Below are 70,981 nucleotides of genomic sequence, written 5' to 3' on the forward strand. Positions count from 1 at the left end.
GCATTTGCAGAACAGGGTGCTTACAAAGGCTTCCACTGTTTTCTTGAACGAGGACACCTTGCACACCACGAATTTCTCTTGGAGTTCGTTCTTGAGACGAGTCTCTCTGCCTTGGAGATTAGCACACTATAGAGGCAATGCCCACAGTACAGCAAAGAAACATCCCCCTACATTGAGCCAGCACAGTAGCAATGTCATTAGTTACTTGAAGAAATTGTCGGCCAACGTAGCCGTATGTCTCTAGACTGTGACACTGGTGAGGCTGTACTGCTCTCTGTACCGTTTAGAGCTGCAGTGCCAAAGAATTAAAGTATTTCCAATATCACATCAGCCAGCTCTACTCAGGGATGTTCAATGCTGAAGTGAGTAAGAGGAGATTTCTAGAGTCTCTCACCTCCTGTGGCATCACTGTTTCAGAAATCCTAGCATCCCTTCCTCTTGTGGCTTCTGACTGCCCTTGGCATCACTGAATGATCTCTTTGCGAGCCTGTGTTTAGGCACTGGACTGGTGCCCAGTTTTCAAATCCCATATACTTTGTGCTACAAGGCGTGCCCCTGCTGACCCTGGTGTCTCTGTTCCACCTCAGGCCAAGACTACAGAGGTTTGGGGCAGCAACTTCTCCATTACCTCTCTTCTTCCAACGAGACGTGGTCTCCAGAAGTCCCTGGCGCAGTGGTGTGCATTCCAGATTCCACTTCAATTATTCACACGGGGCAGCAGCGTGCTACCTGCCACTCAAGCAGCCTCTCTCTCTCACTTTTCCTTTAAATAAGACATGCTCTCCTCTAACGACAGAGAAAGGTCTCAAGAGCTGACGTATTTACTCTAAGTGGGGTTCTTGATCCTGCCCTTTTGAAAAGGAATTCTCCTGTAAGGTATCAGAGGCAACCCCAAAGACAGTTTTGGTGAAGCGCATTAGGAGACACTTGCACCATTTGAATTGATTTGGCAAACAAACAAGAGCAAATCTCCAGGTCTCTGTCTCTCAAGCACTGGGGACCTCAAGGCCCGCAGCTGAGCTTTGAGGCACTGATATTCTGTAGGTTTAAAATACAGTGTTTTCTGTTGTAAAAACACAAGGACCCTGTACCTGTAAAGCTGCCTTTTGTGCTGAAGGATTCGCTCTCCTTGACCCTAAGAATCCAAAGTGAACAGTTCAAAGCCTGGTCTTAGGGCTGCTATTGGTCACTTCTGACCTGTCAGAAGCGCTTTGCTCTTCTGCTTACACACCTCAGAGATGATCAATGATGATTGGCATCACTGTACTGGAACCCAGCAAGCAGAAGCCAGCTCTGTGCAGCACAGCTGGCAGGCCACATCTGGGGTTCCTAAATGTACAAATGGTCAGACAGAGAGTGTTTCTGGACTACTAGGAACTACGCAATAGGCTAATTAAAGATGACATTTAGAAAGGGATTTTCCATCACAGTCCCAGAAAGTCTCAGATTTCACTTATAAAAGGGGTGCTCTGCCTGGCAGTCCAAGGGCCACGCTTTGCCCCCGGAAAATTCCTTTGCTTTGCTGGGAATGGGGAACAGCTGCTATGACTGCAGACAAGGCCCAGCAGCTGAATGACCCCTATAGTGCCTGTACATAATCAATTATTAAGAGTCAGGACCTGCCACTGTTGCATCCATATGACCTGCAAGACAGGTTGTGGGAAGAGGGTTGCAGAGGGATTCAGTCAGAGTCACCTGGAAAGGCTGCATCGTCCTACTCACGGCTAGCATGTGTGGGGGAGTGTGCAGTTTGTTTTACCCTAGACTGATAGGTCAGACAGGGTCAGCAAGACAGTAGATCATACAGCTTTTAACTGTGTTCAAATCCTGCAGAGCTTTGCAGGATAAAAAAGGGTGGGCTGTCATGAGCTATACCAGTGCTAATAGCATTGGCTGGCTTTTTTCTGTGAAGTAAGGTATTGTTTGCACTGCCTAAGAGCAGGTACTAGGCATTAGCTGAAAAAACATGCATTTCTATATACCAAGGCCAAGAAACAGTAAGGCTTGGTTTTGCCAAACATCACCACAGCTGCTTAATAAGCACTTGCTTTTGGGTTTGTAAGCCCCAATTAGATGACCAACGCCCTGAAGCAGTTGGTATTGGGAATGAGATGTACAGTGGCCAGGCTGCTGAGCAGGGGAATACTGAAGGAAATCAGGAAGGTTGGGGCATGTGTGGACCCTCACCCTTCCCTAGGACTTAGGTATTTACCTGTGGCCTTGAGTTAGGTACCTGTGTACAGTGAGGATTCACGGCCCCCGAGTTATTTCCTAAAAGTAGTCATCCCTCTGGACACAAGTTACTGGCTCATCAGGCATGTGCTTGACATAGTAACCAACCTAACTATTAGGGCAAGGCACAAAACACAGCAGCTGTAACCACCTTCATCCAAAAGCAAGGCTGGAAGAGGAGACAGCCACATGCCTTGTGGGTCGTGGCTGGTGGTTAGCTCCCACACCAAGGAAATGTCAAGAAACAGAGCACTGTCCTTGAATCCTGGTCCTGCACATCTGCTTCACAGCTCCTGCAATGTCTGTATGTTAATCATGGTGCAGCAGGAGCCTGGCAGTGATGCAGAGCGTGTGAAAGCCATCATGCCTTGTAGTCAGTCAGGCTGTGCAAAGCCCCTGTCCAAATCCCTTCCAGGACACCTGTAAGCAGGTCACACTTGGAACAAAGGCACATGTAAGGAAAATGTAATTCTTAGAGCAACTTTTCCTAAATTTCCAGCCCTTCAAAGTCTGTGTGTCCAGTCAGATGAGTTTGGTTTATATATAAAAAGTACAGACTCAGTTGTAACACTTTGTATTCACGTACTGCACACCTATCTGATCACATAACCTCACTGCCTCCTCACGCCTCCTTTCTGGCCACCTCCCGGTGATGTAGTTGAATCACAGCACCAGCTTTGCTAACAGTATGTTTTCACTGTGGTTGTACGAGGGAGTATCAGTATTAGCAACACCAAATACCTGGCAATCATGAACCAAGCCACAAAAAGGCAAGCGTTTGCTTTAAACACTCGTTTTTAAGAAGTGCATAGAATTCATTCTACCTGACTTCTTGCATTTCAGTATTAAGACTCTTGCTTTCAAGCTTTTCTCCTCCATCACCATGGTCAGAAATAATATTTTGGTCCATGAGCTGGGCATGCCAGAAACCACTAGATATCTTGAGGCTCACAATGAATTGTTTGAATTGACAATGTTGTTCAGCTGTTTATAAGACTATCTGGCATTTAAACCCAGTGCACAAAAAAATCTCAAGTGGGCAGAGAATGTTGTCAGACTGGAATGGTAGCTGACTTTGCAAAGGTGTAAAGGGCAGTGAAGGATGAGTGATGCCAGCTGCCTGCACAGTCCCTCGCCTGCCACAGACTTCCCGTGTGGTCTTGGGCAAGTCACTTGGCTTCTCAGGGCCTCCGTTTCTTGCCATTGTAAAAGGTGGGGCATTTCCTCACTGCACAGAGGTGCTGGGGAGGTAGGTATGTTACAAGGGAGATGGGATAGGGCAGTAGGGTTGCTCAGATTTGTTCTACAAGGTCAAAGTAGTAGAGAGTTAGGGTTAGCCTGGATTCAGAAATGGAAATTGATTATTATGTTAAAACTGTTTCAGGAAACTAAGATATTAAGTAAAATATTTCCCCCCCCCCCAAAAAAAACCCTACAACTTGATTCTGCTACAACTTGTAAAAAATATCTCACTTGTCTTTCTTCTTCAGCTGTTCTGAAATATGAGTGTTTTTTTTCATTTTGTTCTGAAATTACAGCTGCTTTAGCATCTTCGTGTAGGTTTAAAACAAAGCTGCTCGGTTAACATTAATTGGTGGGCCTTCAGTTTAGTTCTCAGTCATCTCTCTCAGGGACAGCAATGAGAAAGGTTAAAAAGGTATTGCCGAGAAGGATACAAAGAGGAGTTTGGCTTCGGAATTTATCAAATCGAATGAATTAGTGGGAAGATCCTTTCAGGTCTTTGCACTTCAAGTGAAATAGCTCCATGCGTCTGCAGTGCCACCTCAGTCCAGGTGAGATGTTTTAGTGATGCCTTCAAACAGTCTGTCTGCTCTCCTTGCAGAAAAGAGTGGCCAGGCTCCGCCAGCGAGACTCTGCCTTGCACACCTGAACTCCAGCAGCTCTGTCTGAACCAAGCCAGGGACCCCGTGCCTCATACAGCGACTCCGGATTCGGCTGCCTCAGAGCTGCCTGAAGCTCCCTCCATCCTCTTCCGCCATTCCCCAGGGGTCTGTAACGAAGCTGAGTTACAAACACAATAAAGACGTACCTAAAGAAGAACTAGACCACATTTTGTAATCAACCCTCCAAAGCTTTTGTGGGTTAGCAACATGGTTCCACTTTTGACTCATCTCTAGAAATGAGCTTCCTTTCTTTCTGCCAAAAAAGGTGACCTGCCAGCCAGTCTGACGCAAGGTGATTTGTCCTGTTTATCTGATGACTTTGATAGGGCGTAGAGATTACTGCTCTTCCTTCATAATAAAGTACTGGTTTGTTTATATGCTGTAATCCTGAGTGACTTTTTTTATGGTGAGGGCTTGAATGTGACAATAATTTGGAGAAAAATCTTGGTTGTAAAACTAAAAAAACACTTTAAATATGCTCTTGGTGTCTTTTCTTCCAGCTTGCACATTATCCCTAGTCCTGGCCCCTCTCAGCAGTCAGGAGATAAGCTTTGAAGAAACAAGACTGTTGATTGACGGCTCATTAGAAGTTGCAAGAGCAGCACAAGTGAGCCTGTGGCAGCGGGGGCTCGGGGCTCGCTGCCTGCAGGGCCGGAGGCTGCTGGTCAGCACTGGCCGGAGAGGAACAAAGACCGCAGGAGACACTGGAGGAAAACAACATGAAATTTTCATGGGACACGAGAAAGGCCAGGTGTAATGGATCAGGGCCAAAGGCTCCCCTGCCCCCACCGCCCCGACGCATAGATTTACTTTCTATATATAGGCACAAACGGAGCGTATAGGTTGTGCCACGCGGCACGTACACGTGCACATGAATTCAGGGAACCCTGACTTCTCTATGCCAGACTGAATTTATTTGTCGATCCATTTATAAATGAAAGGCTTCAAGGACGTACAGTGTTAATATCCATACATATTAGATGTCGCAGCTCCAGCCTTAGATAAGGTCACACAAGGAGCCAAACTCACCCCTGCAGCGTCAGCCAGGCAAGGTTTACCAGGAATGAATTTGGCTTAATGTGCCTGCCTGTAGTTATGTTTGTTTTTACAAATCGTGTTTATCCCTCGTGTAAGCATATTCCTCATAGTTAGAAGACTTCTACCAGGCACATGTTGATCCACCTCGAACCCACGAGCCGGAACATCTGTTTCTTTAGCTTCCCTTGGGGGTCCTTCGAGCCCCCTGGTTCCTGCTGGAGGGTGCTTGCTTGTCAGACATCAAAACCCCTTCTCACCGTGCAGGGCTGGTGACAGCCCTCCCCCAGTCCTGTGAGGGCTAAACAGTAGAGAGACAGTCATTACAAATTAATGCAAGGAAAATAAGGCTTCGCCCTTTGTATACAATGTCATCTGACAACAGCTACAAGTGATTTTTAGTTGAAATTTTCCAATAGCCTTTTTTTCCTCAAATCCCCTCTTTTCCATGCTGAGGAGTATTCTGTTTAATATGTAGGTAGGTGTGCTTGATGTCAAAAAACATATTATTTCTATTCCTTTAGGTCACCTAGTCAGGCTTCTTCTGTAAGTACTCAGAAAAACAGAGTTATCTGTCTTATCTAGTAGTTATCTATCTTCTAGTTATCTTCTAGTTATCTACTTTTCATGAATAGTCAAATACAAGGGCTTAAAATTTATCTTTTGTAAGCTTTCATACTAGCAGAAATTCACTATACCACTGGATCAGCATGGCTGGATTATGTTTGTCTTGGCATTTTAATATATTAAATACATGCAGAATCTTTTGTAGGATACTCCTAAATCTGGGACACCCTGGAGAAAACTCTAGAATTCAAGCAGAAATTTCTAAAAGAAGATAGAGGTGGGCTGCAACAGCTGCTGTTAGACTGTTTAAGCTTAGAAGCTCTCACATCCTGCTGGAATTTAAGCAACACTTCTATTTGCATAAAGCCTTTACAGGTTGAGGAGAGACTGTGTTTTGTGAAATGGATAAACCGAGACTGAAGACATTATTATGGCATGGAATTTATTGATAAAACCTAAGCCCATGACCGCCATTCTTCAGTAAGCATAGCTTAATATTAAATTCCCTTAAGCTAGTAGTGTTACGTGGGCATAAAACTGGGGTAAACAAGCATATAATCTAGAGCTCAGTTTCAGATTAAGAAAAGTTACCTTTCCTATAATACAGTCATAACCTTTTTCACTTCTTTAATATGCTTTCTCTTCAGATCTCAAAGAGTTATAGACATGATGCATAAAATTATGTCTTTATTTTAGCAATAGAAGTTCTGAGTCCTGAGCCAGGCAAGGTGATTTGCCTAAGATCCCCTACAGATTCAGTTCGAGCCACCTTTCACTCCTTTGTTCTGCCTTCTGCTCATGCCAGATTTAATTTTACTTTCATTTAGCCATTGAATGTACTTGTAATTATTCAGAAAAACTTCCAAAGTGCTACCTGCTGTAAAACACAATAAATTAATAAGGATTGGAGTTTGCATACAGAAATCTGCTGATTTCAGCAGAGGTTTGGGGTTGGGAATTGGGAGCTCTGAGAGAATCACCTAACACACAGCTATAGCAGAAAGCCTGCGTGTGCATATGGAGGCAAATACCCTTTCAAAAATTGCTATCTCAGCACAGCAATACACAACAAGGCACAAGATGTAACCTTTCTCCTATATTGTAATTCACCCCTTCCCTAAGTGGCTGCAGTGAATTGAAAGGAAATATTGAAGCAGGCTGCTCATTCTTCTGGCGTGGGGCTGTGTGGGCTTCCTTGAGCCCCACGCCACACAAAGGCGAGCACGGCTCTGCAGGGACCCGGTGGTCCCGAGGGGCCCTGCGCGGGAGCTGCCATATCCCTCCATTGTCATTTCCCTTCAAAACACTCTCGTGCTTTACAAAAAGCCCAAAACACAATAGTGTGACTCAGCAGTTTGGATCTGCAGGTTACCAAGCCAGTTCTGTGAAGGTGCTTGTGCTGCTTGTGGCTGAAAGAGGGGCGATTCCTCGCTTCACAGTCAGCCTTCGGTAAAGGAGTCCAACAATCTCATGTCAGTGCTGCCGCTGAGCTGCTGGATGTCCTCAGGCAGGCGTATCAGCTAGTGTGAGATGCTGAAAGGACAGGGATTGAAGGAAAACATACATAGAAGTAACATAATTGTCAAGCCTGCTCCATGATTTTGGGAGGCCAGCTAGCATCTCGGACTGGGTACCAAAAACCATTAGGCAGGCAGATGAGGTAGCTATCTCGGCTTCCCTGTCAATAAAGTAGGTCTGACACTGGCTTGCCTGCCTCTCTCAGTTACCACAACAATACTATTCATAAAGTGCTGTGACAACAGAAAGCACCAACTACAATTAGTAACTACAGCTAGTAACACTCCGCAGTGGTGCTGGGGGCCAGAGTCACTGGTCCCCTTCCTTGGCAGGGGAGAGTAAGAGAAAGACTGAAAAATGAGACCAGGTGGTAGAAAGCAAAGAGACTGGTGGAGCAGCAAAGGAGATAAGAGGAAGAAAAGACACGAGGAGAGACAGCATTAGCAAACAGAAGCAGAGACATGAGAAAGAAAAAGTAGCAGAAAACTGTAATGAAAGAGAAGGAATGGGGAAAAAGAATATGAAAACTGATGTAACCAGAAACAGTCCTTCTGGTTGGTCCCCTGGGAAGGGGAGTGATGAGTCAGGTCAGGCGTGAGGCTGTGCAGCACCACTGGGGAAGGTAGGGTGCTTCCCCAAGGGGAACAAACCAACCCTGAGTCATGAATGCGGAGAGGGAGGGCGCTGCCTGTCCCTCGCCTTACGGCTCCCCCGGGCCCCAGGCATTACAGCCACCCAGAGATGGGACCCACAGCTCCCAGCTGGCTGCCTGGCTCTGCTCACACCGGCTTCTCCCCCGTTCTCCACCCTCCCCTCCTGCCATTCCTCTGAAACCAGCAGTGACCCTGCTGTCTATGTGAAACCCTCGCAAAAGCTTTAATTGCCCCAAGTTCGTGGGAACCCGATCGGCTTTCAACCTTGCCATCTTATTTTCCCCCAACCAGAAGTTCTGGGCAAGATTTTAAAATCTGTGGCAATGCTGAGGCATGACTTCTGTACCCAGGGTACACACGGACATTTGAAAAGATGGCCATTTGGGGTTCAATACTTTCCAATAAAGCGTCTCTTTGAAACAAAGTGTGATATTTATTGAATTGCAAACTGCTTTTTCCATGGAATTTTTTGAAGCCATTACATTTACGTCTCCCTTTAAAGAGGAGATAACTCTTGTGCTTTGCTTTTTTTTTGTTCCAGGGTGCTCCATTTTCAGTAAGCAACCCCACAATTTTTTCTTTTCACGAAAATAGATCTTTTAAAAAATTGGAAGCAAATAATGAAAATTGGTCCAGAGAGCTTCATGTTCTGTTCTGAGTTTTCCACATGCGTCAATCATCTGCTCTGCCTCTGCACACCCTCAGCACTGGGCAGGGAGGGAGGATGGGAGTTTGAAGGAAGACAACATCCCTTTAGCAGAATGGACAAAAATACCTGCTGGAGCTCAGTATGTTTTCCACCACAGTGTTGTCTGTACCATACACCTGTAGAACCTGAAGCACAAACCAAAGTGAGTAGATCCCATTGTAGTATTGTGCCTTTGGCAGAGCCAGGACGCAGGCATCACCTCCTGATTTCCCTGCCCTTTGCAGCTCTTCCTGCCCTTTCAGTCCTGGCAGTGGGTGACCTGCTAGATTTTCATGAGGGGACCATAAAAATGAAACAAAGATTGTAAGAAAGAAACAGCAAACACCTCTCCAGATTTAAGGAGAGACTTTACTGTAGTTTTGTAAGAGGATCTCATCTATCTCTTTAATAAGTAAAGAATTTGGGTGACACAGGACCTTCTTGTCTCCAGTGGAGGACATTTTTTCCCCGGGGAACCTGAAGCTCAGTTATTAAAAATGAAAATCTGCCTCAGCCTTTCAACTCAGTTCTTGGAAACACCAGCTGTTAAAAAGGGGAGAGTTAAAAGGAAGCCAGACCTAGGGACCCTTGTCAGATAAAGCTTTCCTGCGATCTTGGTACGAGGACGGCTGCATCCGACTACACGGAGGAGAACAGGTGAGCTTTGATGCTTGTTACATATCACACAGAAAATGCTGCATTTCCTCTTAGCTGTTGCCGACCTGGAGTGCTGAGCTGCACATTCACAATTCAAACTCAAAGAAAACCCTCTTCCCAGAACTGCCTGGTGCAAATCCCCAGGCTGGTGTGGGAAATGGGTTTTCACGAGCATTAGAGGTACTGGGATGAACTGCTGAATCGTTAGTTACAAACATTCCTTAAGGAAAATTTTAAGGCGTCTTGTTCAGCCAAGTTATTTTCAGACTTGTTTTCCAGGTTTCGAGATTTTTCAGAAAGTTGTTTGTTTTTTCCTACCCAAGCTGTAAAGTCTATCCGTTCTAGTTTTACTAGAATCTGGACATGATTTGCCACTGGATTCACCAGGAGAAGAATAAGGTCCTCAGTTTTATGTCCTCAGTTTTATGTCCTCATGAATATACATTTTAAAAATACTACATTTACAATGAATACAGTGAAAACAAAAAGTCAAGGAAGCAAAAGGAAATTTTTCTACAAAAAGTGGATTTTTTGTGTCTTCCTAGCAATCTTTAACTTCTGTGTTTTATAAAAAAAGTTGTAATATAAGGAGAGTTTACTAATATCATTAGCTGAAGATAATAAACATCAAAAAGTATTTCAAGAATATTGTGCAGGTGGAGAAATAGAGGACATAGATTTACATATGAAAATGGAGGGCCTGAATTTACAAATGGGTGTCCCCAGCCAGAGACTCTGCTCAAAGGTATTCTGAGCTGACTGAATATTCAACATCCTGTAAGCCCTTTATGAAACTGATAGGAAAACCTACTATTGGAGCAACAAAACTAAGTTCTTTTTATATTTTTCTATTCTATATTTGTGATGTTTATCTTTATTTTTATATATTTATAATGATAAAAATATGAAGCACTCCACAGCTTCTAGCACTAGATGTTCCTTTTGAACTGTTGGCAGAATTAGGCAATTCTGGTTTTATTCCTACTTTTACTTTCTAGTTTCAGTTTAAATTCTACTGCACTGTGCTGAACACTCTCAACAGTCCCGTATTGCAACAGAAAACATAAATACTCAGCATTAGAGGTGAAGTTTCTCTGCTTTATTTTCACATTCAGTATAGTCAAACTCTATTTTTCCACCATTTTCCTTCCAAATATGAATGTTTTTGAGGTCAAACCTCAAGAAGTAACACTGAGCATTTACCAAAATAAACAAAATACTCTCTGCTAGTTCCAGCCAAAGGTCCACATAGCTCAACACGCAGCCTTTGGCAGTTCTTGGCCAAAACGCATGACACACTAATGCAATGTTCCTCTTTTGTAAGATGGGAACGGTAATACATCTGTATTCTACTGGGAGCAAATGAAAGGTACTTGGTTAGGACCTGATTCTGCAAGGACTTCCCTATTTTATATCCTGTGAGTAGCACTGATAATAATAAAAGATTAGGGAATTTACAATCTGCGTAGGTGCCCCAAGATAGGGTTGATTATTGTCATTAGTTCAAAAAACAATGGAAAAATAGACTGGGGAATTTTTCAAAAATGTAATAAAAAGGTATGACTTTGATATTTTGAACTTATTATTTCAAAAGAACTTTCCACCCAAGCTGATTCACCCAAGTTGCCCAGGGAGGTTGTGGAGTCTCCATCCTTAGAGATATTCAAAAGTCATCTGGACACGGTCCTGGGCAACCAGCTCTAGCTGGTCTTGCTTGAGAAGGGGGTTGGACCAGATGATTTCCAAAGGTCCCTTCCAGCCTCAGCCATTCTGTGATTCTGTGATAACAGACTCAAATAGTCTCTTAAAGGCAGGGAGCTCTTGCAGGCAGTGAGGAGTGTGGTGTCAGGCCCAGAGCTAACACATTAGCCAGCTGTGACATTTAACAGCACTATAAATTTTCATGCAGTGATATAGGGGAAAGACTTCACTCTGCCCAGCACTGAGTATATCTGGTGAGTCCTGAGGATCTTCAGTGTCCGTTACCAGACACACTCAAGAATGTTCTTGGTATTTTAGAGTCAGATCTCACTCCTCTGAAGTCAGTTTTCCTTTGCCTTTGGCAAAGAGTGGATCAGGCCTTTACAGAATGAGGAAGCAACTCTGTAAACATTACATACAGATTTTACTTTAATATCTAGCATAGTCCCTTTATGAAGCCCCAGGAGCAGAGTCAAACATCTGAGGGAGTTCATGCTGCATGAGTTGGTCCAGAATACAAAAGGGAAATAGACGACAAAGAAAGGAGAAGTGAACTCGTAAGAATGAGATGGGAAAAAAACAGAAGAGACAGGTACGGAAGTACAGAATGAGGAGGAAAAGACAGGCAATGGAAGAAACCCAGAGATAAGAAAAAAAATCAAGTTAATTTAACATTACCAATAAAATGCATGAGAACAAATTCTTTTTTTGGTCTCTTTTGTTTTTAATAGAAGGGAAGAGAAATCTTCATGGGAACTTTTCCCTAAATCATTAGCATGCTGTAGAAATTCTGTTCTGTGCAAAGTCTCTGTAGAACTGGAAAATTCCTTAGAGAAAGTGAAATTGTAAAGGAAGTCTTTGTGAGAGGAGGGGAAAGAAAGAAAGAAGGAAAGAAAAGGCAGGGAGGAAAAATCCAGTATGACCCCAGCATACAAGAGCATGTTCAGTGATACACAGAAATGTGCACACCTCAAGCCCAGTTGTCAGCGTTTCCTTCAGCCCGTTGCTTCTAAGGCCACGAGTGAATGTGCAGGCTGACAGTAGAAATGCTGAGTGGAAAATTCAAACTCCTGTCTTCAGCATTTGCAGTAGGAGCCAAGCGCAGTACCCCGAGAGAGAGTGAAGCATTTTCCCAAGGCAGTGCCATTATCTGGGGAGAAAAGAGTGTTTCATTTTTGGTTTCAGAAAAGTGAAAAGCAGCAACCCCAGCAGGCTGCCTTAAAATTTGCTCCCTTCAGAAGAAAATCCCAACAGCAATATCCTTTCACTATTTTTTATAGTCAGAAAGTGACCCTGCTTCCCAAATACACCTTTTAAAACATGCAACACTCTCCTACCAGCACTGGGTGCCGAACCCTCTGAGCCCTTCTGCCGGGACGGAGGCCAGCCTTCTCCGCAAGGACTGCTCATGCGAGGAATGCGCAAGGACGGTCAAAACTTGAAATTCAAGCTGGGCTTTTTCTGCCTCACACAACAACAGTATAATGTGGCGGAACACAGTGAGTAGGTCTGTTGATATGTGTCAGGGCAGAAGACACTTTCCACTCCTCGGCATTCAGATTGAAACCCCTGAAAAATCATCACATTGACCAAATGTCCTTAGGATAACAAAACAAACAGAATCAACCCCGAGCATTTTTCTAGTTCGTCCTTTGCTTTATGATCCATGAGGCTACCCTTAATTTCCCTATTCCAACCATGAGAGCTAGAAAAATAGAAATGAAAACTGAGCTCATGAGGGAAGACTACCCCCACCAAAGTCAAGTTGGATCTGTGTGGGTTTCGGAGCCCACCCAGGCACAGCAGCTCGCAAGACCCATGCCTAAGATCACAACGTACTCCGCAATTACAGCACAATGCTGACAATAGCATTTTGTCAGAAAAATAAGAAGAAATAGTTCTGAAGACACATAGGGGATATGTAGGGGGGGCTAACTAAATGAAAGAAGCAATTTCGTTCACTAGTCTTTTGAGCAGTAGAGCAGGCTGACAGAAGGGTTATAGGATGGCACAGTATTTCCCTCCACAGATGTCACTGGGACACTACTGCATGTGATTTAAGATTAATCTCTTAAATCAAAATGCCACCATGTACACTAATGAGCAAAAACTCTCCGGCAGAGTATCTGTCCCTGGGGCTCCTGCTCTCAGGTAAGAAGCGTGTCTCCATGCTATTGTAGAAACTCTCTCAGCAGAGTGCAGTGAGGTTGGTGGTATAACTTGCCCCCGGTTCCCAATTTTCCATTTCAGACTCGCTGTCTCTGTCTTGGTTTCGGTCTATTTACTTGGAGCCATTTCTTAACAATGTCTAATTTCCTCAAGGAATCCCTCTGAGTCCCCTCTCTTAGAAATGTTGCCATATCTTTTTTTTTAATCACTGAAAGGCACAAATATCCTTCCTGAGCTCCCTTACCATCCAGCCTGATTATATACATAGATTCCAGTTTCCATACATTTTCTACACAGTAGGAGTTCCCAAAACACAGCCTCTGGGGATATAAAGTGTGGCCCCAACTGCAGCTCAACGAGATGAAAACAAAACCGATCAGGTACTGTTTTTACTGTTAATGAGCCTAACCAGCAGGCAGTTATTACTCTGTCTGGAAGACATAAGTGGTTGGAATTGTAGTGCATTCATTTTTTATTTATAGCGATGCACGTTCAAATTAGAAGTAGCCCTCCAGCAGCTGGCATTTTGCCAGGGCCTGACCATCAGTGTGATAAAATTTGAACATCTTGAAGATATAGAATGCCTTTTGTTACCTTTTTTTTTTCCCTAATACTATTCCCCTCCCCTCCTACTCGCAACTCCCTTGACTATCAAAAGCGGACAATGAGGCTTAATTAATTTAGGATCCTGGCGCTTACTGAAAGTGAAAGAAATTAGCCCTTTTTCTTTCTCACTTAGCGATGAGGTACAACTCAGATATGTGCTGATGTTCTCATAACAAAGCAAAGGCTCAACCCTTCTGCCAAATAAAAGAGTAGAAATGAACTCTTGGACAACAACCATAAAGAAATGTGTTCTTGGAGAGGATGCACATTATTAGTGTGTTGATCTATTAATGGCAACTGTAAATACCTCACCCAAAATCACAGTGACTCTGAAGCATTTAACTGGAGAGGCTCACAGGGCCTGGCCAGGAGAATGTGATACAAGGAACCCGCAGTAATTCACCTCACCTAGCTAGTCATCGGTTTCCAATCTCACTCCTCCCCTGAGTTTAAGTTACAAACCTCAATAACTGTGTGGCAGACTTGACAGCAATTAACATTACTCAGCTGCCAGCTGGGTTTTAAAATCTCCCAAGTGATCCTGTTACGTAGGTCTTACAAACAGCCTGACAGGGTGCTGCTCTGTGCTGAGGAGCTGGGTCCTGTGTCTCAACTTGATGAGATTTTGCTATTGATTTCAGGGGGAGCTGATAAATCAATGGTAGAGTAAGGGTAAATGGAACTGGGTGGATTTTTGGGGTGTGAAGATTGTTTTTTCATAATCTTCTCAGTGAGGGGGCTTCACAGAAAGCGTTATTGAGAATTTATCCTTATTAGTTTAGTTCTTCAGTTTTGCCTGTTACTCACATACAAGAACAAGCATGACATGCTGCAAAGCACTCCTTGACCCTCACACCTCAACGTTCAGACTTTAGAAGTCAAGGAGAACTTTCTAAGTTATTTAAAGCCAAGAAGTAAGAGTTTTGTTGGGACAATAACCAGCTGGAGTCCAAGTGCCACCGGTTTTAGACCTATCCCAGCCGTGCGCGTGGCTCTGCTCTCAGCTCGGGATGATTGCTGCGGCAGTAGGCTCGGGCTAAGCGCGGCTCCAGGGGCCCCGGTCCCAGCGGTGAGCCCCACTGAAGGCTGACAGACAAAGACACTTATTTCCTTCTTGCTCCCACCTGAAACAGGACGGAGCAATTTATTTTCCCGCAAAGACTAGGGATGGAAAAGCCGTTGTTAGGCAAAGGCTGCTCTCCTTGTAACGCAGCCCTGTCTCCGGGCCGCAGGCGGGGCTGGCGGGACCCGCCGCCCGGGCTGGGCCCTCTCTGCCTCCTTCCCGCATCCGGCAGCGATGAGGAGAGCAGCGAGGTGAGTGCGCTGAGTCCCCCCTCAGCACTCGCCCGTCCGGCGTCTGCGAGCGGGGAGTTAGTGGGCTGACACCCGGCAACACCGGCCGCGCCCCCGAAGGGGCCAGGCCAGGCCAGGCTGGGCCGAGCCAGGCCGAGCCGAGCCGAGCCGAGCCGAGCCGAGCCGAGCCTCAGCGGGCCGGGCTCAGGCCGCGCCTGGACGGGGAGGTGAGCCCCGGCCCCGCCCCTCTCCTCTCCCTCAGCTGCCCCTCACGTCGCGCCCCGCCCCTCTTCGCCCATTGGCCGGCGGGCAGGGGCGGGGCGAGGTGCGGCGGGGGCGGGGCCGCCGTCAGCTGTTCGCGGTGCGCCCGGCGGCGGCGGCGGCAGTTTGGCGGCGGGGAGGCGCGGCGGCGGCTCCCGGGACGCCCGGTCCCCGCGGGACGTCTGTCCCGCTTCTCGGTGAGTGCCCGGGAAGCCCTTTCGCCACGGGGCGCCGGCCCCTCTGAGCCAGGTCTCCGGTCAGCGCGGCGCCGGGGCCGGGCGCGATCGTGACAGGGAAGGGGGCTCGCCCCGGGGCAGCCCCGGCCCGGGCGCGCGAAGCGGCTCCTGCCCGGGATCCCGCGGCGTCCGGGGGGGCGGGAGGGCTGGGAATGAGCCCAGTGGGCACCGAGAAGGCAGCGGCTTGCTGATGTGAGCAAGGGCTAAGTACGGGCAGCCAGCGCTGCCCCTGCCGGGCCGCCCCGCTGGGCTCCGGTGTCTCGTCCCCCGGCGCTGGCCGGAGGAGCCGCGTTTAAACCTCTCGGCCGGGGGTAAATCTGCGGAGTTGGAGCCCGGAGCGGGCAGAGTTGAAAGCCGCTGGCGGTGCCGAGGCGCGCCCGGCCAGCTTTGTTTTGGGAAGCTGGCACGCACGTGTGTGCTGAGCCCTCCCTCCGGCTGCCGGCCCCCGCCTGTCAGCGCGGGCGGGCGGCTGCGGCGCCGCCGGGTTTCGCGGGGGCTGCCTCGGCTCGGAGGGAACGCGCGGCTCGGCGGGTTTGGTGGCTTTCTGGTGGCACCACCGTGGGTCGGACACGGCGCTGAAGACAAGCGGCTCCGTGTCCCTCCGTGCCCGTGCGCCCGCCGCCGGGCAGAGCCCCCGCAGCCCGGGCTGTGCGGCGCCTCTCCCAGACCGGGCACGGCGGCTCGGGGAGTCGGTGCCTCCCAGCGTGAGCTGCGGTTGAAGATTGTGGAAGGAACTTCAGTTGAGTTGTAGGATGAGCGATCCTTTACGCTGCTTCGGCATTCTTTCTTCGGCATTTCCGAAGAGCTCTGCAAAGCAGTGGGACTGTATTGCTGGAGGTCGAGTAAAACTTCTTGCTTCTAAACCCCTTTTTGGTCAGGGTTCGGTCTGCCGGCTAGCTTTGTGCCTTGTTGCACCTTCTTGTGCTGAATGCCCGTGTGCCAGCGGGGCTCTGACGGATGAGATCTCGCAAATCTTGCTGCAAAGACATACACCTTCTCGCCCTGCCTTTCTGTCAGGTGATGGCGATCCAGCAGCAGGGCTGGCAGATCATCCATGCCGCTGTCTCAGGGCCTGTAACCCCCCTCGGTGTGCTGCTTTAAGCCACGGATGAGAATGTTATGAGAGCTGTGCCAAGATAGCACCGCTGTCATCCAGCAGAGCGGGACCAGCTGCGGGGCTGGTACCTGTTCTGCACTGCAGACTCTTCTTTGGGAATTGTGGCTGGGCTGAGTGAACCACTGAGACGCAACAACTTAAATAACCGTAGTGCCGCTGAGTTAGAGCCCTGCACAAATAGTTCTTGTACTGCTGGATCCCCTTGTCTCCTCTAGCATGTTGGTGTTGTGAGTGCTGCTCACCTGGGGGGAGATGGGAGCACCAAGGGGAGCACTGAACACATCCTTATAAAATTATTATTAATGTCTCCTTCAGGCCTGAAATTCCTCTTGCTAGTCTTCCGTTCTGTTAAATGCTTTGCAAACCAGAGCAAAGGAAGAGACATGAAGAGTTGAATTTCACTGCCTTGTTTGGAACTGGGTGGAAATCCTGGAGATGGATCTCTTAGGAGACTGTCTTCCAATTGGGTTAGATGCACAGGTAACAGTAAAGGGACTTATGGCTTTTTTGGCAAATCTATTTCTAATTGCTATATGTTTGCAAAGAGCTCTGAAATAGTGATTTAGGGTTTATTGGGGTTTTTTTCCTCCACCATCTTTGTCCAACTTTGTGCTGCAACAGAGCTCAAGAGTGTTTACTATGGCAGCTACAGATTAAGCACTGACACCAGCAATGTTTTTTTCTCTAGTAGCAGGGTGAACTAGTGCACTGACAGTGCATGTAGGCTTGAGGGTAAGAGGGATAACGAAGTGACTGTGTTGCCAGGTTTGGAACATGTCTTAAGTTGAGCTGAGGGAAGAAATGAGAAGTTGAAAGGAAAGTTGGCCCTTATAGGGAGAAGTTATTGCAAGCTCTTGCGAGTTTTGCCACCGGGGTTTCTTAAAAGTCTGGCCTTGCAGCCTTGTGATTACAAGAGCTTTTCTTCATCAATAAGTAATAGATGGGGAAAAGTGAAGGGGACATATCATATAGTTCAAACATGGCAGGCCAAAGCAAAGCAGACCCCAAAGAAGCTGACTGGCCATGGGGCAATTTGAAGAACTGGGGTTCCGTTTTATAACAATGTCTTTTCAGTTTCTACGTGCAGAGGTTGGGGGCTGGCTCCCTCCTTGTGACCATTGTGACAGTTGTGGAATTGGAGCTGTAGGTGGACTCTTAGGCATATGTGAACTTTGTCTCTGGCGTAGCAGTCGAGGACTTTCCACAACGCCCTGACCTTCACCAATGAGTCACTTGCCTCTCCTGCCTGTGCAGATGGGCAGCACTGGGAGGGAGGGAGGCAGGCAGGCGTGGAAAAAAGAGCTGTGTTTTATTGTTGGAGCAGAAGGCATTCTTTCCTGGACAACGTTCTTGTTGTGTCTTAGCTGTTTCCTCAAATGTCCCTTTATTGCAGGAGCAATGGATCGCCCCAGCTACCTGGAAGAGGACTATTCTAGCCTGGATGGGCTGGACGATGACGTGTTTCACTCTGATGACTTTGGACTTGCAGGTCAGCCTGGTGAGATGACTGCAACTGGCATTTTCACACAGAACCAGTCCTACAGCTGCCTTCTGGGGAGGTTTCAACTATTCCCCCTCACACACTGCTGTGGTCCGGGTATCAGGCATCCTGAGCAGCAGGACAAGGCAACTCAAACACTCAGCCCGTCCTCTTCCAGTCAGGATGTTATGTTGCCTTGTGGAGTCACTGAAGAGCCCCGGAGACTCTTCTATGGTAAGAGCACTCCAGTGTCACCAGCTTTGCAGCAAGGAAACTGTCCCTTTACTACTTCCCCAATCAAGCAAGGTTTCTTTCCTTAGGGCATTTAATTAAAGGACTGAAATTATTTTGCTTTGGTCCTACTCCCTCACGAAAGACAGCTTGTTTTTTCTTACCCTCGCTTGTCCACTGCAGGAACTAGGCACTTGTTCATTGCTTCCGCTGTCATTGATACTCCCACTCTTTTTCTTTTTGGCTGTATTCTGTCACATTTTATTTTACTGCTAGATGTTTAAGTGCTCACCATACCTTGTATCCTACCATTTGCCTACATTTTTTAACTTCTAGTGCTGTCTCATCCACATAGGAAGATTCCTAGAAGTTTTCAGTGGAGAGAGGGAAATACAAAAATTTACACTTAGTGGGACAGCTTTTAGGCTCTTTACTGGAGTTAAAGTTGTTGAATAAGTAGCATGTCCATCAAGTATTTTACCAGTAACGGATGGGACACCACTCAGCTTTGTGTATCTGATTCAGCTTTAATTCAAATCAGTCCCATTAAATGCCAGAGAACTGATAAAAGTCTGACAGAAAAGATACAGCAGCCTTTAATGGGAGATAACTTGAAGCAGAGATGTTGTAAAACTGCAAAATTGTAATTAAAAAAAAGTCAGCACTTGGCTGAACTATAAACAAGCAAAATGAACCAAGTCTAAGATCCTGCCAGTCATTTGATTATGGGAAGCAACACAATGCTCTGCTTAATCGATATAAATCTATTTAAAAGCTGAGCAAATGTTTTACTGCATGCTTATGGTACACAGTCATTGTTTGGGCTTCAGGAACTGGACTTTAACATGCGTCAAAAATTTAGGATTATGTGCAGCTCTTCCCTCTGTAAAGTGTACTGAGCAGAAGAGCTATTCTTTGCGCTGGAAGAATGACTTTTCTGATCTCTGTTTTGTAGGGAATGCTGGTTACCGTTTACACGTCCCTCCAGTTGGCTTTGCGTTGGATCCACACCTCCCAGAGGAGCCTCAGGAAGGTCAGCGGGAAGCACGTGCCGAGGTGCAGATTGCACGGAAGTTGCAGTGCATTGCCGACCAGTTCCACCGGCTCCACATACAGAGGGTAGGGTGTCTCTGGAGGGGAAGGGGTGGGTTTAGCTATCCAAGAGTGGTGCTCTAGAAGGGTGGCCCCTGGCCCTGGTTAAGCAGGCAGCAGATTGCCAGCAGCCATAAAATGGCAGGAGTATCCTGATGGATTTTCCTTATGCTAGATTGCTGGCTCTTCCTAAAGACTGGCAGGTGGAGGGAAGGGAATGTGTGGGGCTGCTTTTACTGCCTGGGAAGGTAGCTGTTCTATGTTTTCTGCTGCTATTCCAGGTCTTTCAGTTCATCAGCAACAAGGTCACTGAAGCTTTCTTCAGGGATCTCCCTCTTGCTTTTTGTTACAGCTTTTACTCTTTTTCCACTCTCCTCACCACCAGCATCTTCTCTTCTGTGGCACAAGTGGCCATCTGTGGCTTGTATCAGCTCCTCATCTTGGAGATGACAAGAAGCCTGGAGTCTGTTCTGACACTCCTTGTTGTCTAGGGGTAGTTGTCTGCAATGTTGTGGAGTATATTTAGATCATGCTAGACTTGCTAGCAACTCCTCTGTCAGACAGTCCTAGCTAGTGTCTCAGACTTGTGACTAACTTCCTCACCACAAAAGACAGCTGTTAGATGCCATCAGGTCTGAAAACCACACTCCAGAATCTTGATTTGTTTTCTTTAAAAAGAAGAAACATTGCTCTCCAAAGAAACAAAACCAGCACCCCTAAAACCCCAGATTCTTCCTTGCCCTCCTTCCCCTGTTGAGTAGGGATGAAATGGAAATCCCAGCCCATGCAGAGTTTGTCCAAGGTGGCAGAGGTTTGCCAGCAGGCAGCAATTCGCCACTTCTGTGCAAGCCCAACAATGAGAGTGGGTATCCGCTTGCATATGAAGAAGCTGACACTCTTGCTGACTTCAGAGAGGGACAGAAAGCTTATCTCACTCCAAGTGAGTTGGTGCTCTGTTAACGGTGGGATCTGTTGCAATTCTTCTCAAAGGTAAGTGAGGATCTCTGTCTTGGTCAGAGAATGTGGCTCGTGGCTGGGAAAAGGTTTGGTCCTCTCTGTGTCAGCAGAGATGAGGGAATTCCAGGACTTTTCATCAGCAGGAGGATTAAAGAAGCTGTAACAGGAAGATTAGCCTGTAGAAATGTAGATGGGGCTATGAATGTCATTTAGCAAACTGCAGGAATAACGAGCTACCAGGAGGTTTTTAGCAAGTGGTGTATGTGGTTAAATGGGGTTTTCCCCAGTGCCGCCTTTTTTCGAAGACCCCCCTCTCTCTAGCCAGATTCTCCCAGGGAAGGGAAGGTTAACCATCTCGGTGGAGGAGCCCTGGCGTGAAGTGGTGGAACTGGTTGTAACTTGACCCCTTTCATCTCGGGGGGCGGGGGGGGGGGGAAGCGCACCTATCTGATGTCTGAGCCTTGGAAACGCATCCAGGAATGCCCACCCCAGCCGGCCCTGCTCAAGCTTGCCCTGGGTCCGCCGCTTTGCTGCCCGGTGAGCTGCCAGCTGCGGGGGCTCCCGGGGCCACGCACAGGCCCGCGGGCTGCCGGCCCCTGGCCCCGGGCGAGCGGCCGGCCCAGGCGGGCTGCCGGCTCCTGCCGCCGGCCGGCCAGGCGTGGGGGAGAGTTAGTAAACAAAGGCGTCCGGCGTGGCGGCCAGCAGAGGAGGAGCTCCGCTGTCTTTGTTTGAACTGGAAGAGCAACAAGTTGTAAAGGGGAGGAGGGTCGGGGGGGTGGGGGGGGGTGGTGGAGCCTTTCAGCCATTTACATTTGAAAACAAAACGGGGAAAAAAAAAAAAAAACAACCCGAAAACTTAACCCGAGGCCGGAATAGTTCAGCCAGTGGTTCTCCACAGCCTGACCCAGGGATAGGCCTTGGCATTTGGATCTGTTAAGGGATTCTTTCTTGTTTGTCAGGAAAACTGCGTGCAGAGCCACATGTTGGTGTCCAAGGCACTGTTCCCCGTGGAGTGTTTTGTTGTCATGCCCACTCCCTTCCCTCCCAGCCCTGCATGGAGGATTTCCTTTGGCTTTGGGCACAGATCTCCGATGCAGGAGCCCCCCGTGTGCAGTGACTCTTCCCAGCCTTTTGCTGAAGAAGCGAGCAGTCTGCCCCTGGAGACATGTGAGCTGGTTCACAATGTGTTGTGGTTTGGAAGGGGCAGTCTCTGAGACATGGAAAAGTGGGCTGTCGTTTATCTTGCTGTGAAACTAATCCCTGATTTGGATGCCCCATTCCAGCTTGTCTCACATTTGGTCAAAACCAACTTTCCAGAGTGGTGTCTTGAATCAGATTTAGAGTACCACAAAGTTAGTCACACCAGTGTGGTCTTGTGAAGTCCTGAGAGAGAGCAAGCCTGGTTTTCAACAAACTGCCTCTTTCGGAGCCTACAAAACATCTTCTCAGTGAACCTGCGAGAGGAACACGTACATGCCCTTTCAGTGGGAGTTAGGAAAGGCTTTCAGCATTGGAGTAGTACGTCCAGCTAGCTCAAGAGTTGCCCTCTCATGACTCTCGAGTTCTGCGAGACTCTCCAGCAGTTCAGGTATGGCTCCCATTCTGTTGCTGCAGCAGCAAGTCTGTGTTGATGCAAGGGCCACTGGTTGATGTAAATCCCTGGCTGAGGGAGGAACTGAGCAGGCAAGAACTGCTGAGGGTGACGTCACTGAGTTGTCATTGGACTCAGCTGCACGCACGGTCTAACCCCATCCCACACTGGGAACCCTGGAGAGTCACTGTTATCTCTTCCCTGGGCGCCCGGCACTATGTGGTATTTATTCTGTGGTTCTTGGCTATGCAAAAGATTTTTGGGTATGCATCTCGTAAGAATAAGAAAGTTGGCCGCACCTATGCTTGCTTTTGGCATGTACACCATTTTCAGGGTTTCATTTCCTATTAATATATTAAACAGAATACAGTAGTTTAAAACCTGGCTTTTCCATCCTTAGAACAGCGCTAGAGCAATAACGCAACGTTCCCTCGCACTCTGTGGCTTTCATCTCCTTAAGGTGCTGAATTTATTATAGGAAGGACTTGAGCAATGCTCTGCGTTCCTAAGTAGCAGAGCCTGCTAGAGGTTGATCCAGCTTGCAAAGGGCTCTGCAGAATGACATTCGAGATCCATCTATGTTTTCTCGAGCTCTTTAGTGCCTCTTACCTGTCTGAGGCTGTGTAGCTTCTGGCAATGTTCCCTCTGTGGTGCTTTTCTCACCCTGCCTCTGGAAAACAAAGGTGGAGCCAAGCCATGCTTTGTGCAGGAGATCCTGGTACTTGCACCTCCTTCCTGGTTTGGAGGATGTCTGCCTTTGCCATGGGATCTGTGAACTGCTTGCTGTAGCCCAACCTGTGGCTGAGCTTAAAGAGGGCATGATTAGGTTATGGAGAACAGAGCTGAGCTTGGGGGATCTGCTCGTTGGTCTGCTGGGCTGCGCTGCCTGCACCCTACATGTCCAGGCAGTGGCGACGAGTGCTTGGGCTCTGCTTTAGGTCCTGAGTGCACTTGAGTTTCCTCCCCTTGAGAAGGGGCTTCAGCCTCTGCTGCACCGACAGTGAATTTCATGACATGACGCACTGCTAGATGGGATGTGAGTAAACAACCAGGGACAGCGGCAGCAGCGTAAAGCCACCCCATAGGAGCACGGGGTTATACAAGAGTAGGGTGGATGACACCGTATATCGGTATTACACCCCCTTCGTTTGACTTGCTCAATTCAGATACTGGAACGCTACATCTTTTTCCAAATAAAATAACACTTTCTAAGCAGGCTGCAGCTTTGAGGGGACTGCATTTATAGCATCTCTTCTTCGTGGTGATAAGATCACTTCACAGGGGATAAAATTGTCTCTTTAAGAGCCAAGGAGTGGTAGCCTTGAACAGTTCTGGGCTCGGGTCCAAGCAGAGCCACTGACTTGCTGTATGACCTCAGACAAGTCTCTTGACCTCCTTGTGCTTCAGTCAACTCATCTGGAAAGCTCGGTTTAAAAAAAGCTGAGCCTCAATGAGAACCAGATGCTGAATCAGAGCTGAGCTTTCTTGAGTAAATAAGTGCATTACAAACAACAACAAAGCCCCTTTCCAACACATCAGGAATCCTGCAGTTGATTTAGATATGCTGACCATGCTGAAAAAGCCTTCATGGATCTAGCTATAGAAAACTCTGTTTCTCTAAATTCCCTGATCGGTTCAGCAAGTAGCACTCTCGCCGTCACTGCAACAGGCTCAAGCAGCCTGTGGAGCACAAATGCCTGCATCCACACTGGCTGTGGACAGACGGCTAGGCATGTACCTGTTTGCCTCAAGTTAATGACACTGAAAATGTCCAGGAGGAAATGTTGTTTTCCTTTGAAAGTGAAACTTGTTACGTTTTGCATATTTTTTCCCCTCTGTCTCTCATGAGAGTTATCAAAGCCTCCTCTGAGACACTTCTGCTTATGCAACAGGGAGCCCATATCTCTTGTCGGAAATTTATTGGCCTGACAGGGTGGGCACACAGCGCTACGAGTGCATCATTTATCCCAAACTCCATCAGGCTTTTCTCCGTTGTTTATTGAAGACACTCAGGGAAATTTTTAACAGTTGCTTTTTTAAACTGGAATTGTTTGCAGGAAACTGTCCTTTATGATGATTTTACATTTTAGGAAAAATGTTCAGGAAAGCCTCCTAATAATGTAATGCAAAGACTCTCAAACCATCCTGCAGCTGAGCCTGTAACACCAGCAGCTCCATACTTTACTTGTACCTGCAGTCTCTTTGAGCCTTGGGATAAGTGCTTTCATTGCTTTGTTTCCCGAGTAGGTCAGTATGTTTCAGGATCTCCTCTGCTGGCTAGTGCCTGCTGGTCGCTGCTGCTGCTGTGCAGAGCAGTGGGTCTCCTCTTCAGCTCTGCTGCCTGTGGGTGCCCATTGGTGCAGGACTTGAATTTCCAGCTGAGAATGCAGGAGCATGGTGAGGGACAGTACCATATGGAGAACTCCTGAAGTGAGTGAGCCCAGTTGAGAGGGCAGGGGGTAGGGTGGGTGTGAAGTTGGGAAGATGGAGATGTAAAGCAGGGCTCTTGCACAGCTGTGGCATTGGGATCCTAGGCTCGAGGAGAGGAGGATACCATAGGGGGAAGAGGAATTCTCCCAGTCAGTGGAGTCAGAAACTCGATATGAGGAAGTGGAGACTGATTTTTTGCTTAACGTTGTTAGATTTTTTTCAGTTTTGACAAATGACAATGAAGGAAGAGGTGGGCTTGGAAGTGCACCTTCCCCTATGCATACAAATGACACTGTGACCTGTTGCCCCTTGCCTAGCATGTGTTCTGAAATCCTGCTGCCTGTGGAGCTGATTATTTGACATTTAGGTTAACAGAAACTTGCTGGATCCTTTCACATCTGATCTGAAATGATATTCTTTGGTATATTAAGAATAGAAACTGAGAACAAGAACATAGTTATGCCACTGTATAAATCCATGTTTCTCCCATGTCTTGAATGTTTCCTTCTTCCAAAAATGATGCAGCAGAACTGGAAAAGGTTCAGAGAAAGGCAAGAAGGATGATGAAACTTCCATATGAAAAAATGGACTAGGACTGCTAAGCCTAAAAAGACACAAAGCAAGGGGGTAGCAATATTAAACAGAAATCAAAAGTGACATGAAGGAGACTGACAGACTAATTTCTCCCAGTACAAGAACTAGGCAAGATAAGTCAAGCGAGTAGGAGCCAGCTCAAAGTAAATGAGGTAGTTTTTCATGCAATAGGTAGCTCTGTGGAACTCCTTGTCAAGGCATATTGTGCATCCCAGTGCTTTATCTGGGTTCAAGGGGAATCGGGACAAGTTTATGGCCATTGAAGGAGACATTAAATAAACAGAAACCAGATCTGACTCGGGAGGTCCTAAGCTCAAACTAGTTAGATGCTGAAAGAGTATTAGGGGGAGCTATTGCATGTACTTGCCCCCTGCTTTTCCTCAGACAGCCACATAAGGCTGCTGTTGGAGGCTGGGCTGTGCAAACTCTTCATGCAACAGTCACAACCATTGTATATCGGTTTAATAAAAAACACAAAACTTTTGCATCAGCCTCATCTATCCTTCTTCTCTACAGTTTCATCTGACAAAAGATTTAAATATATTATGGTTTTGTTCCTGCTTAAAATAGGGGATAGTGCTAAAAAGCAAAACTTCCTGCCTAGCTCTGGTAGAGGAAGTGGGCAGAGGACAAGGGAGCGGGGTGGCAGGAGAGCAGTGCAAGCTCTGTGCAACGGCAGGCCGTGAATCATCCACCGTGCCGGACACAGGACTGCAGTGTCTTCAGGCAGTGGGGCCACGACCTCAAAAATACCAAGATTGCCCACATTAAAGAGCAGGACATAATTCTTTGGGACAGTAGAAGTGAATTGCTTTGCAGTATTTCTAACATGACCTGCGGTATTGCTGGGTGATTTAAATAGCGTTCAGTGCTGCTGCTTCTCCTGTACAACCCCAGCAGTCTCTGCAGGCTCTTCTGCATTTCCTTGGCTCTCGCAGCACCCTGCCGGCTGTGACAGTGGTAACATGCTTTCTGCTTGTAGCAGTGTGACAGCTGAGAAATTATTTTTCAATTAAGAAATAATTGCAGTAATATCCCACTTCTTTTTTAGTGTGGGAGACTAGGAAATGCAGGGTGTAACTTGTCTGAGATCATGCAGGGATCACTGATGGGAACCCAGTTGTTCTGCCTCCAGTCCTCCGCTTAGGTTGGTTGATCTCATTAAGATAGTGCCATCTCTGAGGGGGGATGACGAGATGTTTGGAATGATTATTTATGGTGAGGAGTGTGCGTGTTTGTATTTTACTCAATTAAATTTTATGGTGGAAAGGCAGGAAAGCAAGTGCCCAACCACAGAGTCCTCCTTTGTTTCAAGCCATTGAGGAGGGATGTCCCGCTAGCCTTTTATAGGCTCTGTTTGGGGTTTTTTTGTTTCTCCTTGGTAGCTACCCTCGCCAATGGCAAAGGAATCTTTCTGAGGACTGTACCACAGCAGAAAGAATAGCGATCTAAAAATAAAAGCAGTGAGGCAACTCCTATTAATCCCAGTTAGGTTTTTCCTGATGTAACGCCTGACACGAGGCTGGCGATGGGGGACTGTGGCTGGCCGCCGAGCAGAGCCCTGAAGGGTGCCCGGACCCCGGCCGGCGAGGAGGAGCGGGCCGAGAGGGCCGTGCGTGAGAGCGGCTCTGCCGGGCAGTGTTTGCGCTGCGGCGGCTGCTGTGTTTATATCGCTCGCTAAATTTAGCCTCTGAGTCATCAGAACTGCTGACGAGAGGCTGCTCTGCCCGCAGGCTCCAGCAGTGCACCTGCCCGCCCGCCCGCCTGCCTGCAGGCTCCCCTCGCAGCCGGGCAGCGCTGCGCCGAGGCCAGGGCCCCGCGCCCCCCCCACCTCGCCCCTCCACAGGATATTTTCCTGTAAAATCTTTCAAAGTGTTAATTTTAGCAACCCGCCGAGGTAGGCTTTAATCACTCCAGGGTGTCTCCCCTGCACCGAGCAGTTTCGGGAGCACCTCCCTTCTTCTGGTGCTCAGGAAATCGATTCGATGTGAAATAAAGGTCAGTGGGTCCCACGGCCTGTGCAGGTTGGGCAATAAACAGGGTAAGCTGTGAGACGGCTCCGTCAGTTCACACTCGGGTTCTGAGTGAATAAACCTGCCTGTGCTTGCTGCCTGTGGCTGGGGCTGTGGGAGGGGGTGGGTGTCTTCTCCTGGGCGAGGTCTGGGCATCTCTTCCTGCACCCTTGTGTTCCCCCCCCCTCAAAATGGGGGCAAATACCCCCCTAGACCCAGTGCCACAGGTAGAGAGTGGTATTAGGTGCAGCTCTATGGAGATGCAAGACCCTTATTTACTGTATTTATGGAAAATAAGCCGGCGTGCCCCCTGGGGGTGCAGGAGGGGAAGGCTGGGGGCCTGGGAACATGGTGGCCGATGGTTGCCCTTCCCAGGTTGCCGTCAGCTGGCTGTTGCCATGGCGTCTGTCTGCTTCCTCTTCCTGCTCGCTCTGGAGAGGAAGGCACGAGTGGCTGCATGTTTGTTTTTGAACTACAAGAAAGTTGAGAAAGGGCTCACCTGCGCAACTGTGCCTGCAGCAGGTTTGGGGCAATGGATGTCACCATTTGCTGCTCAGACCAGTGCCTCTGCAGGAGTCAGTGCTGTCCCCCTTGCTTCAGCTGGGCAGCCTGTAAATGGGTTTTGAGGGTCTCCTGCAGCCCACATCCCTCCTGCTGCACCCGCTCCTGTGTATCCTCTCTCCATAAACACAGGTGTTACTTATCTTGCTTCGCAAAGCCTGACGGAGGCTTTGAGAAAGGAAGCAGTACTTGAGATGACGCCTCCCTCTACCACAAGCTTAGTCCCACGTAAGAGAGCTGCTGGGTTTGGAAGCCAGAAGGATGCAGAACCCCGAGGAAGATCCTTGTCCTCCTCTCTGTGTCACTATGAGAAATCGTGCCGCTAAGCTCGTCTTTCGGTTTTTCTCTGTTACTGTCTCCTTTTTTTGTCTGCTACTTTTACACATGCATTATTTTTTGGTCATTAGGAATTACAACTGGAAAGATTCTTATTTGACTTCCATTGGCCTGCATTTCTTTCTCCAGCGGGGGACACCTTCTGTAACCTCTGCTGCCTTGGGGACTGTGACTTTCTAGTCTTTCTAACCTAAAGCGTATTTTGTGGTAGCACAATACGCCTCCAGCCACCTGGCAGCCAAAACAGCCTTCAGCGATGAGTCAGCAACTGCTCCCGGTGTGCAAGTATTTTTGTTTTCAGTGAATAAATAAAATCCCAGCAACTTATTAGTATTACTTGTATTAGTCATTAAAGGAAGAATGATGTTTTTATGTACACATGTGCTATTATTCTTCTTTTGCTCTAGTAGTGCCATTTATGGCCATATTTTAATCCTTCTAGTTAAGATGGGATCAGAATTTGACCCTTAACCATCTGGAAGCCATGAAGCAAAGTCAGAAGTTGCCCATGAGATCAAGAGGGGAGATAGGTGTACCCTTCTGTATATGTGATAGGAATGTACCAGATCCACATACGATGTGTATATGATGAACATATTCTTTATTTTTTTAAGGAGAGATATTAATGGCATGTGCGTATCAGGTGGAAAAGTGAATCAGATTTATCTGTCAAACATTTATGCTCAAGGATTCAAGGAGCTGTGTCAGAGGGACAACATTGTCTTCGAGGTGTATTACCTGTCCTGATCTTCCCTTGATCACCCTGTGCAAGGGCTTGGTAGGAGTAAAAAGCTTTTGACATCTGGGGTGCTATTTGACAGAGATATATCGATATGCTTACAGTGTGAAACATGTATTAGGAATTAATTATGGGGAGGGAATAAATGTCGGGTCAATTGTGTTCCTCTTTCATTTGCTTCCAGTAAAACTCTTGCCCTTTTTTTGTGTTTGTTTACCAGTATTCTGGCTTTTGGTTCAGCAGAGTTCATGGAATAGGCTTCACTAATGTACTGTTGTGCGGAGGACACTTTTCCTGTAAAATGGCCTTTCCTTGTGACTCATTGAAGCATTCATGCTAATGCCTCAGACAGACAGTCTCTTAAGGATATCCCCTTTAAAAAGCAGCAGCTGCAATAGGAAATGGTTTTATGTGTTTCCAGCTTTGTGTTGACTTACTGTATTCACAAGTCCAGTCTAGTTACAGTTAGTACAGAGGGCAAAAGGGGCTTCTTTCGATCTTGGGAAAGGAGCTTCAAGATGTTCATTGTGTTGCTACCGCATGGAGGTGGCAAAGTGTTCATCCCTGATGCTTTGTGCAGTAGTGACTCTAAGGACTGAATTGTTTTGATGAGGGACAAATCAGCATAGTGAAGCTTAGGCAAATTATAAACCTGTGCCACAATAGTTAATGAGTCTTAGAAAACGGTAAGAATTGACTTGAAACATCTTACATCTGCAAATATTAGATGCCAAATTCATGGAGTCACTCTCCTGGGTTTTCTGTCCTTCCTGGCAGGTAAATTATACCACACCAAAAAACCCTCAGTCTTGAAGTATTTGAATATTTTGGTCTTGGCAGAGGCGTATCTAGGGAAAAGCTACTGAAACTTGTGAAAAGGACGTTTTTTAGGCTGGGACAGTTCTTTCCATAGATTGTTTACTCTATCTCTGCTGCGAAGAATATCTGCCATTTCCATTCTGTGGCTCTTGTCCCACGCTGAATTAGTACCACGGAAAGCAGATCAACCCAGAAGTGAAGCCATAATGCTATGAACCCCGTTAGCTTGGCTTGCTGCTGAAGCAAGCAGTCCCAGCTTGCTCCTCTTCTCAGGTCACCTTTCTGTTGTGCTGGCACAAGCATCAGCTTGACTACCTGATGCCATGGATCAGATGGATTAGGGTGACTTGATCAATAGTAAAGGCAACTTCTTTGTCAAATTAGTTCTGACCTTGATCGTTGTCCTGCTCTGGTTCACTTTCCTGCACTAGTGTGAGGAGAGGACAGTGAGCAGGCTGCTTCGGTATGCCAGCCAGTGAAAGTGTCTGTGGGACTACACCACCATGGAAGGAAATGCTGGCTGAATCGAACCCAGGGACATACAAGCCCTAGGTCTAGGAATAATACCTGGAAAGCTGCCCTTGGCCTAGTACTCTGTATTTTTCACTTTGAAACAAAATTAATGGTGTCAACATCCTTCATAAAGTGATTTGAGATCTTATGCTGCTTATAAGCAGGAGGAAACAAGGGTAAAATAATTCCTATTCTGCTCTTGCTTGGAAGTCTCCTTGAGTCTTAGGCAAATAGTGGGAAACATTTTTATCTGGAGAGGACAAAAATGCTGTACCAAAAAAGTGGCTTCAAGAGGCAGTGAAATAAACACAGTAGAATATAAACTAAAAAAAAACAAATTAGTGTTTTTCTCAGTATTTGTGATACCACATCCCACTGGTTCCCTAGCAGGTCTGTAACCCTGATTTACCAAATACACCCAAAACCCAATATCTTCCTCGAAAAGCTTCCTCCCTTCAAAAAGAAGGGAGGAGAATGAGCTCAGTCCTTCCACTGTTTTTCCCTGAGCATGGCCTCCTTTACCTATCACTGCAAAGAACAAGTAGTCCTTTTCTTCAGAGGTGTCATGTAAAACTTAACGAAGAGACAGAATATTTAGAAACCTGTTATGGTGTGTGAGAAATGCAAAGCGGCCTCCTACGTGAAGCGTTAGGGACGTTAATATGGGGATTCTTACATATGTTTGTCCTCCTGACAGTGTGGAATAGTTGAAATTGCACATGCCAGATCAGCACACCTCCTCTCGCCTGCCTCCAAATTAACTTGCTTTATGAAATTCCATGAGAGTTTCTATTAAAGAGGATCCACCAGTGAAGCTGAGATATATTTCAAGTTTAGGATTTCGATACCAATTTTAGAACATCCTTTTGCACTTCCTATAGTAAGTCCCTGTAAGACACTTCTTTACCCTCTTGGCTACCAATAAAATAAAATAATCTGCTGAAGCATGTCTTCAGAGCATCTATAGTATGTTTGTCCACCATGCTGTCCTGCCATAGTTCCCTACTTGTGGAAACCACAGAAGGCGGCATTGTGTTTGCACGCCTCTTCATTGACACGCTACCTGAAAATTTCTGTTTAAGCAGCAGTCCGCTTAAGCTGTAATAGTGTGATAAAAACATGGTATCTAGATGTCATAGGGACGTTGTGGTTCCACATGTATGTTCGAGCAGCTTTGGGAGTGTGGCTCCATGGAGGAGGGTGAGAAGCATCTCTGGAGTTTGATGAGGAAGGACAAACCTGGTCAAACTGAGAAGGCGAGTAATAAAACAGAAAGCATCTTGCTTTTTGGGACCAAATTAGGTTTTTGTAACCCGTCTCTAGGGGGTAGTTTATAAAAGATTGTTTTCACCTGTAAACCTAGCGGTGTCTGGACAATCAGTATGGGCTGGTTACTTTGAAATAAATGACACCAGGCTCTAGAGTCGCTGTCTGTGGGTTATGCTCCAAACACAGTGGTGTTGAAATGTATGATGGGATCTGAGTGAACTCTTCTAAATCCAGAAGGCAACTGTTAAGTCTTGAGGGTAAGAAGAATGACCCACTGCTAAGATGCAAGATGAACACAGGTTTTCTGAAGCCTGTTTTGCGTGTACTTGTGATTCAAATGGCACAGATCTACTCATGCTGAAATACGAACATAATTTAATGACTATCTGGGAGGGCTTTGAAGAGCTGTCTATTGACACATCTTCAGTACACCAACTCTGGTTGCAACTCTCTCTTATTTGTGATTACATAAAGAATGCCTTGCAACCATGTTGTTCTGCCCTGTTGGGCTAATCAGAGTTGAAACATCTTGTTCGTATAATGTGCTTCAATGCTCTTTTATGAACTCCTGTGTACTGAAGCAAAGGTTGTTGGAAGCCAGTCTTCTGTTTCCTTGTCTGCTGGGGATTGGGAGGGGGGGAGATTGGGGCTGGTTTGTTTTGTTTTCCAGAAATGATCAGTCCTGCTTAGAAAATATGGAATTCTGGATGAGAAAACAAAGACTGACTTCTAATAGAGGGTCGGTTATTGAGGTGAAATATTATCCCAGGCTGGGCAATGTAAAGAGAAACCCACCTGTTTGTATGAGATGCCATTAAACTATGGGAAGGTGGGGGTCTAATCGGAGCCTCTTTTGCAGAGGTGATTACATATAACAAAAGAAAGAACAGTGTCACTGCCCCAAAGCTGCATTATATAGTCTGGTGTCCCCCTGAAACTCAACTGCCATGTTTCTTCCTTGACAATGGGACCTGAAATAACCTCTTGGTTTTGGTTTTTTGTGTGTTTTCAAGTATGTTCTTGCTTAAGGTTTAATTGGCTCCAGTCAGTAGGAAAGGGCTCCAAGGCTGATTATTTATGGCTTACTGTCAAAAGTGGCTATAAAAAGGGCAGTATTATCTTGGAGATGCTGGGAAGGAAAATGTGGTGGGGGGAGGATGGGGGAGTGTGTGTGTGCACGAATGTGTTTTCTTGTACTAGATGAAATCAGAGTTTTGCTGTCTCAGCAGTGTGGTTTAAATTGAAGATTAACCCTTTGACCTTCACGGTGTCAAATCACTTACAGATGGATCACCAGTTATATTTTTTCTTTTTTTTTACTTTTGGGGTGAAGGGGGGCTTTTTTTTTTTTAAAAAAAAAGGTTGTTTGTTCATGCAGCTGGGGCTTTTGAAAGGCTCAGAAGCCAATCTGATTAAAAACAGCACTTGGCTAAACTCTGCAAAATCCTACAAGCAAAAAAAAAGTTTAATCCTCTTGTGCACAATGCATAAAGGGTCTGCTCTTTTCTTTTTGTAATGTAAGAGCTACAATTATTTCTGGAGAACTTATCATTTCCCTCTCTCCCCTCATCCCTTGCTGCACCCCCTTGTTATGCTGATGGGATTAAAGTGTCTGCTCTTGAAAAGTGTAACTGAGTTGTTATTGGAAAAGAGAAGTGGTATGTTGCAATTTTAGAAATATAAATAACCTTGCTTCAACTGTTCTCCTCTACAGCATCAGCAGAACAGAAATCAAGTGTGGTGGCAGCTTTTTCTCTTCCTACACAACTTGGCCTTAAACGCGGAGGTGAACAGGAACCACACTGGGCAGAGGTGAGCTTTGCCCGCCTGTTTCAGGCCGCATCCAGTCTGCAGGGAGCACTGAACAAACACTGTTTCGGGGGCGAGACGTTGCACACCGCCGGCCGGATGTGAGGACTCTGAATTTCTGATACTCGTCTTCAAGTTTGGGGGTTTTTACGGACTCTTCTTTGCTGCTGCCTGCCTCGCGAGGCAGGGAGCTCTTGTCCAACACTGTCGAAGGAAAGCCAGAATGTGGGTGTGTTTGGTAAAGCTTGCTGCTGGTTCCCCGCGCCAGTGACCTCTGTGCAAGGGAGGCAGGTGTTAGACTAACGGCTTCCTCTGCCCTGTGTGTTAGTCAATGATAGAGTGCAGGAGTGTCATTTTGGCTGCTAGTTAAAAATGATGTCTGGGATTGATGACTCTAAACATATTTTGTGTATCCTCCAGAGCAGAGATGCTCGATTCTTCCACTAAGAAACTTCTTTTTAGCAATGAAAACATTCAAGTAGCTTATATCCATCAGGGTACATGTTTTTTGCATGGGTTGCTGTTTGTTTCCTTGCACCCTGTGTGAGAGAAAATCAGAAAGAAATCTGATCTCTTCAGTCTTTCCATTGGGCACCAGTTGCAGCGCTCTCATATGAAGTTGTTCTTTGTCATTGCCATCAATAGACAAAATCATTTCAGTAGAACAGCCTTAAAATTAAACCTTCTTGGGGTTGCAGGTGGCTTTTAGTTTCTGCCAGTTTGCTTCCAGTTCAGCATTTGCAGTGCCCGTGAGCCAGCATGAAGCCAAAAACCATGGAATACAACACAAACATCGTTCTTCTACAATGCTAATGTATATGTTTTTATTAGTTTTATGATGGGTGTTTATTTTGTTTTGCTTTTCTTTTCTCTTACTATAATGTGGTTGGTCAGGAACGCTTAAGTCCCAGGCATCCGATAGTTTTGCTTCATGATTTGACAGGGAAATTAATTAGCAACTAGTCTGACATGCACACTGTACAGGCAGTCTGTCTGTTACTCTAGTATGTAATGTTTGGAGGCTGCTGTAAGCATATATTGACTAGCAGCAGTAATAGTACTTCAAGGGAGATCTTCTAACAGTTCCCAGTTTGTATGCACTCAGAAGTTTGTCCATATGACTGACACTATTGGACCAGCACAGGGAAATAACCCTACCAAAAGGAAGTAGCCTTAAATATCAATGGGTACTTCTCTGTAGCCTTAAATATCATTACTTCGCAAACCCAGTGACAACTAGGGTAAAACATGAACAGGAAAGCAATACAAACTTTATTTTCTTCAGACCATTTCCATATTGCCACTGCACCTTGTTGTAGGTCTCAAATGATACAACCAGCGTGAGGAAGAGCTGTCCAGAAAATTGCTCTTCAGTCCTGTTGCAAACATCAGCTTCAGGTGTTGAGGAATTATTCTGCTCTTGGTCCACTCAGAAAAATAAGCATTACTGTACGGGAAGAGTAGTTTACTTGCACATACGCTTTCTCCTCCACCCCTCTCTGCATATCCTTCCCTAATTCATGCTTTCTCTGGTATTTGTATAATCTCATCATTGCACTGTAGTGTCTGGTAACAATTTGCTGAACACAGTTAAAGTTGGACTTTCTCCCTCTCTCCCAGCCCCATTCTCTTGATTTGCATCCTGCTCTACTGTGGCAAAATGTGCTTTAGCTCCCTGAAAGAGATCCCCAAACCTTTTTCACTTTCATATATTCACAGCCACTCTCTTTCAACATAAGGAGAGTTTATGTGAGAAAAGCTTTTTTTTCTCTTATGTTATTTTTCTAGCTAGAGCTAGAGTAATATGTTTGTCCATGATGGTTAATAATTCATATAAATTAATCTCAAGTAATATTTTGGAGGGGGAGGGTTTACGGAGAGGGAGGGTGGGAGGTTTTTTTAGGAGGGGGGATTGTTTTTGGTTTTGTGTTGTTTCTTTAAGCATGTGCACTACAGAGTTACCCAGAGGGATACAAGTGATAGCTATTGCTGACTGTGCTGCAGCAGTATGGGAAGCCATTCTCTGCCCATGTTGACAGAGATGAGGCTTTCCGTACCTTGCTTTGCACAGTCTGCTTGGAGTAAGCGCTGGTCATTGAAGAGCGAGGACTTAAATGGGAAGGAAAGCCTGAGGGGTAGTGCAAGCATAGACTGAACCGGGGACCTCTGAGAAGCTGGATGTTAAGGAGAAGACTCTTAAATCAGAAGCTCTTAAAGAGGCAGGAGTGGAAGTGCTGAGGCCCAGGAAGCAATGCAGCAGTGCTGCATGCCTGCATGGGATGCTCTAGGATGTGATGCTTTAGGATGTGATGCTTGTGTTTTCCCACTGGTTGCCAGGACCCCTTTATCAGGAACAGTCAAAGCTACATCATAACAGCACTGCAAACTATGAAAAATTCAGCAAGTGCATCTAACACTTAAAAACCATCGTGAGCTTTCCCCTTCCCCTCTGCCTTGACTTGACTGCTGAACAGGCCAATAAGGCCTGTTCTGTGGATGTGTAAGGTGGAAAGATAGGTCTGGTACTGGCGCTTTCTGGTGTTGCGACCCAACCAGTTTAGCTAGGGTAAGACTCTTCTTAACTTGGAGAAACAAGTATCTGAAACTGTTCCTCAGTCAGGCTGCCTGCCTCAATACAGTCATTTGGCTCAGGGAAAGACACATCTTTGCCAGTCCACATTTCCCACTGTAACAACAGACTTATCAAAATTGGTCATGCCAGGGTCTCAAGTTAAAATCTCCTTGAACAACAATACTTCATTGGAGACATAGAGCTAATGCGAGACAAAGGCCGACTTCCTGCAATATGCGTGTTGGTTACTGGTGCCAGAGATTTACAACCACTGATAATATATTTTAATTATATTCCATATCTGCATATCTTGGAGAAAGGAAATATGCTCTGTCAACCCCAAAGTCTTATTTTGCTGCGTGTAGATTCGGAGGGGCAGGCTGGTTATTCACTTAGAGAAAAGCAGCTACTTCATACTTATACACTCTCACCTACTTGAGGAAATAGTGGGAAGATTTCACACTTTTATCAACAAATACACAGATGCACAGCACCCATGTATTTGTCACCCATTCCATGTTAGTAAGGCCCCTTAAGCACGCACTGAGGAGATCTTCCCTGCAGAGCAGCTATTGCAGTTTGGCCACAGACATATGTCGATTGATTGGGGAAACAGTTCCAAGGAACATGGTTTGAAGTCCTGTTGGTGAAGGAGTATGCTCGGGTTTTTAGATATTAGTTTGTCTTGGTGACAGGAATGGGACACTGTTTCTCTCTGTGCTGTAAAACTACAGTCTAACAATTTAGAAAGAACAGTCAGATCTTTCTCCTAAAACAAATTCTTATTTTTAATGAGCAGTTCTTAAGAAGAGCTTGAGCTGCTGCTGATGGTACCAGCAGCCTTGAAGTATCTTGCTTGCCTTCCCCGGATCTCCAAAACAGCTTCAGCCCTCAGCTGTTTCCTTGAGGGATGGAGTTCTTCCTATCCCTTCCCAACTTCCTGCCCTTTCAAATATAGAATCATAGAATCATAGAATGGTTTGGGTTGGAAAGGACCTTAAAGATCATCTAGTTCCAACCCCCCTGCCACGGGCAGGGACACCTTTCCACTAGATCAGGTTGCCCAAAGCCTCATCCAATCTGGCCTTAAACACTGCCAGGGAGGGGGGCAGTCACAACTTCTCTGGGTAGCCTGTTCCAGTGTCTCACTACCGTCATATCTTGTAACCTGTCTGTTCCTGGATCCAGCAAGCCTGGTGCTAGTAGGGAATATTTAGTTTTACTTTTGTTTCCTGCAGTTCTTGAAAGCTGAGCCAGTAATCACGAAGTGACTGCCCAGGGATAGCTGCAAACTGCCTTAAATAGGATACAACAAAGGCAGGGGAGAGGATGAATTTGCATGGAAGGGGTTGCGGTTGGATCTGTGTGTGGGACTGCAGCCTTCTCCCAAGGTGCTGATAATCCCTGGTAGCACTGAATTCCTGCATAACTGATCACATATCTCAGTTTAAATAGCTAGTTGTTATTAAATGTTGGCTGAACTCTCATTAGAGGAGTCCTGAAAGAAACCTCCTTATCAGCCTTTGCTTTGGAGCTGTGTATCAACAAGGGACTAGAAGCAAGGAACCCAGTCCTTCTTGATGTAGAAAGGGTGATTGCAAAGACATCTTTCTTTCTACTGGCTGTTTACTTTGTCCCCTCAAGCCTGGATTAAAGGTACAGGTGATGTGTGTATGTGAGGTTGCTACAGTCCTGGAGTTGCTCCATAGAAGTCACTGGAGCTGTACCTAAGGTTGAACTTCAGTCAGTGTGGGTCTCGGCACTCTGCTGGGAAACTGCACGTTCTGCCTGTTAGTAGACTAGGGAGAAGGGTTGGTTTTTTTTAAGAAAAAGCAAAATTACTTGAGGCAGTTGCTGCAATGTGACTCCATCAACTCTAGAATGAATTCCACCCTTCTACTGCTGGTCCTGACCCATATCTCTGATGAAGCTGTGGGAATGGTGAGACTGTGACATGCTGAATGGTGTGCTATTGAGGGTATTTTCAAAGGGAAAAACAGGGAGAGCACTCAGCATATGTGCTAGGATCAAACAAGAATGCAGATATGTGGAGGTCTTGCCTTGTTTTACCAGCAATATTTACTGCAAGTTTATATGTAAAAGGACCATGGAATGCCCGTTCATAGTCATGGGAGCTCTGCACACGGACCAAGCGCTATCGAGTATTAGCATAATTTGACAGCAAAGGTTTTTAATAACGTCCTTCAAAAGAATCCGTCTTTCAAACTGGCATTTGTGATCATTTGCAAAAATGCCTGCCTGTTGCCTTTGATTGTTTTAGCAAGAAGAAATACCTCAAGGAATTGATAAAAGATCCTAGGACAATCTTTTACAGTTCCTAAAGACTTCAGTGGTCTCTGTTTCTTTGGTTTGCACGTGTTCACACAGGTGTTACACAGCTCAGTTCTTCTCCACCAGGAAAAGCAGAAAAGACCAAACACATCAAATGCACTGGAATGTAATTGTGTGCATGTGCGTTGCGTGTGTGTGCGTATGTGTTCTTAAACTGAATGCAGTCTGACATCCCCTACCCCTTCTTTCTTCCACGTGCCTCACCTTCCCCCTTAGCCACAGAAAGGAGGGTCTCTTCCTGCGAATCCCATGCTGGAAGTTGGTTTCTGGGAAGCGAAACCTCATGGCTGTGGGCTGTTTTTTAAAGCCATGTTTCAGTTCTGTCTTCAGACTCTTTGCTGCCTTTGGGGAACGGAGGGGTGGGAGGGGTAGATTCTTAAACTGTTTTTAAAATCTATTATGGAAATTTTGCATGTATAAAGTTATTCTTAAATCTAAAGGAGTCTCCCTGATTTGTGGACAGAGCTCCAGGAGAGCATCGTCACAGATTTTTCAACTCCAGTTTTGATCAGAGTATTCTGAAAGGAAGATTTGATGACAAAAGGGGGAAAGACTGGTATGATGGAAAGAAGACATTGTCAGTATCTATCTCCTTAAATAAATGTCAGAAATTAGGCTTGTAAAAGGGAAATTTCAAAACAGCCCAAGGAATTTGTATGTCTGCTTCCACGGGGTGCATTTGAAAATCCTGCCACAAAATTTGAGTTTGGGTATCTAGACTGTTGGGTTTTTTTGGTAAAACTGATCACGTATTTCTTCTTCTGTTCTCTTCAACAGTATGTAGTACAGCCTCCCATGTTTCTAGGTAAAATTCACTGATGAGAGTACTGTGAAGTGTGGATTCACATTTTCTCCTCCCCTTCCTCCATGACTTTTCTACTTTGGTGGGATACTTTTTCTTTTCTTTTTTAAAACTTCAGAGTCCTTCATCTGGAAAACAAAAAGGGTAAGATGAGCTAGAACTTGCAATGATGTACTTCATAAACTTTCCCTCAATGGAGGGTTTCCCCATGAGTTCTGATATTCACCAGAATATGATACTGTCCTGCTGTAAAGTAAACCCAATGCTCTCCTGCAAGATTTTTGTCTGAATTAGTCCTGAAGTGCACACACCTTCTTTGCCATGGACTGAGACCCAGTGAGAATGTAGCATTTTGTTTATCCTGGTTGTGTGCCTCCAGGACTCCTGCCTGTACCAATGGTGACTGGGCAGAGCTCCTTTTTTTTTTGTATCTGTGCAGTATATTTGCTTTGTGCTTTCTTTCTTTGGTGCTTTTTAATACTTTAATACTTGGATTTTTTTTTTCTAATAACTGGTACAATTTTTAATAAAATTGTTAAATTCTTTGCCTGCGTTCTTTGTTTTATTTTTTAAGGGATGAAGGGCATTTACACAGCTGGCCCATTCTGGAGTTACCCAAATCAGTGATACAGTTTGGGTTGTTCAACTTTGGTAGATCCTTTTACGTGCAGCCTAATACCAGGCCCTGCAACACAGACAAGTTTTTCGTTCCAGATTGGACTACTTTCCTTGGGCATAATTTAATTTATGAAATAGTCTTTCAAGGAGGTATATTCCCACGCTTGGACAGAGAACTGCTACTACTTGGAGCTGCACGGTTAACTTACTGCTTCAAATCAGGAAGATCTCTTAAGACATACATGGGATGCATCCTCCAAATTTGCAAGATGTGACCTTCGGTTGATGGCTGCTTACCTACTGCCTACGCAAGTACATTCAAAGGCACTCAGGCCTTGAGGATAAAGATTCATTGCTTGGGAATCCTGCTAGGGAAATATGGATCTCACTGGTCTTCTGATATAAAGGCAGCAGAGGATGGTGACTGTGGCTTTGAGAGGGCTTGCAAAGTGGTAATGACTCCCTCAAACACAGACATGAGAATGTCTTGGCCATCCCAAGCGACAGCAAGACATGTGTTTTGGTAATCAAGACATGTGTTTTGGTAATCATCAGACCGGTCCTTAAGTTTTACTATGTTCGTATAGGGAAAAACTACCTCCATTAAGTAATGGTAGTTAACCTGGGTGGAACAGAAGTGGTGGTGTATCGCAGATCATTTATAATATAGCTGGTCAAATTCCTTCAACCACATTCCTCTGCCAGTGCGATGCTGCTGGTACAGTGTTCATGGGAGGCTTTAGTTAACAATCCTACACGATGTTAAGTTGCCTCCACTGGTGTGTGCATGTTACAAAAGGGCCTTTCATTCCAAGAACACATGATGTGTGTGGTATGAAAAGCCACATGTGCATCTAAGACCACAGGGGGAAAAAGACAGTTTTTCTTTTCATTGTATTAGATCTAGTGAGAAGTGTGTCCACTAGCCAGCCTCATGTGACCATGAAAAGAGCCTGTTGTAACACACTGATACGAGGGGACAGAAGTGAGATTGACTTAGATGGGAGGGTTGGCTCTGAATTTCCTCATTCTCATGTGGTTAAATTCTCACTGTTAATTAAACTCTCACTCTTAAAAGCTTTAATAATTCTTGTATCAAAGAGAAGAATGGCTTTTAAAACTGAATGGTTTGTAATACTACCCCAGAAGCATTTGCCAAAGCAGCGGGATGGGTTGCACCTTGCTCAAAGCAAAGGCAAGTGCACAGATGTATGTGCCTTTGTAAGGCCTCCCTTCCTCTGAGATCTCCTGGATTAATCTTGGCTCTTTGGTTTGGCTCTGTCATGACCTGCTGTCTGTCACCCGGCCGTGGCAAAGTAGACTCAGGGTGCATGGAAACATTGTCAGGGTTGGGCATCAGGACCAAACACTACAGGCTGGAACATTCCTATTACCACAGACATTAATACCTTTTTTTTTTTTGTAGTTTGAAAGAAACTGGATATCCTAGAAAATGTACTTCAGAAAAGCTTTCATCTTAAAATACTAAGCCTGCATACTAACAGGGCACTTTCAATTTATTTCCAGCCATGGCCCCTTTCATGGCAATCACAATGTGTCCCTCACTTTCTGTACTAACATGACTAGCACTTTAAGGGAAAATGAGTTTTGTTATTAACTTCCTAGCGGTATGCTGTAGGGACAAGGTAAAAAGTTTAAGTAGGATTGCTGCTTCAAGGAAAAAAATGTTTATGAAGAAGTGCTCAGCCTGTCTCGTTAAAAATAATAAAGCACTCTGAGGACGAGAAAGTTCTTTGGTTGCGCAAGCTACTGCACAAAGCACTCTATTTTCATGGCTCTGGCTGCTGAAGTTTAGAAGCCACTATAGTATATGGATTGGGGAATATTTTTCAAGCACCTATAACATTGTTTTACGGTTCAGTAAATGTGCCAGTCCTTAGTCTCTGCAATGTATATGCAAGCTTGGAAGCACCTCTACTAACCAGTTTCACCTTCTGTTCTCATACCAGAGTAATTCAGAAATAATCCAGCCCCATTTCCTCCTTTTGCCCCCCTCCCTTTCTATTTATGGAGAGATGGGGTTTGGGAAGGAAAAAGTGTCCCAAAAGCAATTTTTGACAGTTTGGGGAAATTAGTGTTAAAATGCAAGAGCTGCAGTTCCTTCGTTGTGCATATCACTGGTTCCTGTTGAAAGGCTGGAACTGAAAGAAACCTGTTTCCAACAGGAATCTAACAGAGTGGACAATTATTTCTGGCAGCGAGTTGTCTTCCACCTGATATGATGCTTGGTACCCTAACAGACATACAGAGTCCGACAACAAACCACCAAGTGTGACGCATTGACATCAGTATTCATATTCCCCTCTGTAAGTCCTTTCAATCTTGATTTCTCTTAAATGAATTATGTTCTCTGTACCGTTCATAATAGACTCCTTTCTTTCTCCATTAAAGTCTGTGTCAGCATTCTCCTTCTCTGTGTTTTGCCTCAGGGCTCTTGATGTATACAAAGGCTTCTCTGTTTTCTGCTCTTAGTCACACGCTTTCACTCTTAACCTCAATGCTATAAACTAAACATCCACCCACTATGGCTGGAGATGACCCTGTTTACGTCTGCTGCTCAAATCACGACAGCAACAGTCATGAAACTTATGTTTTCATGGGGACAGTTAGCTCTTAATAAGAGGACAATGAGGCCTGACTTCTTATAACACTATGAGTTTTTGCAAAAATTTCAACAGAAATAAATAGCTGGGATAAGTTAATGGAATCTGTAAAGAAATGGCTTGTTACAATAATTTTACTTCACCATGTTTTTAAATTACTGTAGATGATTTGTTGTAGCAGTCCACTGTGGTGTTGGGACACTCCAACTCAATCCGAGACAGCAAGGGCACAGGTAGGGGAGTGGGGCTTATGTTAACATTTCGGGGTTGATCATGGTGATCGGCCTGGTCCATGGCTCTCCACAGTGCCGGCAGTAAGTGTAGAACAGCAGGGTCACCCACACCTCTGAGAAATTCCCATTCTTGGACACCTTTGCTACCAGCCTTACTGCCACGACTAAGAGGATGGCTCTTCCTAAGGAGACCACCAGCCTGTAGGAAACGGGGTGAGCAGTAACAGGTTTAGGAACACAAGGCAAAGGGGCAGGAACACTGTTAATTCACAGTGTGGGACAACTGTTTTGCAGGTGGCTGAAAGAGTCTGTCAGGCTGGAGCGAGGTTTACTTCTCTGCAAGCACAACCGGCTGAAGAGCGTGCTGGGAGCAAGGCACAGTTCTCCATGAGGGGCTGCTGCTCTCCTGGCCAGGTCTCAGCAGGTGCTGCTGGAGGCAGAGCAGTCCTGGGGGAGAGTGGCTGCTCTGACAGCCCCCCACACCCATGGTCACCTGCTGCACTCCCCCTTCCCTTTCATCATTTGGCAAGAAGGTGCTGAGATGCTGTTATTATAAACAGAATTTCAGAGTCTTCCTGATGGGTCTCACCTGCAACCCTACCCATCATTTCCAGCACTGGGGCAGCAGCTTGCCAGCACTCCCCACACCACTCCCCTTCACGCAGGGAAGCCCGGGGCTCCGCAGCCAGCAGCCAGCTCGCTTGGTCTCCTCGGCGCTCACACACAGCCCTCCTCCGACAGGACGAGGTCACGGAGCTCATTTTGCCTGTCAGTGTGAGCACGCTCCCCATAGAACATTTGCTGGCACATTCATTAGTCTAATTTTAAATATCCCAAGTGAATGCCTTTCTGCTGTTTCCCTCGGGAGACTGCTGTACCTACTAATAAATCTCACTGACAAAAGGTTTTCCCTAATATCCATCCTAACTTCTTTCTCTCTTAATTATATTCCAATACCCTACTTGTACGTCCTTGTGTCACTTTGCAAGGAAACCTTACCAAAGTAATTTCTGTAACTAATGCACCCCAGAGCTCACTGAACTCCTTGGCAAAAGCTCCTGCTGACTTCAATGTACTTGCAGCCAGCTTTCGGGGAAAGCTCTGCCTTCCCCCTCGGTGCAAGCCTATATCCCTGGAGCCGGCACGGTGCGGCACAGCAAGGCTTAGTTAGTGTTACCACCCAGCCCTTTCACTGCTGCCCTTGTCCTCTTTCTCCCTGGTACCACGAAAGACTTCGGTGAGGGTCTGAAAATGGAAAACAAAGTGTATTAACCCAGGATATTTTTCAGGCTTTCGGAGGTGCTCAGCACTGGCTATGGCAGTGGGGCCAGCAGCCTGTGGGATTCGGGGCCGAGGGTCCAGCAGGATGGTTTGGCACATACCTCCTGGGAGCTGCTTACCTGGGAGCAGCGACCTGGCTCCACTGCCCAAGTACCGCCGGTCCAGCTGCCACGGTTGTGTCCCTGCATGGCAATATCCCTGCCTGGGGTCACACTGTAACAACAACATGACATTCGTTGCTGCAAAGTCGGATGTAGTAAAGCATGTCCCTTCATTTCCTTCCCTGTACAATCATGAGTCATGCTTCTTGGGAGCAGATAACTGGGGAAACCAAACAGTGCCTCAAGTTGTGCCCAAACATGAATAAATACTTAATCAATCAATCAATCAGGGATTTATCAGAAAAATACATGTTTTATGATGTAAGCTGTTATTTGGAGCTGACATTATGTGGTCCTTATGCCTCCACATGAACTAGGCACTTTTCCTTCAGGTAGCGTCACCCACAGAAACAAAACCATCCTCACTCCCACTGCAGTAGTTCACTTGCCCTTTAGAAAAGAAGAACCAAAGCAGAGCACCTGGCTTTGCACCAGCTGCTCATGAAGTTGGCTTGGGTGAGTCTCCCTCAGAGGGGGGTCACCACAGCCCCCATCTACAGCAGGTCTCTCCTTGACATGGTAGATGTAGCTTGCAATTCCTGATAGCCCACTGCGTTGTGATCTTTAGTTAAAGGTGCTTGGTGTCAGTCAACCTATTTGGCACTTTATCAGAGTGGATATGCTCTCCTTATTTTCTTTGTGCCTCAGTGGTCCCCCCAGCTGTCTCCCAGCTGAGGACACCAGCCTGAGTCACCTCCACTCTTAGGCATCTACTGCTTCTTAGGTTGCCTGAGGGGCAGCTCAGGTGCCTGGTTCAGAGTGGTGGAGCTGATGGAGTGGCTAGGCACCCAACAGTTGGGTGTTGCCAAGTTCAAAGTTAGGATGTTAACTTCCCTTTGTCTTTGTGCTTCTACTTACTCATCACTGCCCAAAATACAGTAGTGCATTTTGTTAATCTCAGAACAGACATAGTTTTATAATGGGATGTTACTTCTGTGCATTGCACTCCTTTGTCTGCAATACGATACGGTTTCTAATGTCTCATTTTTTTTGAGTTGGTACTTGTCCAGAGCACTTCTTCATCTTGCCAACTAGTGATTAATTGGCTCTACTGAAAGGCTCAACACTTTTCTGTACGTTTACCAGAGGAGGTAGAGGAATGTGTGCTCTATATAGAGTAAAGGCATGCCCTAAGTGGGTTTAAAAATGGGTCATCACTTGCTCATTTTAGAATCTGTGCCCTTAAAACACATACGGAAAGGTGCCCTACCTTTTTGGTACCATTTTTTTTAATCTAATCATGAGTGGGAATCTCAGTGGAAAGTTCAGAAACTTCTGTTTATCTTCAGGTAAACACAGTACAGACAGCTCAAGCACGAACCTCCTTGTCCTACCCCAATGTTGTCAGCTGTCATAAAGAGTGTGGTTTTGTCCTTTGCTGCAGGAATTTCCATGATGATGATACAATTTTTACCTCCTGACAGTTCAGGGGGAAAAAAATATTAAAAGCGGTTGGCCTAGGCAGACCCTTGTCATCTGTAGTTTCAGTTACAGTACCTGTGCTGACCGAGATGTCTTTCAGCATGCTGAGCCATATATTAAGGCTTTGGAGGGTTAATGGTCCACTTGCAGCTAGGACACTTGATGTTGTGGTTTAACCCCAGCCAGCAGCTAAGTCCCCCACAGCCACTCGCTCACTCCCCCACAGTGGGATGGAGGAGAGAATTGGAAAGGTAAAAGTGAGAAAACTCGTGGCTTGAGATAAAGACAGCTTAACAGGTAAAGCAAAAGCCGCGCACACGAGCAAAGCAAAACAGGGAATTCCTTCACTACTTCCCATGGGCAGGCAGGTGTTCAGCCATCCCCAGGACAGCAGGGCTCCATCATGCTTAACGGTTACTTGGGAAGACAAACACCATCACTCTGAATGTCCCCCCCTTCCTTCTTCTTCCCCCAACTTTATATGCTGAGCATGACACCATATGGTGTGGAATATCCCTTTGGTCAGTTGGGGTCAGCTGTCCCAGCTGTGTCCCCTCCCAGCTTCTTGTGCGCCCCCATCCTCCTCACTGGTGGGGTGGTGTGAGAAGCAGAAAAGGCCTTGACTCCGTGTAAGCACGGCTCAGCAATAGCGAAAACATCCCTGTGCTATCGACACTGTTTCCAGCACAAATCTAAAACTTAGCCCGATACTAGCTACTATGAAGAAAATTAACTCTATCCCAGCCAAAACCAGCACACTTGAGAACACTTGGAGCACAGCTTGGAATGGGACTCAGCGCTCTAATTCACAGAACTACATATCAGCTACTTGCTATGTAGCCTTTTAAAAGGAAATCCCAAAATAGGAGCTTCGACAATCCTTGTTGTCACCCTTCTGCAAGAGAACTTCATGAAGCAATTTGACTTTGTTCCTACTTCTGTGTTAGCATCTGATGTGTTAGCCCTAAGGTTGGAAATTCATGCTGTTGCAACCAGACATCCATGGTTCATGTCTTGCAGATGACCCAAACATGGGTGTGTTTCAGCTGGCCATGATGCTGGTAACCACTAGACCACAATCTGCTCACAGAGCCAAGAATAGCAAGAAGATTTCTGATGTTCAGCTTTCAACAAAGCTGTCTCACTTGCTAGACATTTTGGAGTTGGCAATGTTAGCAAACTGACAGGGACCCTAGGAGTGGGCAGGTAGAACTGGAAACGGAAAGGCAGGACAAAAAAAAAGAAAAAAAAGGATTTCTAAAGCATTTTCTAGTTTTGTTTTTTAGTGTAGGTTTTGTTTGGGGTTTTTTTGAGTCTGACTCACAATTTTAAATTTGTGGTAGGTTATAGTGTTGCCAAACCTAATATATCTTATCCTTCATCTAATCCTTTCTCCGAAGTTTTCATACTTATTCAATCCTTGATCTGTCTTTTGGGATGGCTTCTAAGGATACCAACCAGTAGCAGATGTGATACTTTTTTTTTTTGTATTGTGGACATCTCCTGAAAGAATTGCACCAAAATAACAAAACAGCAACAGCTTTTGGGAGCTACTAAACACCTTCCAGACATTTCACCTTCCAGTCGCTACAGTTGATTTGAACAGGGAACTGATAAAGAAATGCTGTCAAGCCCAGGCAAGTTATGTTTTTGCTTCTCCATCTGAATCATTTCTTGACTGCTTGTTGAATGCTTGAGAGCAAGTTGGGTGCCTTCCAAAACAAAGCAAAGATAGCCTCCCTGTCCCAGAGAGGTTACAGTGCAAACAGAGACTACCCAGCATGTAATAGCAATCTTCTGTGCATACGGGAAGCAACGGAGGCAGTTGATCATATGGATTGTGTAGGCAGGACCTAAAGACAGATGTGAGGCCATACTAGTTGCTTGTCTGTGTTATTGGCCTGTTGGAATTCCCCGGTGCACGGCCCTGGGAAGCACTTCAGGTCACGGGCAGGAGGGATGCAGCCCAGGACAGGTCACTGAGCCAAGATATGTCCCACTGGTTGCACTATACACATACGTAATGTTTTAAATTGAGCTTAGTGAAAGGATTTGCATGGATATTGCACATGATCCAAGTGACCAAGGCTTAGTTACCAAGCTTTTGAACAGGAAAGGAGGCTTCTGGATCAAAAATTATAATGTTTCAGCGCACATAAATTACAGGTTCATCTCTCTACGTACTGACAGTTATAAACAGCTCTTTCTTGGCCCTAGGTCAGATGTATGGCTTTGGCCATAATTACATTCTTTGTAGATAACTTTTTTTTTTTTTGGGTACCAGAGCTTTTGTAATGAACATAGCCTTTGCATTGCTGTTTGTCTCCTGCTCCCTTTTCCTGCCACGACTGCCATCTCCTGCCGCCAGCAGCATCTGGGTGCTCAGGACAAGGGACATGCAGCGTAGGTCACCAGCAAGGGGAGGGGAGATCAGCAGGGAAAAGTTCAGGAGATCAGCTCAAAACTCCTTCTCTTGAGTTTTGAGCAGGACCTGCGACGGCAGCATAGTGAGAAGCCCTGACGCGGTGGTGTGCGGTGAAGGGGGCTTCGCCCTGCCTGCCGGAGGAGGAGGAAGCAGTGTTCTTTATCACTCTTGTTTCCCTCTGTCCTGCAGTCAGGTTTTCTGCTTGTTTTTCATTGTGCCCTTCACGTGTTTTCCATCTCTCCAGAAATCACTGGCTTTGTTTAAAATAGACTCGGAGTGGCTGCCAAGACTTTATCCAGAGAGAGAGAGAAAAACGCACGGACGCCAAGTTCCTATAGAGTTATCAAAAGCTTTCACTCCCCATCAAGATCTCTGAATATACCAGAAACCTGGTCTTCTCAGGAAGAGCTCTGTGTAGTCACAACAACTCTTCCTGCAAGAGCCACCATTTCTGCCCAGGAGAGTTCACCACAGCTCCCAGTGGTGTCTCCCGAGATCTCCTTGTAAGAGCCCTCACAAGTCTCTTACATACTGGGATTTTGGTCCTTCTTTGCAGTGCATTGAATATATACAGAAAAATCACAAAGTTAGAAGAAAATGGCTTGAGGATGTTTGACTCAGAAACATTTAAAGGTACCACCCTCATAAAGTAACAGATTTCATCAGAGCACAGCTTTGTGTTGTAGGCTTGCAGCCAAGGAGGATTCACCTTCAGGGTCTTTGCTGAGTATGTTTGCCTTCTCTTTATGCTTTACCACCTTTTTCTAACCCAACCCTAAAGGGATTTCCTGCTTTGTCTCTGAAAGGAGATGCTATTGCTAAGTAATTCCCAGCTGGGATCTTATCATCTCCTTCTCTCTGCAACAGTTCAAGTTAGCAAGATAAGTACGTGTAAAATTGAAAACAGAAACAGCTCCTTCGTCACCAGAGCAAAAGATATTAAAATGGAGACAAAAATGAATGTCCTTTGCTTTTAGGTAGAGTGGTTTTATTTACCTCTGGCTTTTGCATCTGTTTCCTAATATTTCTTGATCAGAAAAGCTTACTGAAAATACTTGTGATGGCTGGTGGGGAGAGACTTTCCTAACAGAAGCAGCTCTTTCTGACAGAAAGTAAACAAGCCTGGAGCAGGCTTTAAGACCACCACTCCTCCCACCAGGACTGCAAGCACAACAGCTGAAAGCCAGCAGGCTCGGAAGTTTCAGTTGCTAGAACAAGCTGTGATGTACATCGAAGAGATATCAGGAGCAAAGGGGTGTTCCTTGCACACTTTGGTTTCAAATGGGCAGCAAGGTCTCATTTTGCCTGTGGCACTCCACAGTCTCTTGCCACCTGCTCTCTCTTGTACTGAGGTCTCTGCATTTACACCTTGGTCATTGCCTGCTTCTTATCTTCCCAGGCACTCTGGATGGTCCTAGAAAACCAGCCTTTCAGTTCATCCTGGTTGCTTGCTCAACCAGTTCCAATTCTTCTGCCTTTCTGTGCCCCAGATCTGAGTTTCCCTGTGTTGTCTCAGTGGTTTGATACCTTTCATGGTGGGACCTCGCAACAGGGCATCGGGGAGGGAAAGCTGCCTTCTGTGAAGGAAGTGTGTGGTGGATGCCAGACTTTTTTAATGTTAAAGGAGGGGGAGAGTTGCAATTTTAGATGAAGTGTAAAAAAGATGATCTCCTGTTTCTCCTCCTATTGCTCGTCTCCCTGCTCCCCTTTGAAGGTGTCCTCTCAGCTCTGTCACAGGTAATCTGCGTGCAGCCAGTTCCTCCTCTTACTCTTCCTAGGAAAACAGTGTCATCTTGCCACTGTTCTTCCCTGCACGCTGACAGAGCAGAGTGTGCTTGAAGTGTGTTTGAAGTGACAGTCTTCTTCTACAAGTCCTGGCTGTAGATTACATTAGTGAGGCCCTGTCCAGCTCCGCCGCTGGCACAGGCGCAGCGTTTTCAGGGCAATGGGAGTGTCCCTGACCATGCCTCCCCTGTGCGTGTGTATATCTGTACTGCGATTAAGTCTGCAATTATGGTAAGCACATGGAGAACTCCATGCACAAAGTATGTACTTGTTGTTTTGAAAGTTGGGGCAATAACATCTTGATGACTTACTTTATCTCTGTAAATAATGGCTGAAAAATATTTATTTCTTCATAGTATTGTGAAGATTCAGAATACTTCAGAAAGTGTTTTGAGGGAAATTGCTGCTCCTGGAACTATTATAAATTAAATCTTTGGTCATTCACCTCATTCACGGTGTTAACGCTCCATAAGAAAGGAGTGCCACTGTCATTGCTTTTTTCCTAATACTGTTTTTCTGCCATTTCCTGCATAAGCAGGGAATACTCAGGTAGCCCCAGAAAAATCTTGAGTCACAAAACACCTTTCTGTCTAACCTGGTGCACTGAATACCTCATTCAGCACTGAGATGGGTGGTGATGGGTTCTCCCAGAAAGCTCGGCATCACTGCAGGAATTAGCCTTAAGTATTGATGACACACACACACACACCCCTATTTATTTTGGGGAGGGTGGAAGGAAGTAAGAGACAGAGTAACACAAAAATGCTGGTGCTGTGAAAAACAGTGAGGGGTAAGAAGGAAGAGATGCAGCACCCTGAGTAACCAGCAAGAACAAAGCACAGATTAAGCCTTTGCACAGCAAGCAGAAATTTATAAAAGGCATCAGACCAGGATGCTGCTTCTTTAGTTCTTTTTGAACAGTTCTGAAAACGAAGTGAATTAATAGTTTCCAAACCTAGCAGGTAAATTTGCAGCAACCAGAAACATGAGAATAAAGAGGGTGGTAAAGCAATATTAAAAAAGAAGATTACAGACTGGAAATTGGGCTCAGTGCAAAATCTTTTTTTTCTTTTTCTTCTTTTTTTTTTTTTTTTTAGTTACTGTAACTATAAGCAAGAAACACATGCCAGAGGAAATGAGAATTTAAGAAAATATAGAGAGCTTGGCAGGGCCACAAAATGAAATCTTAAAGGAAAGAAAATTTAGAGAACAGAAGGAAATATTAGTTGGAGAAATGATAGAAGCATAGAAACATCGACTTTTCAAAGATATAATTTTGCACCCAACATTTTAACATCAAAGTTCTCCACTGCCTGAAAATGGTAAGTCTTGTCATATTGATCCTGGGGCAGGAAATTATGTGCATGCTTTGTTTTTAACCTGTTGGGAGAAAAAAAAATGCATACACAAAGGCAGGGAAAGAGGAAACCAATTCCAGCAATTTAATAGTTAAGGTGTTGGAATAGTTACCAGACACTGTTTCTGTAGGAATGATGAAGCTGAGATTTAGAAGACGTTGAAAGAATTGTGATTCTGAATGGCCAAATACACATTAGTGCCCCCACCTTGACACAAATAAACCACAGCTGCCTGGACAGCATAATTCCCTTTTGGCTTGAAACTGTATATGTTATTTAGAAGGCTCTTTGAGAATAGAAGCAGCCCAGTGAGAGATTCATAGAGAAGCCAGGGATCTAAAGCTGACCCAGCAAATAACTGCTTCTCGCTGCCTGTGCAAGAAAACTGAGGCAGTTGGATCCTCAGGAAAGGTAGCTGGAAATACAGAAAAAATAAGCCCTGATCCTTTCATCGAAGAAGATAACAAAGCAATAGCAGGTGCTCAGAGGCTGCTGTGAAAGGCCTGGTGTTGGATCCCTACTAGCGTGAAGCTTGTGCTGCCATGTTGGCCTTTGTTTGGTTGTCTGCAAGGAGTGGTATCTGGCTCCTCTGCATTCTGTGTAATTTAGTCTGCAATACGTGAAGTCACCGAACCTTCTGATCTGTTTACTCAGTGCTTCCAGAGGCCGTTTGTTTCCAAACATTATCATGTTACAGGTACTTGGAGTCCCCAGTTCAACCCTTTATAGTAGTTATTTATTACTCTGGTCTGGTCTGTGAATGCTGAAGCAGCAGTTTTTTCCTCACCGACGGTCCCACTGCAGAGCTGCACCCTCTGCCCTTGCCACCCACAACACCCAGGTCCTTGTGCAAGAGCTGCTTCCACAATGCATTCAGCCAGATGTGCTGAGCCCAAAACCCCTTAGCCCACACAGACACCTGCAGACAATGTGCTGGCCATACATGCAGCACGCATGGAAGGCATCAGGTGCATCACGCCAGAGGCAGAGACATCAAATTATCCACAAGGCCAAGGACTGGAGAGGGCAGCCTGCCTGTTGTTGCCTTTCACGAAACTTCACCCAAGGTTCTTATGGAGTGTACTCAGGAAAGAAAGGGATAATGGGAAGAGCTTGGTGGCGTGGTGGGACTTCGGGATTGCTTTGTACTCATTCTCACAGTATACCAGATTCCAATCATTGATCTAGAAGAGAAAGGCTGAGCAGCCTTTCTGTTTAAGGAAGCTGGTGGAGTACAGCGCATTCAGGCAGGGTCTACCAGAACTAGCAGTCTACCCATAGCGATGTGAGACAGCCTAGGAAGGAAAACTGGCCCGAGAAAACTAAATATTTGAGCAGCTAATCTGTGCTACATTATCAGTACCTGAGCTAGGTAATTAAAGCTAGCTCTTGCCCAGCTACAAAGTCTTTGGTCATGCCTTTAGGTTGCAGTGTAGGCATACCTGTGGTGTCTGAGAACATTTGCTTCAAGCCTCCCTTTGTAATTATTTAATGTGCTGAATGCATTGTATGGTGGGGTTCAGGGATATTTAGTCAGACATAAATATCCCTGTGGCTATGGTGGAAAGCACTCCTTGATGCGAATCGCTGCTATTCGTGCTTCAGGATATTATGCTCCAAGATGCTTCACTGTGCTGGGACAGGCAGGTCACTTCTTCCCATAAGGAAGCAACCATGAATGCACTGTACACACAGTTCATCCCTTTCTTTTGCCCTTCAGCCTGCCGAGTGCTTTGGTAGCCTCACAACTGCAGACAGCACGTGAGCAAATCTTTGGATGTTTGCTCCTATCAATCAGTCCTGTTGGTTAAACATTTGAGAAAGCCAGCCATACCATGCAGCTCACTGAAAGGCAGGAGGGATCCCAAAGTGTTTTACAAATGGTATTTAACTCAGGATTCAGCCCATCTAATTTATGGGGTTCAGCTGGAATACTTAAATTGAAGCTTTGGCACTTTGGTTTTGTTCCTATCATCCAAATCAAGTCGTCTAGCTCCTAGTGATCCCTTACCCACTACTGGGGTGTTGTTTCCCCAACCTTAAACACCACCTCCACCCTGTGAGAAGAGGCTGGGGACCAGGAGGTGCCCATCTTTGTCCCACTGGGGATTCCTCTGCTTGCTGAGGAGTGAGTGGAGGGGGCAAGTGTCGTCTCATGGAGTGCCCAGGATATGGGCAAACCCCTCTGTTTGCTGGCCTTGACTGCTTCATGTCCCTGTCAGGTGTGATCTAATGCTCAGTAGAGTGTGTTCTCCTGAAATGGCCATTCTGACAACTGGCAACACCCCGGGATGTCGGTTTGCTTAGCCAAAGCTGGGAGAAGCAAGCTGCTCCTTCGCAGGAAGCTGGGGAAACCCCTGACTGCAGAGGGAAGGCTCAGAGGTGCTGCTGGTGGAAGGCACGGAGATGAGCCTGGGCCAGGTAAACCCACCAGCCCATGCAGGAAGGTTAGGAAAATGAGTCAGGAAGAGAGGAACATGCTTCAGAGCACATGTACCTGTGGGACCAGTGTACAGAAAAGCTCTGTGATTCACAGGACAAGCTTATGAACTGCTGGGATAGGGTCCTGGACCCCCTTCTCCTTCCTGAGCCCAGCTCGGAGCTTGTTCTGCGGAGGTGGGGAAATGCTGGTGGTGCTCACTACTCTCACCAAGGTCTACATATTGTGCTATCAAGGGGAAGGATTACTTGTTTTAGGGTTCTGGGGAGAAGTCTGCATGTTATGGGCTGTAACCAGTGTGTGCCCTGTGAAGATTTAAACCGTTCCCTGATGCAAGCCTGGAGCTTTGGGGCAGGGTGTGCTGGAGCTGCTGTGGGTCTCTCAAGAGTTGGACTCTTCCTTGGAGCTTAGCGCAGCTGTATGTGTCAGCCTTTCTGCCTGTGAGAGGGGAAGGGATAGAAAACTGAAGGAAGACACAGTGCTGTAGCCCACTTAAATCACAGGATTCATAAATTTAGTGGATTATAGACCAACACAGCCACAAAGCCCCCTCCTGGTCTTACTGCAGCAGCAGTGTACACCAAGCACGCCTCACTCAAGAGGAAAAGCTAGTCCTCTGTGCTCTTTTACAAGGAGCTTGATGGATGCTTTGAAAATGCCAGTCCTGGTGCAGACACGAGGGATGTTCTGTGCTTTCTGACCCAACTGGTCTAGCAAAATGCCAAGAGTTTGGCATTGTGTCTGCAGATCTGCGGTGACTGTATGTGTCTCAGGAGGGATGGTGGTGACTTTGCTCCCTTCGGTGCTGCGGTGGCAGGCCATTTTCACCATTCTGCTGCTGGTCCAGTGGTATGCTGGGCCATCTAAGCATTGCCTTTATTTTTCAGATGCAGTATGTAATTAATCAGTCAGACTCACTGCCACATCACTGCGTCCAAGAATGAATAAACGAAGCTAGATGGTTCTGTGTGAGAACATTGACTTTCAACATTAAATTAAAGAAGAGATGCGATATGAAGAACATAAATCAAACTCTTGCTATTGGCAAGAGAGAAGCAGTTTTCCCCAGGACAGATTACTGCAGAAGATTTCTTGCATCTTCTGGAAAAAGAAATGTTGGCTGCTGCCAGAGAGACGATACCAGAATAAACAGACTGCGTGTAGGTATGACATTTCAGGTCCATGAGTGAATGGGCCACAGTGGCAATAAATTGCTATCACCCACTGCACTGCTAAGCATGTTTCCTCAAGTGAGAACAAAATACCCTCGCCTGTGTCACCAAACTCGGAGGTAATAAAGATCAGCCGGCCGTGTGAGAAGCCACCCTTGCTTTTTCCCTCCCCCAACTGCAGCAAACAGCCTGGGCTACTTGCACGGGAGAGCAGCATGCCCCCCTGCTCCCCTCTGTGGCCACTCAGCTCCCCTAGCTCCCCAGGTCACCTTCCACTGTGGGGCTGCCTTCACCACCCCAGACGGGAGGGTTGAGCTCAGCTGCGTGTAATCTTTAATGTGATACGTGTGCAGGCTCTTCTTGTTACATGCAGGCTCAGTTAGCAGGTACAAGCAGTGAAGGTGAACATTAAGAGCTGCTTAGAGGATTGACTTTTCATTAAGATGAATCTGTTGTAATTAAGCCTAACAGAGATGTTCGTGCTAATGCTGTGTTATTTATTGCCTGAATGCAATCCTTCTTTTTTTTTAAAAGCATGTGAAGTTTCTTTACCTTTCATTCTTTTTCTTTCAGTCTTGTACTATTTCTGCCTCTCCCTCTAGAATATATGTTGGTGTGCCTTTTCTTCTTTCAGTGTCTGTTTTCTCTCAAGACCAATTTTTTTCTGTTGTGTTTAATTGTTTTTCTCCTGATTTATTGTTCCAAGCCCATGCTAGGCAGTCTGTTTATTTATAATTTGGATTATTTTAAAATGGATCCAGAGCTCTAGGTCAGTGTTTAAAAATTAACTAATAAAATACACAAATGAGGCCCAGTGGTCAACATAAGATTAGACATCCTCTAGGATTCGCATGCTACTCCAAATAAACCACTGGGGAATACCAGCCCCAGGCATGGAAAATTCACTAATCTGGACCGAAATGAGCTGGTATAGAAAATATATATGGGGGCCCTTCACTGACAGCACTGGGCTACCTTCCTCTGATAGAGCCAGCAGGCGTTAGTATGAGCCCTCAGGAAGAGTGACGGCAATGGTGGGGTATGGCAGGGAAATGCTGGCCTCTGCCCAGCCCAGGTGTCACAGAATCACAGAATCACAGAATGTTAGGGATTGGAAGGGACCTCGAAAGATCATCTAGTCCAATCCCCCTGCCGGGGCAGGATTGCCTAGACCATATCACACAGGAACGCGTCCAGGCGGGTTTTGAATGTCTCCAGAGAAGGAGACTCCACAACCTCTCTGGGCAGCCTGTTCCAGTGTTCAGTCACCCTTACAGTAAAGAAGTTTTTCCTCAAATTTAAGTGGAACCTCCTGTGCTCCAGCTTGCACCCATTGCCCCTTGTCCTGTCAAGGGATGTCACTGAGAAGAGCCTGGCTCCATCCTCTTGACACTTGCCCTTTACATATTTATAAACATTAATGAGGTCACCCCTCAGCCTCCTCTTCTCTAAGCTAAAGAGACCCAGCTCCCTCAGCCTCTCCTCATAAGGGAGATGTTCCACTCCCTTAATCATCTTCGTGGCTCTGCACTGGACTCTCTCTAGCAGTTCCCTGTCCTTCTTGAACTGAGGGGCCCAGAACTGGACACAATACTCCAGATGCGGCCTCACCAGGGCAGAGTAGAGGGGGAGGAGAACCTCTCTCGACCTGCTGACCACACCCCTTCTAATCCACCCCAGGATGCCATTGGCCTTCTTGGCCACAAGGGCACACTGCTGGCTCATGGTCATCCTGCTGTCCACTAGGACCCCCAGGTCCCTTTCCCCTACGCTGGTCTCCAACAGGTCTGTCCCCAACTTGTACTCATACATGGGGTTGTTCTTGCCCAGATGCAGGACTCTACACTTGCCCTTGTTATATTTCATTAAATTTCTCCCCGCCCAACTCTCCAGCCTGTCCAGGTCTCTCTGAATGGCTGCGCAGCCTTCCGGCATCTCAGCCACTCCTCCCAGTTTTGTGTCATCAGCGAACTTGCTGACAGCGCACTCTATTCCCTCATCCAAGTCATTAATGAATATATTGAATAGAACTGGTCCCAGAACCGACCCTTGCGGAACTCCGCTAGACACAGACCTCCAACTGGACTCTGTCCCGCTGACCACTACTCTTTGGCTTCTTTCCTTCAGCCAGTTTACAATCCACCTCACTACCCGATCATCCAGACCACACTTCCTCAGTTTAGCTGCGAGGATGCTGCGGGAGACCGTGTCAAACGCTTTACTGAAATTGAGATAGACCACATCCACAGCTTTACCATCATCTATCCACCGGGTAACATCCTCATAAAAGGCTATCAAGTTGGTTGAGCAAGACTTCCCCTTGGTGAAGCCATGCTGAGTGCCCCTAATGATCCCCCTATCCTTGATGTGCCTAGAGACAGCACCAAGAACAAGTTGCTCCATCACCTTTCCAGGGATGGAGGTGAGGCTGACTGGTCTATGGTTACCCGGGTCCTCCTTCCTGCCCTTTTTGAAGACTGGAGTGACATTTGCTTTCCTCCAGTTCTCAGGCACCTCTCCCGTTGCCCACGACTTAGCAAAGATGATGGAGAGTGGCCTAGCAATGACTTCCGCCAGCTCCCTCAGCACCCGCGGGTGCATCCCATCAGGGCCCATGGATTTATGGACGTCCAGGTTGCTTAATTGGTCCCTGACCCAGCCCTCATCAACCAAGACAGATTCCTCCTCTATCCTGGCTTCTTCTGAGGCCGCAGGGGTCCAGGGCTCCTCAGGACAGCCTCCAACAGTATAGACAGAGGCAAAGAAGGCATTCAGTAACTCCGCCTTCTTTTTATCCTCTGTCTCCAGGACCCCCACCTCATTCATCAGTGGGCCTACATTGCCTCTAGTGTTGGCTTTACCTGCAATGTATTTGAAGAAGCCCTTTCTGTTGTCCTTCACCTCTCTTGCAAGGTTTAATTCCAAGGAGGCCTTAGCTTTCCTAGTTGCCTCCCTACATCCTCTGACAACAGACTTATATACCTCCCAAGACTGATCCGCTCACTGCTAGGTGCTTTGGGAGAAAGCAGCTCAAAGGATAATAAGTATAATGTGCTACACAAAACACAGGTCAGGAGACCAGAGTGCCATACTTTTGCTCCACTGTCCCTCTTCCACTGTGGAGGCTGCTGGTTCCCATTGAAAAGGAAAACCAGTGGGAGGCAGCGTGTGCTGTTCTGCACAGAGACACATATCCCCCCATCACCTCCCCGCCACTGTTCTGGCACTACCCCACGCCTGGTACCCTGACAGTTACATCCCTCTCTTCACACTCGGTTGCAAAACTTCTCCAGTAAACAAACAAGTGGTATCAGCCACTGTGCATATTTGGAGAGGCAGCTTTGGCTTGTGGAGAAGGACAGGCAGGAGCAGAAGCTCTCGGGAGGGACCGTGGTGTGTACAAACAGCCCCGCTGGCAGCAGGCTGAAGGGTTGGCCATGCTGCAGCCCGCCTCAGCCACTTGTGGTATGGCAGGGCAATGGGACCAAGCCAGCGCATCACCCAAAGCGAAGCCATCCATCACGGTGGTCAGCTGGCAGCCACAGATACCACCCCCACGCACCCCCCGGCAAACGTGGTGTCCCGCGGCTGGTGCCATCAATGCTATGAGGTCAATTGTCCCTGCATAAAGTGTGAGCGCAGGCTACAGGGTGGCCTGAGGCAGCGGGGAGGAGGCAGTGCCCTTGTTAGTCAGAGATGCCTCTCTCAGAGATGCCTCTCTGGCCAGGCCAGAGAGAAAAGCACATAGACCACAGGCTTTGACACGCTGGCTTGACTACTGGGCACTTCTAGTTGGTGTGCATGGAAGCATGAAGCAGTGGCATGGGGTGGCCAGTGCAGTGTGTCCTGCTCACCTCCCCGCAGAGGTGAGGGCACGTCCAGCAAAGGTAAGAAAACTTCTGGAGCTGCAGAAACTAAATGCACCTGCTCCGTCAGTCACAGCCTGGGCTTGCTGCTGCCCAGAAGACATTTGGGTCTTTCATATAGGTGCAAAGTGGGAGCAAAACCTCCCCTGGGGGTTGGCTGTACAGTGTCCCCAGACAAGTACGTATGGCCGGTGTGCGGAGATGCTGATACTGGACTCGGGAACCAGCACCACTCCCCCTGGGAACAGAAGGGAGTTTTAGCAGTTGCCCCAATGAAAACAAGATCAGGCTTTTTAGTGCGGTGTTAACAGCTATGTTAAAATCCTCACACTTTCCAACAAAAGAAAGGCCCTCCGAGAAACCCAAACAAACACTCACACAAGCAACACTGGAAGTTGGCTTGAGTTACAAACACAGGAAATTAAATACAAACCATGTTACAATAGCATTGAGGATCTGACTTAAAGCAAGCCAGACAAGAGCATGCACTGTTCACATTGCTGTATTTATTTTTCCCTACCCCCTCTCCCAGGGGGATTGTCCCTATAGATACACGCATACAGGTAAGTAGTGTATGTTTGTATACACATGTACATGCATGCACAATTTCTACCACATTAAATAAACCAGTAGAATTAAAATAATACAGTAGCCTTTCTCTGGACTGAGCTTACCCAGTATACATGTCCACGAAGGTGCTTTAGCCAGGACCGCAAATATCATATGTTATGGCAAAAAAGTTTGTTGTTGTTTGAAAAAGTTTTCTTCTTTCCTAAACTGAGATCCTTGCAAAGATTCAGTCTGCAGCACAATTTCACAACAAACGAAGGTGCAACTGAGAACAGCGCAAAGGTGAGAGCAAGGATAAGAAGGCAAGAGTTCCTTAAATAGGTTTTATTGCTGAAGAAAACATAATATTCAGCTTCAATTGCATTAGCAGAAGGCACCTTTACTCCAACAGCAATGCACGCTGAGGGTTATGCCAGTACAGCCGCATTGCCTCTGCTGATGGGCAAAGCTTGACTGGGCTTTACAACTGGTGTCCTTGTGTGCCATTTCATACCCCAGCCAGCATGCTGCCATCAGGTGACATTGTGTGCCCTCTTCAGAAGCCTCTTCCCACCTCCAATCGCAGCCGCATGCTGCTGGAGGTCAGTGGAAAGGGGAGGGTGGCCTCAGGTTAACATGTCTTGACTTGTCCCTTTCTTTAAGCAAAGCCCTTTCCTTTTGCTGCAAATCCCTATTTCGTGGCCTCAGTCCTAGGGTACGTGCTTGTTTTTCTCCTTTTATCTTCAAAACACTCACAAATGTATTTCAAATGAGAGCTCTATTATGTTTTCCTTTCCTTTATTACACTTTGCTACAGTTTGTCAATACTGGCTACTGGTGTTATTTGAGGCCACAGTTAAAAAAAAAAAAGGTCCTTCCCGAGCTCTGAACATTTATCTGAAGTTCTGCATAAGGTCACATGTCTCCTCCAGCAGAAGGTCTTGCAAAGCTAAACAAAGTCCCCTCGCTTGCTCTGTCTGAGTAAATACAGACCATATTGGAGTAAATAAACAGCCAGGCAGTGTCCCAGACAATAGGCCTTGGCGATGAATTAATAAACTCTGCCTCTCGCATTAGCAGAGTGTGACTGGAACTGGCAGGAGGCCCTGGCGGGACTCCAGAAACGATTATTACTAGACAGAGCCAAAGGAGACTTGGCACGGCGCAGAGCCCACAGCTGGAGATTAGGTAACAGAGTCAAAGAGCTCGCGGAGCTGCCAGGGCGTTGGTTACCCTGCCTGAGGAGAGGGTCAGGGCTCTGTTTTTGTAGCTCGTATTTGCGTAGGGTGCCTATCTCTGAAACTCACGCTGCTCCGGTTTGTAATCCATAGATTTATTCTGCAGGATCAAATTGCTGTCCCAAATCAAGGTAGTTGACCAAAACCCCTATCTCGGTGAAACAATATAGGATGAGTGTGCACCATCCCTGTCCTCTCCACCATCCATAGACCCTGGTGTCCTTGGGTGGAACAGGACCTGGTGGTTCTGCAAAGGGGACAGCCAGGCCATGCAGCTGGGCAGTGCTACTTTGGGTGAGGGAGCAAGATTTGCTTCTGTAAAGAAAAGCTTTATCTGGGCTTGTCTTCTGAGCTGGGTGTTGAATCCAGAGGCAGGAGGTCTACTGAGGAAGGAAAGCCCTCCTAATGGCTTGTACTGGGAGGGGGCTGACACCTGTGGGGAGCCACTGCTAAGCCAGCTTCTTCCTGAGCTGCATAAAAGCTGTCACTCAAATGCATTCACGAAGGAGGTGTAAATAGGAAGGGAGTATGGACAGCTGGTAAAAGTCATCCCCCCCGTTCCCACATCGAAAGAAATGGTGGCTCTGTTACTATGTGCACTATGGTGCAGCAGCCCCTGAGCTCTCTCCCAAACCAGAAGAACCATCACCTTGGAGCTTGGAAGCCCAGCAGCCATGCTGGATGAGCACTGCAGCAACTTCAGGTAGCAGGTTTATCAGCTGGGCTACCTCCAGCATGGATACCCTGCTGACACAGCTGTCCTCCTTCCAAGAGCTGAGCTACTTTCTTCACCCATTGTTGTACTGGTTTATTTAGACCTGCTTCTTGGATCTCTGACATGGGTCTGCTCATTGCCATGCACAGACATGCCTGTGTTTGCAACTCACATCCCCACAATAAGCTATATACACGTTAGCAACGTCAGGTGGGCTTGGCATGTGTGTGCTAGTGTATAGGTGGAAGGGGAAATGATACATACTCCTGCTGTGAAGCATTTCGAGAAGTATGAATGAAAAACTCAAGCTTTTTCAGTGTCTTCTGAAGAAGGGCGGCTGTATGCTAAACCACTCTCTTCTCATTCATACATAGTGAGAAGACTGTTGTCTGAGCTCCGTCCAGGAGGGCCCCCACACCATTCTGATGGCCCTAACTGCAGACACATCTCTTTTTGGAGCCCATGTCTTTTACATCTCAATGACTGCAACCCTGGAAATGAAAAGGAGGAAGAAATCAGGCTTTCTTAATGCCATTACCATGAATGGAAATACCTGGATTGCTTTGAAAACACACCTTACCAAATGTATGGTCATCAGTAGAGTTACCAAAATGAAGGGAATAAAGTCTTTAATTTCAGATACATGCTATAGTAAATGGCAATACAGGCATTTCTTACCCTCATTTACTGCTGAATTCCCAACCTGTCCAGGACTGAATGCCCCCAAAGAAAAACAATAATAGTCTCCAGCTCTGAATACTGCCTTTTGTCATCAGGTTTGAAAGCCCTTCACAAAGGAGAGGAATCTCATTTTCTGTGTTTTTCCACGGGGACAAAGGGGGTCACGCAGGCAGAGCCCAAGCCCCACTCTGCTGAGTGCCAGCCTGCTGCCCCACCACTTCCCCAGGACACTGCTGTGCCCTCGCCAGCCCACCCCACTCCACAGAGGCCAAAATGCTGGAATGCCACTTGTGCAGACTTGTCCTATAAACATTCGTTATCTAAGCATGAGACTGCAAACGCTCCTGGTGTGAGTAGCTGATGGTTGGGTCAAACGGAGCAGTCTTCCAGTTAATCCTGACCAGGGCTAAGGTAAAACTGACTCCACAGACCTTTGCTCACTCCTCAAGCTCCTTCTTCCTCAGCAAGCAAGTCGGTTACCTCTTTCATACCAAAATTTGAAGCAAATAATTGCTTTCCATTAGCCAAGGCACAGATTTTGTTCTTCTCCTTAAATCACCTTCAGCTTGATGAGTGTGGGCACTCCTTGCTAGTGCCTCTAAACATTGCCTGGAGAGAAAAACTCTGTGGAAAGTGAAATTCAGAAGAGCTAATAAAACATTTTCTGAAGGGTTTGAATCTCTTATTCCAAAGAAAACAAAGAGGTCGGCTGACCTTTCAACCTGACCCTTTTCTTTTTTTTTCTAAGGCATTAAGAAAAACATTCTGCAAACAATGAGTGCTCGTGGTAATTGTCCCTCCCCTGTGCCCCAGTTCTTGCCAAAAGCAACATTTCAATGGCTATGGGGGGTGGAGGTTGAAAGCAAATGAGTGAGCAAGCAAATGCTGGCTTTCACACATCAGTGGCTGTCTACGCCCTGACCACATCCAAGGAGGTTCAAGGTGAGGGAGTCAAGCTCTCAGGCTGTTCCTCACCAAGTTTTACAGTTGCAGGTATCTGAAATATTGCAGTCCAAGTATGGAAATCTGTGTCGGAAGCATTCAGAAAGCCCAGTCAAAGGGTAAGAAAAAAGGTCACACAGTGGTAAAGTGAAGTATAATTTAGATCAACATCTCTTCAATCGACTGCTGAATTCCACCTTCATGTCACATGCCACATCTACTCAACCCTCAGCCTGTCGCGGTCCTTCTCCTAGTGTCAAGGAGAGGCCCAGTGTGAAAACAATCACATGCTAGGAAAAAAAAAGTGCTGGTTTTATATGAGAAAAACTTTCTTGTACCATTTATCTCCATTGTTTTCCAGCACTAGGACCTGCAGTGGATCCTGCTGTGACATGTTTCCAGCTGCAAAAGGAATCAAAAGATTTAGGGTTGAGTTCCCTCCTGGTTCTGGAACATGTTCCACTGTGCAATCTTTTGTAATTTCTCTCTGCAATAAAAGCACTAAAGCTCTCCAAGAGGCCTCCCCCTTTCACTTTCCTCATAAGAGGTGATGACAAGCTCCCAGCCCAATTGTCTACACACATCCTTAACTGCGGGGAGTCAGAGATGTAGCTACCTTTCCTGGTTCTGACACTAACCTATACGCTGATCCTGGGCAAACTGCTTAAGCTTTACCCCACCTGAACAAAATTTTCACAGAAATCCCTTCTTGTTAATACTGGAGCAGAAGCGTTAGCACTGCTGGGAGATGGTTGTAGAGAGGGGGGGCTTTCAGCTGTCTTTGGGACTCTGTTGCCAGAAAAGGAGACCTGCTTATGCTAGGGCCCATCTTGCTAACACTGGGGCAGCTGAAGCAGTTTTGTACAAGCACACTGGTACTGTCAAGATCCTGCCTTTGAATGTGTTTCTCCAGCTGTAAAGTGTGGATAGAAACCCAGAGCCAGCTCTGTAAAGGTCTGCTGAGATTTAAGCTATGTTGGCATCCTCTTCCTAAGTGTTAGTAGAGCTGGCAAACACGAGGAAAGCGCAGGATGGTTTCTACTTTTCTTTGAATCATACTGTAAAACCTCACAACCCTGAGAACAGACCTCATGATTCCCAACAAGCACACAAGTGGGTTTAGGTGCTCCTGTGGGAGGGAAAGAAGAGGTTCGGGGGGGTTAAGTAAACAGTACATCCAGAATCTTTTTTTACCCTCCAGATTTACTTCTCTTCAGTAGGAGTCTGTACAGCAAAGTACAACTTTGTGGCTCTTCTTCAAAACCATTAACTCAATATAAAAATATCAGCACTGTTTTTATTATCTGAAAAAAGAGCTCAGAGATGAGGTTTTGCGAGCAATGCTTGGTTCATTAAACAATGACTCAGACTAGGGGTTGTGGTAGAGGATTCAGCTTTTCCTTAGCGGTAGGATCAAGATGTCCTGTTTTCATGATAATCTACCTTTCATCTCTCTCACGTTGCAAAATTTGTTTTTTACCTTGATCCCAAACAAACCTCTTAGTTTCTTGCTTTTGTTATTGTAAATTATTTACTTTAGAAATGCTGAATCATGACACTGAGGTTAGAGAAAATTGCACTTGTATTTAAAGTAAGAATTGTTCCCACATCTTCTGAAGATTCCTGGACTATTATTTGTTTGTGTCCTTACGTTTTATGGTTTTAAAAAGTTCAAGTGGCACTTGGTTTGGCCTTCCTCAGAGAGGTCCAAACCTGTACCTTTTACCCTGGAGATATTTAATTCTAGCAAATGATGCCTGCTAACGCTACATGGGAGGAACTGTACCTAGACATTGGCGAGCTGCGTGAGCAGTCACAGTGCTGGCTTCCCTCAGACCGCCCCAGAACATGGGGCCTCCTCGAAGTCTGGGTGGCAGAGCACTGGTGGGTCCCAAACTGTAGCTGAGTGCGCTCACGTTGTCTGTGAACAGCATGGCAGGGCACCAGTGGGTCCTGGACTGCAGCTGCGTGGGCTCATATTGTCCGTGAATGGCGTGGCATGCACCTGACCAGAAGCAGGCTGCAATTCAGAGAAGTGCTCCAGAGTTTGTGTGAACACCTGAAGCTTATGTTAACACCTCGGGCTTGCAAAAATTGGGCTAGAAATTTCCTGAAAAAAGATATTTGTAGTTCCCAGTTCTTATCTGACCAGAAACACCAGGAAAAGGAGCCAAAGCCCCTGCCCCAGGTGTGCACTGCAGCCCACCGAACAGCCTGGGAATACAAGTACATCATGGTCTGGGGCCACAGCTCGGTGTGACAGAGACAAGACAGTGTGCATGTGAAAAAGCCATAATTTACATTTTGCTGTGTTATATCTGCTTACGGGTGTCTATTTTACCACCCTGCACACTGCCAATGGCATTACTGCAACACCAGTGCTACTTGAGAGTAAACTGTATGGGGATACAACTGGTGGGTTGAGGCCAGCAGACAAATAGCTGCTCTGAGCAGCTGCTAGCCTTGGGCCATTGCCCATGGCTCCTGCCCACTCTTCTCTGAGCCATTCAGTAGCCCACCGCGTCTAACAGCAACAGCCTGCTGAATCTCTGCTCCACTGAGCACTGCCCGACATGCAGACAGGCAGATAGTGGCCACCTCGTTCGTCATTTAATGAGTAAACAAACCATTTCTCCAGCGTTATCCAGGATCACTCAGCCTGAGCCAGGATGCTGGCCTAGTAGAAAAAGGGCTCTTGTTCTGGCCCCCTCTGCAGCAGCTGGTGAGGGGCTTGTCCCTCGAAGCAGAACAGGGCTGCCACGCAAGCGAGCCCACCATATACAGAGCACACAGGAAGACCCGTGCCAATGACTCTTTCCAGAGGCCAGCTCAACCTGCATCAGTTAATCCATGTTTTCTGTGCATTAGACCCCAAGTTCTTTTATAGTACCACTGATAGTTGAATTTTCCATTTTAGTGGCTCTCATCCTCTGGAGATGTCGGCAGTGCTCTGTAATTGTGGATTATTTAAGCCTCAGCACATCTTTAAGGCAGGTTTTATACCCCCCATTTTACAGAAGGGTTGGGTGAGGCCAGGCAGCTGTTGGAGGGTACGTGCCAAGCTGTGTCATGGCCGGGGTTAAAGCCCTGTCTCCTCTTTGTTTCTGCAATGAGATGTTTGTTTAATCCAGGCAACTGTGTTCAGGGATGGGGTTTCCCAGCAGAATGGCGTGATGGTTTGTGTGCATGTGAGAGCCCAAGCAGAAGCCAAATAAACACTAAAGTGCTTCTGAATTCTCCAGTAGCAAAGTAGCTATTTCACCTGTAAGTTGCCCTGCATTTTACAGCCCTTTCCTTCCTGCCATGACCTCACTCCTTCATGGATGGGCTCTCGGGTAGTGTCGGCCTACTTACAGCCACAGCTACAGGACAGCCACTAATTTAACTCAGGCTGCAAGGAGAGATGTTGGAGCGCAGAGCTGTGAGGAGCTATAGGACAGCGGTAACGCCGCCAGTCGTCTTTTCTTCCAGGCTTTATCAGGACGCCATGCACACATTCAACGCTTGCTCCTGCTCCATAGGTGAGTCTTTGCCACCCTGTCAAGGGGTTGCATGCGTGCTGTCCCTGCCTGCTCAGAGGCAGCGCTGCAGGCAGGCAGGCCTCCCTCACCCTGCTGCCTCTGGTCCAGAGCAGCAGCAAGGGGAGAAGTGTGTTCTGGAGGATTTTGAAGCAATGCAGGATTGGGAGGGAAGAGTGCAGCACCCATGAAGCAGGAACCTTTGGGTCGCGTGTTAGCTCTAGAAACCTGCCAGAAATGGGACAAACGCCGGAGTGCAATTAGCAAACCGTATTCCCCGGCTGTTTCCAGGGAGTGTGTGCTCCTCCTTCCCAGCTGTGCTGAGGTTGAGGTGAATTTCCAGTGCAGCGGGAGCACTAACAAGTTAATGTTTAACATTATTATTACCTCATCTTCCAGAGGCTCCTTCTAAACATAACAATTGACGACAGGCTCCTGATAGTTTGGAGGAGACCGACCTCAGCCCTAAGACTATGATGAATATGATTTCCCTTCCCCCTCTGTTTTGATTTTCTGCTCTGTTACTCCAGAGCATTGGCTGGCCATGACCCCTGGCTGCTTTTTCTGTAATTACCAGCTCCTGCCAGATTTACTGTGGAAGTTAATGTCTGTTCCAGCCAAGTCAGCCCCACTGTTATATTGTACGAGACAGTAACCCCTTCAGTACAGGCAGAGCTTTAGCGAAACAAAACAAAGAGTCAGGGAAGGGGCTTCTCAAGACCCTGGGGAAAGCCTCCCGTGCTTGATGAGGGTGCCGCATTAACACTAGAGCTTTCATTACGCAGAGGCAGGCCACCAAATCTTCCTCAGGGTCTTTCAAATCCTGCAGAGCACCCGCAGTCCTCGGTGAGGAAAGAGCAAGAAAGCGACTCTTACAAGAGCTCTGACAAACTCTCAGGCTTTCTTCTCAGTCCACTGTGCTCCTCTGGGCCTTTTCTTCAGAGCCTGTGCGTGGTCTGGTGGGACTTTCGTTAATAAATTAACATTCTGGACAGTTACCCTTAAAATTAGAAGGATTTTTTTCAGATGTTTTTGCAAGCAATTTTTTACATGCTCAAATGAAGCTTGCTAAGAAGGGCAAGATTCAGACCCAGATGGCTACCCAGTAGAGGCACATGTCTCAGCTTCAGTCCAGCCATCAGAAACACCTCGTCTTGCATCCACACATTTTGCCTGACTGATGACAGCAGCTCGTGGGCTGCACTCATTACAACAGTGCACAAGTACAAGAGTATTTTAAAGGTCTGTAGAAGATGAAACATACTTGAAACATAGTCAAGGGCTAAACACAGTTGAAATAAAGGCCAGATTCTGACAAAAATGATATTCATCTAGGTCTGGAGTAATTCCATTTAAGCCATTGGAGCTGTGGGGTGCAAGTCCTATGTCATGGGTTCATGGTGAAATTAGATGAGTAGCCTTGGTATGGTGCGCACCACATGAGCAGAAGTGGCCACAACAGCAGCGAGCAATGTCAGAAACTTCTGCTCTAGACACAGCTGGGAGATAATCGTGAGGAATCAAAGAGAACAAGCAAATACCAACCTGTTAATGTGAACTGTTACTATGGATGGGAAGACACTAAGAAAAGGAGGCTTGAGTAGCACATTTGCAGCAAATTCTCCTCGAGGGCTCCCATATTTCTGTTCAAGATTTTGCAGACAGATGCACAGTATGCATGGTGGAAGTAAGTCTGGTGCTTCCAGGAAGATGTGCTGCATGTGCCCTGTACAGATATTCTTTGCATTTTAGATTGATATTTAGATATACCTGGCAGTACGCACACAGTAGGTCTGTGCATTGGACTCACTTCATGTGGCTGGTTTAGCACAGTGCATGTGTGCAACAGTGTGAGCTGGGGTGCTGCCTGCCCCAGATATCCCAGGGTGACTTCTGGGCACCTGTCTGAGACTCTGACACGTGCCGCAGTGTAGTAAGGGGCTTTTGACCTGATGGGCCAAACAGATATTTAGAAAACCATGAGAAATCGATAAAGCTTAAACAAACCAAAAAAATCCAAAAAGATCCAACTGGAGATATTTATGCATGGAAAAAGAGGATATATCTGAAAACGTAGATGTATGGGCAGCCCCAGTCTTCACCACAATTTGAATCTGTGGTTTATGGCAGATAGCCCATTCTTGAGGAAAAAACAGCATTCTCTTCTTCACCAAGGCCATCAGAGCCAACTTTTGGGTTTGTGGGGCTGTGAGCGGGACCAGGCGCCAGAGCTGCTTGGAACGAGAGGTTCTATGCTTATTCCCACTGTGGAAGCTGGGACTGGAGACATGCCAGGACAGTGGGGCTGGAAGTTGCAGTTTGACATGTGGGGATTCACAGACAACCCAGCTTTCGGGTAGAAGACTTTTGGACCAGCCAGCAACTAGGGACACACCTCAGATGTGCAGAACCTCTGGCTTTCTGCATCCAAATTTGACAGGAGCTCACCCATGCCAATGTCCTTGTGGGTGGGTCGGTATGGTTCCTGGGCTCTCCTGGGCTGCATGCCTTTCTGCACCGATGGGGAATGGGAAGGGAACATCTCTGCCCTGATAATGTTGGCAGCAGATTGCAAAACACAAACAAGAGTAAACACAGAGTATCGCCATCAGAAAGAAGGGGAGATGAAGAGCTGAAGACACCTGCAGTACTCTGGGCACCAATTCTGGACCAAAACCAGGACGAAGCTCACCCGCCAGCCCCTCTAAACCCTGGGCTGGGTGAGGACAGCAGAAGGGACCCTGCACGGGCCTCTCAGTGATGAGGCAGGCCTCTCAAGTCTTTTCTAGCGTGTGAGACAACCCAGTGGCCTGTCACGCGACGGGGGGACGTGTCTGGCAGGCTGGGCCTGCGAGAGGCAGGGGCTGTGGCAGGAGGCCACGGCGGCCTGGCCGCCTGCCAGCCCGCGAGGTTCACCTCCTCCAGCAACCTGCCAATCTGCCGCCCCTGGACGTGCCGTTGGGGAGCGGGAGCGCAGCCTGGCCGCACGCTGCGCTCGGGCGTGAGGTATTTATTATCCCAGCAGTGGGGAGGCGTGAGGTGGGAGTCGGATCTGCGAGGAAGGCAGGAGCTGGCTCTGCCCCCAGCGCAGAGGACACCTGAGCTGGAGGCAGGAGGGTGCCACAGGAGCCATGGCACTGCAGATGGAGATCTCCGCCTTCTTGAGGTGCACCAGGGTGACACAGGTGCCTGTTGTTGAAAGTCAACTAAAATAATCCCCGCCAGTATGGGGTGGGAGCGTTGCCCTCCCCTTGCACTGCTTAGGACGACATCTCAGCCCAGTTCCCAGTAGATCTCCCCACAGCTCTCTTCCCCCAGGCTGGTGAGGTCTGCAGCAGTGCCGGCAATGTGCCGCACGGCGTGTGCCGGACGCACTCGGGCATGCTCGCCTGCCCTCTGGGTGCCACCACAGGTTTTTGGGAGCACCCCAGGCTGCCGCTGTGGGAGGCTGTGGCAGGTGTGAAGAGATGCCGATGAGTGTCCCAGGGTGAATCATGAATGGGGTCGTGCTCCCCCTCGCCTTCCCGCACATGCAGAAGCCCTGCGTAAATGCTACTGCATAGGCTGAGTTGTTCTGAGGCACAGGCGTGGAGCACCCCACAGGGTGTCAAGGCCTGTCATTGCAGGGCAGGCTGCTGGTCCAGCTAGCTGGGTGCCTGCGTCTGGCCATGGCTCGTACCCACACTGCGGAGAGAAAGGAAGATCTCGTTCGTGGATCTGGACTCTGCAGGCAGGGAGCTCCCCAGCACACACCCCGGGGTGCGGTCCACGTCACGGGGGCACAGGGACCCATCCTTCATCCCTTCTCCCTTTGGTACGGGGTATGATTCTGATGTGTTATTTTCATGTTAGGAATAACACAGGATAGATAAATGTGTTACAGGTCTCATGCAACATCTTTAGTGAAGCAGAGTTTAAAACAGTTTCCAACAGTTGCAGCCTGGCATCATCTCAGGTACCCAAACAAATTCAAACCTTCAGTTTCACAATACTGAAAGAGTTTGACTGGTGAAAAATAAGACTTAGGCTTTCATAATTTTTATATCGCTCACTGTCTGGTTTTGAAAAGACCTATATTGAAAGGCAAAATATACTGTCAGCATCTTCTTAAGTGTCTTCAGGTGCAAGCAGACATGATGGGAAGCCCTTGAACAAGGGCAGGAGTGGGAGGTAGCCCCGTTGGCCCCGTTTACGATGCAGATTGGGATTTGCTGCTGAATTTGTTGAGTTTGACTGCAGTTTTCTTTTGATTTTGGGGTGGGTATGTGTTGGGTTTGAGTAACTGTTTTAATAGTTACAGCCTGGGAGAAGAGCTTTTTGTGTCTGTAAATCCAATTGTAAGGATGTGGAATTTGTCAGTTTGAAAACTGAAGGATTACACCTATATTGGTGTGTTGATCAACAATTACCTGTATGCAGACTTTTTATTATTGGCAACTGCGGGTACTGGAAAGCCCGTGTAGTGAAACGCTCCCTATCGTAAACACACTCAGCTATCTGGTCATACAGCTGTGGGTTTTTTCTTGTGGGGACAGAGGCTGATACTGAAACCAGCAACAGAACAAAAGCTTGGTCAGAGGGAAGGGGGTTGCAGCGTATGAAGCGAGTTTTGATTCATTCCCAAGCTCAGATGTTGCTTTGGGAAATGTATTCTCTTCAGGTCTCTCGCTGTGGCTCTATAAACAGAGGTAGCGACTTGCATTTGGAGGCACTAAAAGTGATTTAAATGATTCAGCCTGGGACTTTTGCCAAGCAGCACCTCCTTCTGTTTGCTGCGGGGGCTTTTCTGCCCTCCCCCTTGCCGGTGGGTTGGTTGTTGTGTTGGTTTTTTTTTTCTCCTTCCATGCCAAATTTTTGAGACTATCCTTTGAGACAGTCTCTTTCTCCTAAAAGAAGAAGAAAAAAAAGTTTGCTTCTCCAGATGGACAGCTGCTCCCCGCTCCTTTTGATGTTACTTTTATCTGCCAGGCCAGTGCTCTCTCACCCTCTCCCCTCCCCCGGAGGCAGTTTCCATGGGGGTCTCAGGGGAGCTTTGTCTCTCACATGTGTTTAAAGAGAAATGTGGAGCTGACACAAAGGCTCCACGGCTCGACCTTTCGCCCTCCGGAGTTATGAGGGCCATAAAGCTCGAGTCCCTGGTAACAGCGCCGATGACCA

At 46.7% G+C, this 70,981-nt stretch overlaps 1 protein-coding gene across 7 annotated transcripts; it reads left to right on the forward strand.

Moving 5' to 3' along the window:
• The first annotated feature begins 15,407 nt into the window (after positions 1 to 15,407).
• BMF (Bcl2 modifying factor) lies at positions 15,408 to 54,992 on the forward strand. Of its 7 annotated transcripts, none has more exons than XR_011048068.1 (5): positions 15,408 to 15,481; positions 18,031 to 18,351; positions 19,304 to 19,467; positions 21,357 to 21,985; positions 32,976 to 33,058. XR_011048068.1 is itself a non-coding variant. In XM_068399602.1 (5 exons), exons 2-5 carry the CDS (start codon positions 18,036 to 18,038, stop codon positions 54,041 to 54,043), a joined length of 591 nt encoding a protein of 196 aa, XP_068255703.1. In that variant the 5' UTR covers positions 15,408 to 15,481; positions 18,031 to 18,035; the 3' UTR covers positions 54,044 to 54,992. The 7 variants fall into 7 exon arrangements, 5 of the variants coding, with proteins under 5 accessions (XP_068255703.1, XP_068255705.1, XP_068255706.1 ...); XR_011048069.1 differs by having other exon boundaries at positions 18,031 to 18,126; XM_068399602.1 differs by lacking the exon at positions 21,357 to 21,985 and adding an exon at positions 54,031 to 54,992 and having other exon boundaries at positions 32,976 to 33,073.
• The last annotated feature ends 15,989 nt before the right edge of the window (positions 54,993 to 70,981 follow it).

This window comes from Nyctibius grandis, chromosome 4 (genome assembly GCF_013368605.1).
Source record: "Nyctibius grandis isolate bNycGra1 chromosome 4, bNycGra1.pri, whole genome shotgun sequence".
Classification (NCBI taxonomy): Eukaryota; Metazoa; Chordata; class Aves; order Nyctibiiformes; family Nyctibiidae; genus Nyctibius; species Nyctibius grandis.

Coding starts and splice junctions, on each gene's coding strand:
- BMF (XM_068399602.1), top strand. CDS start 18,036: ATGGATCGCCCCAGCTACCTGGAAGAGGACTATTCTAGCCTGGATGGG. Junction 18,352..19,303: donor GCCCCGGAGACTCTTCTATG/GTAAGAGCACTC, acceptor TCTGTTTTGTAG/GGAATGCTGGTTACCGTTTA. Junction 19,468..32,975: donor ACCGGCTCCACATACAGAGG/GTAGGGTGTCTC, acceptor TCTCCTCTACAG/CATCAGCAGAACAGAAATCA.